The sequence below is a fragment of the Diaphorina citri genome, unplaced genomic scaffold (genome assembly GCF_000475195.1).
Source record: "Diaphorina citri unplaced genomic scaffold, Diaci psyllid genome assembly version 1.1 scaffold112, whole genome shotgun sequence".
NCBI lineage: Eukaryota > Metazoa > Arthropoda > Insecta > Hemiptera > Psyllidae > Diaphorina > Diaphorina citri.
The window spans coordinates 1-51965 of record NW_007377549.1 but is presented as its reverse complement, the minus strand read 5'-3'; the positions used below and the strand labels follow the sequence as shown (position 1 = coordinate 51965).

At 34.8% G+C, this 51965-nt stretch overlaps 1 protein-coding gene across 1 annotated transcript; it reads left to right on the top strand.

Annotated features, from left to right (window-relative positions):
* The first annotated feature begins 5119 nt into the window (after positions 1-5119).
* On the top strand, positions 5120-48936 carry LOC103524664 (afadin-like). Its single transcript, XM_026820016.1, has 5 exons — positions 5120-5434; positions 7052-7190; positions 36797-36961; positions 42027-42271; positions 48814-48936. Exons 1-5 carry the CDS (start codon positions 5201-5203, stop codon positions 48916-48918), a joined length of 888 nt encoding a protein of 295 aa, XP_026675817.1. The 5' UTR covers positions 5120-5200; the 3' UTR covers positions 48919-48936.
* The last annotated feature ends 3029 nt before the right edge of the window (positions 48937-51965 follow it).

Sequence of the window (51965 nt, the reverse complement as noted above, 5' to 3'; positions counted from 1 at the left end):
CTAGAGGTTTCCACTTTCTATTGCCCTCAATGTTTTCCAGAGCCATTATTCCCAAGATAGTAAAAGTAAAAACAAGTGGGTTTTAGTCTTCCGCAAGAATACTTATAAAACTCATTCTGGGGAAATGCACACCTTTACCTTCGTCAAGAACAATAAAATAATGCATATAAATTTAAACATGAAGACATTTTTAATTAGTTTTTCCTTCATCACTAGAAATTTATACCTATGTACTTGTCACGATGCTTTCAGTAATATTTTGGTGATAATGATAAATCTTTCTTAAAATCATGGAAATTAAAAACCTAGCTGGGGGCTTTTACATTTCCAACGCAGAATTTCGAACTTTACAATACATGTCGTATTTTACACAGAAAAAAAAAAACATTGTGTGACCATTGTAAGTTGCGGTGACGCTTTCTTGATGTCAAAACTGCGAAATGCAAAATGTGAAGTGCAAGGTTGCTTTCAAGAACAGGACACTGGAGGGAAAGACACTGGCGTTAATTCCATTTCATGATAATTACAAGCATCAAGAGTGAAATTGCATCAGACAAAAGAATGCAAACAAGAGACAAGATGTGAATACTCGGCAAATATGAGAAAAGAAAAAAAATCACGACTTCTTTCTTCTATTTTAAAACTATACGAGGAAAGAAGGGAAAATGAAACATGACAGATTGAGTGTGAGAAGGGTAATGTTTGTGTCGTTTCGCTTTCAGATTTCCCTTCTGTGAAATGCGTATGTTATTTAATTACCAACTTCAGTCACAAGTTTATACACGGTAAAGATTTGACACAGATCTCAAAATCTCGCCATGACTGGCGATTTGGGACATAATGGTGGAAACCTGGAATTAATATTTGACATGAGATCTGAAAAGTAAGTCAACTCCTGACCACTAGGATAGGGAAATTGTAAATATATCAATGCTATTACATATATCCATTGAAGCAGATACTAAAATGCCTACTTATACAAAGATGGCGTGATTTAATGTTTTCGAAAAATTTACAAAAGAACTTTTTTTTCCAGGATTTGGGACATAATGGTGGAAACCTGGAATTAATATTTGACATGAGATCTGAAAAGTAAGTCAACTCCTGACCACTAGGATAGGGAAGTTGTAAATATATCAATGCTATTACATATATCCATTGAAGCAGATACTAACATACCAACTTATACAAAGATGGCGTGATTTAATATTTTCGAAAAATTTACAAAATAACTTTTTTTTCCAATTAGGTATGCAGAGATTTTCTTTTCTTTTATGGAAATAGAAATATCAAGTGTTTTCTTTGATCATGCGAAAATCCCGAAGAAACCCAGAGTTCACAACTAATGCAACAACAGAAAATCTTCATTTTAACTTTGAAAATTTCAGCGTATAATTCGGAATCAGAATAGGTACCTCGGTTTTTCTAAGTATTTAACACATTTTACATCCTATGAAGGGATTGAAGTTTTCTTCAAGAATAATACGAGTCAGTGAAAGAGATACTGCGAGTATCCTTAAAGGCTATCGAAGGATATGAAAACAATTTTTCTTGGAGAAAGAGTTTGCAAAAGGGAGAAAAAAAGTTTCAACTCGAATCATATTCAATTTATGAGCAAGCATACACAAATGACGCTTGCCAGACCCTGCAAAAATGTGCAATGTGTATTGCTTATTTTAAGCAAGTTTGAGGAGACTGTTGTGCTTTCTTTGAAAGAAAATTATCCTAGAAGAAGAAGAGATTATATATTTTTTAAAAAACACATAAACAATCTGCCAGCCTCTGGCTGGTTGCCAAATAAAAAGCACAGAATACCAATCAATCATGGGATATTTGTCTTCAATAGGATTTTCTTTCTAATCATGTAGATTTCTTGTCTCTTGTATTAAGTGTCTCGCATTACGTATATTATTATACTATAGCTTCTATTCATCATGACACATTGACACATATCCAGACCCTGCAAAAATGTGAAATGTGTATTGCTTATTTTAAGCAAGTTTGAGGAGACTGTTGTGCTTTCTTTGAAAGAAAATTATCCTTATTAAGTGTCTCGCATTACGTATATTATACTATAGCTTCTATTCATCATGACACAATGACACATATTATTAGAAACAGTAACCTTGCAATGCAGTTGCAGTTCCTTCTGTATGTTGTCTGAAGTTCATTATATATACCTCTGTCAGACAGTACAGTAAATACAGTGAACGGAATTGATGAGGGAAATGTGATGTTGATGTACAATGGTGAAAAACATTAGTTTTTATATATATATGATTTTCATTGTACTTTGTTCTTTTTTTCTATTATAACTTGACTCTTCTTTTGTCTATATCTCGTATTCATGGCTCTTTTGTGAATATATTTTTTAATTAAAAACCTGTTGATAAACTTGTTTGCTTCATATAAACACGAGAGAATCATCCGCAGAGATAACGAGCGAATAATAATGAAAATAATATAACCTGATGGTATTTCACTAGTGAAAAGTTGTTGTGGGCAGTTATCCACTAAATAATGCTCATACGGAATTCCTAACCCTTATCTTAGCAGAGATATTTGATACACCCTCAATACAGCCCTCACTCTGTTGTGTCTCCTAAGAACAAAAGATCTCTCATAATATTACCCTCGATTAGTGAACATAATAAAATTATATTTTGTAATAACCACGTGCAACTTAGTACCCACTATTATGCAGCGTAAACTTGTGCAATATTACGCAAGTATAAAGTTCATAGCACTACAAGTTCCAAGCTTCTTAAACTAAATACTATTACGTCTTCGGTGAATCAGTCCACAATCCAAGAACTTGGACCTCGGCAGATTATTCACTGGAATCAAGGTTATTTGAATCAAGTTACTTGATAGGAGTCACGAGGTTCAACATTTTTGTCCATTTTACAATTCACCGTCATGTTATTTATTTACATACGAGCGTCTTTCAAACTTCCCAACGCGAAGCTAGAGCTTCTTCGCATGAAGAGTGAAGACGCAGAGTATTGAAAATTCGCACTCAATTGAAAATACTTTATTGCGATAGTCTAGGTCTCACACATTTTCTGATCAAAGTGATTTTTTAGGACTACGTTGATTTACTCCGTGGTTCAGCTAAAATAAAAGACCCGTATAACATAACAAAATTTTGGGACATTCTGACAACAGAAAATACATAATTAATAATAAGTTCATTGGGAGACACTGAAACACATGGCAATACTTTTTCGACCTCTCGGGAGGAAAAAATCACTTCCACGGAAGTACCTCAAAACCTTATCTTTGAATCCTTAATATACAAACTCTAACCTCTTCTCAAATAGTCCCTTCAACCCACTGTGGGTAACTCGGACACAGTTTGGACACCGCTGATCATGTCATAATAAGTTCATTGGGAGACACTGAAACACATGGCAATACTTTTTCGACCTCTCGGGAGGAAAAAATCACTTCCACGGAAGTACCTCCAGACCTTATCTTTGAATCCTTAATACAAACTCTAACATCTTCTCAAATAGTCCCTTCAACCCACTGTGGGTAACTCGGACACAGTTTGGACACCGCTGATCATGTTCAATATTAGGAGCTATTCTTATTGAGGTTTCTATTGTTGTACTCTATGAACTATGAGGTACATGTTGGTAACAAGAACATCCGCTTACAATAGTAAACATACTCCTCAGTCTAATCTTTAATTATTAGGTTGTACAATTTTCCAAGAATTCCAGCAAGTTCTTAGAAAAGCGTCTCTCTGGAGTAGGGTGATTTTTCCGAGCTGTGTCCTCGTACGTATTGTAAACGCGTAAAGTTCAGTGACAGTGAAATCAAAAAAATTATAGTTTTACTGTACTGTGTGTTTAACCGTAAAGTATACTAAGGGACTTTGATCACCCGAAACAAGCACTCAGGTTACTCAGGAAAAGAATCGAAAGTCTCCCAATCACAACAAACCAACGTCAACATAAAAGACAAACCAAACAGTCCTGTTTAAAAGAGAAGAAAATTTAAAAGATCAAACGTTCATGACTATTGACCATATTTATTTATTTATTTAAACACTTGAACGGGCGGACCCTTTGCTAACTAAATACACAATTAACCCTAACTAAACCTATTCCAAAGTACAAGATAAAATTGCAAAAATAAATGGCATCTCGTAGGAAATGGAACATTGAGGGCAATAGAAAGTGGAAACCTATAGTTTCCTTCTGTACCTTTCTGTGGTAATTGCTTTTGACAGATATATATAAAAAAACAACGATTGAATTCTCCAAAATGTACTTTGCTTTGTTTAGAAGACAATTTTACCGACTAATGTTGGAATTACAGTGTTTTTATTGCTTGTAGAATCCCAAATGTGCCAAAAAATTAACCTATCAAACGCTGACTAAATAAAGAGCAAGCATTCTTGAAGATGTAATCTAGAATCGCATTAAAATCTTAATTTTTCCATACGAATTTTGAAAATAAAACAAGTTGGGGACCTGTTTTTCAATACCTTTTGGGTTATTCTACAAACGAAATTAAAATATGGACAAGGGTGAATTCAACCTCGGCTAGGAAAATTATTATTGAGCTACTTGTGAATAGTGGTCATTGGTGATAGTTTAAGCAACTAAAAAGTATTATGTAGTAGCGATCATTAATGAGCAGTGTGCCTTGCTTGTAATGTGTTATTCACTGAAGTTATACTTTGTACCATACCTAGCACATTGCACAAAGTAATATGAAGTGTTTGGAAATTATTGTAGGAAAAGTTTATTCATGTGAGAGTAAGTTCCCAGGAGAGTTCAAACAACTGATGAGTTGAACTAAACTCTTGTAGAATCATCTAGAAATATAATATTATAACCATTAGTTTTCAATTTCAATGTATCGTCACCCTGAAGACTAAAAATGCTGATGTCCCTCCTGTAACACTCAAGTTCGTTAGCTCTAGTAGGTCAGTCAACTCGAGATATCTATCAATATCTAATTTAGATGATATAATTTTAATGCTAAACGTAGCATTTGATTATTGGATAAAAAGATGTAGATCATTTATTAATTTTCCACTTCTAGGGACAAAAAATAGTGACTGTATTTGAAATCTTCAATTTCCTAAAAATGTTTCCACCATATTAACACCCATTGTGATTGATCTATTACAGAGTTACCTGAAACCAGTTTCACACGATCCATTTCAAACCCGGAATCCGTTATGCGACGCCGACGTCAGCAAAAACTCGAACAGAAACTTCAGCAATTTCGAAGTAAAGACGGCGGTCCAGACACAGGAGGAACGTTGAAGATATACGGCGAGTCATTGTGCCGGGATGTTCCTTACAAGACGCTCCTGCTCTCTGTGAGGGATAACGCGACGCAAGTAGTGAAGGAAATGTTGGCCAAGTATGGGCTGACGCGGGAAGATGCACATCAGTATTGTCTAGTACAGGTAAAACAGAACGTCAAATGTAATGAATGGTCACGCATTCATAAAATGCAACAAAGAAGTTTCCCCACCTTGTCCGCGTGAGATAGTCGTCGATTCACGGCGTTGCGTTGGAAGAATGAGGATTTTATCAAAACACCTCAGAGTCCCAGAAACAATATCTAAGCTCCTTTCATATCCATGTACAAAGAAATGTATAAGGGCCCACTCAGCCTCGTGAGGAAAATGAGTAGCTATGACATGTAAATGCACATAGCGACCGGTGCCAGCATGGTAGGAAAAGAAAGGGCTTAAAAACTGCTAGCGAACCAGTGCTATTCAAAAATTGTAGTCATAAAAACAAAAATTAGAAAAATAAATGTTGGCAATAAATGGTACGTTTTTTAGGTGGGCGAATAAATGGTACACTTACCCTATTTGAAGAACAAAATAAAACAGACAGGCCCTGGAAAGTGGGAAAACTTGGGAACTCTGTCTATATCTGCAAAAGGTGTAAATTATGTGAAATCGTTGAAAGACATTTTAAACAGCCATCAATCTTTCCCAGGTCTAGGTTTGGGTAAAGTTATATTTCCGATAGTGCCAACACGTATCATTAAGGCAACTGACAGTTTGAAGAAGGCAATTATTTTCTAGTCTAGAGTTGACGAGGATAAGTAATGACAAAAGAGGAAGGAAGAACCTTACTGTTCTTTATTTGGTGATGTATTTGAGTAGTAATGATTAAGACAGCTATGAATATAGAAACAAAAATCAAACGAAATTTCAAAAGAGTTCACAATAATTTGAGTTCTATTTTGAATTTTACGTTTTAGTAAGAAGCATATTTGAGATGATTCAGACGAAGTATTGAGCAGTGACGTCATAAGGGCACAATAGGTACTGGGTAGGTATGGATATAAGAAGTGAATGCTTTTACTGTACAATTCATTGTAACTTTGACTGGACATACATTTTTTTTTCCATATCCAAACTTGGACTTACTCGTATTAGGAATTAGGAAACTTAGTTTTTCGGCTAAAATTAGTAAAATCATAACATCCCATACCATTGTCCTCTTGAATTAGAGTGCATTCCAAGTGCAGCAATACTTGCACTCTAATGGGAATTGAACCTGGGACCTTCAGCATACAAGACTATTTACAGAACTAGGTTTTACTCAAGTAAAATGGTCTGATACATATTTCAAGGTCCCTCGATTCACGGCGTTGCGTTGGAAGAATGAGGATTTTATCAAAACACCTCAGAGTCCCAGAAACAATATCTAAGCTCCTTTCATATCCATGTACAAAGAAATGTATAAATAAAAAATACAAATAATAATAAATATAATATTTAATTATCTACATTTTTAGCAGGTATACTTGTATAGTAGAATTTTGAATAACTTGGTATGTCTGCTTGTGACAAGCGGAAAATCTTTTGGAGAGGGGGGAGGAGGGGTCGGTGAAAAATGCATTTAAATCTAACATGTCATTTTCGAAATCCCAAAGAACAAAACAAACTGACTTCACCGTCTGAAAAGTAATTTTGTACTGAATATTTTTTCCCCTATGAAGTTTGATTTAAAATATTCTAAGGAAAATTTCTAAACAAACTTGCATTTCTATTTTCTTCCAGGTCAATACGGCCATACCAGAGACACCTAACACTGCTCAGCAGAATGGTGGTGATCAGTTTATGAATAATCAGAGAGAATATATTCTGGATGAGGACGAATGTCCACTAGCAATACTTATGAATCATCCGCAGTCCAGGGGTAAGTCAGAGTAGAACATTGGTCTTTGATATTTGAGAAAGAAAACTTCTTGTATTGGGAAAAATCCTACAATGCTGCAGTGAGCACCAAAGTTGTGACATAATAACACAAAGAAATTGCATTTACATTTACATATTTCAAGGTCCCAGAATTTGTCATCAAAATTCGCAAGGATTTAACAATGTTTGTGAAAATACTCTAGTCTCTAACGGACGATTATTAGAAATTTTTGAAAACGTTTAAAATATGCAACATGTCAGACCATTTTACCTTTAACCTCCACACAAGGTCAGGCTTCTCAATTAAATATCCATACATCATTTATTTATCTAGAAAGCAGGACTATTCAGGTAGTGTTTTATGCTATCATCTATCAGTCTATCCTACCTAACCTCATTCCTCAGTTCCTTCTCACTAGTGGGTTAGTCCACTCGAATATTTCAATTAATATCATAATGCGCTTACATTGTTCTAGTTTACATGGCGTTCTTGTTTCCACTTAGTTCTCTTCTCTCTTCTCCTCTCATCACTTTTCCTTTTCTTCGTCCCTCTATTTTCCACTGTTATTTTCTCTCTACGTACACCTTCTCTTGGGTTTAGCTTCATGTTATTAGCTGTTTTTGATGGTTCATTTATTATGATTGTTACCTATCCCTCATTTTTTCCATACATATTTTGATGTAAAACAGTTTTTGTCCTGGTTAGTTGCAATATACCCACGTAATTTAAACGTTTTTTTTCGGTGGATAGTTGGGGGAAGAGTAGGTTGGCTCTTATAAATGATATGTACATGGTGTTGGGTATGGATAATATTATGTAATGTGCCCAGGATGTTAATTTGAAACATGGTAGTGCATTGAAACTTCATTTCCAATTTGAACGATTAATGACTATGTTAACTATCAACACAAATGACGCTATTTAAAGCTGAAACATTCCGTCGGTCAAAACGGAAAGTTTGTATTGTTTTTATTAAGGTACAGTGTCAGTCTTTTTTGGCTACTCAGTGACAGGATTGAAACTTTCAATTAAAGATCTTATTGAACTCATGTATGAGGTTTAAAGAGGTTTGTAGCATTGTTAATATTCTGTGACACTAATACAAATAGATCAAGTACACTTGAAGACTTAATTGTCTATCATAGTATAAGTGTATGAGGTCCTATTATATTGTGTAACTGTTTGCACAAATTGTAGGCGTCTGTTTAGTGCTAGAACTTATTGGAAAGCTCCGTCCTCAGTAAAATTACAATAATGCATATTGGACCCTTCCTTAAGGGATAACAATGGTATACTATGGTGTAATATTACGGAAACTGAAAGGACATAACTATGTCCTGCTTTCAGTTATTTTAGTCCCATCATGTCAACAACTCAACAGCGACAAGAAAGCTCCACTTTTTTTAAAAAAAAATATCACAGTATTAATAATAGATCGTTATGTATACTCGTATGTTTATGGTCAGGATGACATGTTGTACCTACTGCTTCGTCAGGAAAAAAAAAAGTAATAGGAATTCAATGTTTGAAATCTTTTTCAATATTCAGAGAAAACACGTCCAAGAATTATCTGAAACAATTATCAAACAGTCGTTACATATTCTTCACAATCATATCTATTCAGTTAGCAAATGACAAGAGACAAGAAATCTACATGATTAGAAAGAAAATCCTATTGAAGACAAATATCCCATGATTGATTGGTATTCTGTGCTTTTTATTTGGCAACCAGCCAGAGGCTGGCAGATTGTTTATGTGTTTTTTAAAAAATATATAATCTCTTCTTCTTCTAGGATAATTTTCTTTCAAAGAAAGCACAACAGTCTCCTCAAACTTGCTTAAAATAAGCAATACACATTGCACATTTTTGCAGGGTCTGGCAAGCGTCATTTGTGTATGCTTGCTCATAAATTGAATATGATTCGAGTTGAAACTTTTTTTCTCCCTTTTGCAAACTCTTTCTCCAAGAAAAATTGTTTTCATATCCTTCGATAGCCTTTAAGGATACTCGCAGTATCTCTTTCACTGACTCGTATTATTCTTGAAGAAAACTTCAATCCCTTCATAGGATGTAAAATGTGTTAAATACTTAGAAAAACCGAGGTACCTATTCTGATTCCGAATTATACGCTGAAATTTTCAAAGTTAAAATGAAGATTTTCTGTTGTTGCATTAGTTGTGAACTCTGGGTTTCTTCGGGATTTTCGCATGATCAAAGAAAACACTTGATATTTCTATTTCCATAAAAGAAAAGAAAATCTCTGCATACCTAAGTATTTCAAATTTTCCTCTTAGAGGACAAAAGTACAGTCTTTGTAAATCCCTTGTTATACCCACTACTTCCTGAGTATACGTATATTGATGAAAAAAGGAAAAAAAAAACTGTTTCATGTTTTAATATCCTGAGGCCCCAAAAGAAACTTTTGTCTATCAAGAAACTAGAGAGAGCAGTAGATAAAAGCTTACTTTTCAAGTTCATGGCTGAAACTTGAAGCAGAGAAAAGTGTGGAGCTCTCTATAGATGGCGGAAAGCAGTTGTTTCTATTATTCCATTCTATGTTTCAACCAAAGTTAAACGTACTCTTTTAAAATCTGTTCAAAATGTTTGTGATAAAATAATACGTTTTTTCCTCTCGCACTTAAAATTTATAGTTAACAATTAATCATTGCGGAACTTTTTTTTTCTTCCTCAAGAATTATTCAATTATAAAAAAAACCCCTTGGACTTCGAAAGAATTAAAATTTATTATCTGAAGAGGCAAAAAGTTCAAAAGTTTCAGTCAGAGACTGGAGTAATTTTTATTTCTTTTCCTCGCGAAGTTTTCAAGTGATTTGAAAATTGGAAAGTGTAGTTAGTTATTGGCAAAGGTGCAGACTAAAGGATGATGGATTGGGGTCTCAGACGTAAGTTCATTTGTCGCTTTTATTTTGAATTTTTTTTTATCCTCGTTCAAATAAACTGCTATTTTCATATTAGAATATTTGTTAATAATTTATTATTCGTAAATATTTTCGTAAGTTGGGAAATTATTTTTAAAATAATTTTTTGATTGATTTAAATTCTACTTGGTAGTTTAAGATCTAGTTTTTCAACGGTTTATTTATATTGATAGGAAAATGAATTGAAATCGAGAGTAACATGTTTATAGTGGTTCGTTATCTTAACGTAGGTCTTGCAAATTCTTTTGATTTCGATTTCAAAATATTTTATTTTATTAGAATCTTCAAGTTACCAGAGAGAGGAACTATCCAAACTTTATAACAAACTGCTCTCCAAATGCAGCAACAACTACTGTTATACGTATCGTACCAACATTATAATGTTTGGATTTCATCCGAATTGTTATAATAGTATCAAAAGTAGTTCTAATAAAATATTAATTTGAGATCATTTTACCTGATAACAGCGACGATTGAACTTTGAGCCTTTTTATTAACAGTCTATCGGCTTAGTATCTTGTGTAAAAATAAATAGTGAAGGTAAATATAAGCCCGTCATGTTTGACCTATGTAAACAAGTTGTGCAAAATCTAATAGTTTCGCCCAGTGGGCGAAACATGTCTGTTTTTCTATAATAAAAATACCCTACCAACCCAGTGAAGAGTATAAGTTATTTCTTTTACATCTAATATTCTAAAAATAAAACCTATGATGTATTTAAATGAAAACTAAGAAGAAAGACTTGTCACTTTACACATTTTGTCTAGACAAACATTTGCATAATTTACAAATTTGTCCTTTTTTTCAACCGAGCTTTTCAGAAACTTGAGGAAATTTACTCATTTAGCTCGGGTTATACGAGCAGCAACCAGTTGTACTTGTATAGAGATGCGTACAGATATCGCCAACGCATGTTTTTCCGCAGCACGCACCTAAAATGAGCCATGTCTGGAAACGATTCAAATCAAGCCATGTTTTTCTTCTAATTTTATTCAAAAAAGCTGACGAGTGAAAGAAAAAATAAATGTCAGTATTTCGGCGCCCTTACCTTCTTCTCCCACAGGAGAAAGCTCTTGATTGCCATGTTTATCCTCTTCTTGTGTCGATACAATGAGCACACGAGCAGATTTCTATCTACTTGAAATTAGCTTTCTTCTTTTCCAAACATGTCTCCATGCTTCATAATGATGCACTACTATATTTCCTCTTGATCCATTCATGTTTTTCGTCTAGATTTTCATGTTTCGTATAATGTCATACTGGATTTCTTTTAATGTGTGTATAGAGTTTGCGAAAGCCGTTATCATTTTCTTTGATCAATGTTAATAATTTCTTTTGACCAAAGTCAATAGTCATTCGTCGTCGGTATTCGACCAAAGTCATTCGTCGGTATATTAATCTGGATTTTCATTTAATTCTTTTCATATTCTCCCAATTTCTTCAGATCTTAATTTAGATTTTTATCTATTAATTTCTTAATGTTCATCTTCATAAATGATGAAAGGATTGAATCACTTATTTCAGCGATTTGTTAATTCAACTAGCGTAGTTACCTATGCTTTCTGGTCAGCCTCTGGATTTAGTTACTTAGTATCGATTAATTTGTTGAGTTTTATTCGAAAGGAAGAACTAGGTATTTTAAATAGTAAGAAAGCACAGAAAACAGCTTTTTATCTTATTTGTTTTGTGATTCTGCATACTGTACTGTCGGTTTGTAGAGTGTTTATGGAAACGTATTCTATTAGTGTATGAAGAGGTTATGGATGGAAGACTTTATTTGGAAAAAATGTAAATGTAACACTTTTTGACAACAAGAAATTTGAATACGACGTTCTTCATGAGGAAGAAATCATAAACATATTCTCGGAATGTAAATAAAGCTGAAAATTCTAACGTTTATAACTTGTTATTTCCCATACATTAGGCGTGATGATACAGAAGATTATTTGTCAGAAATTTACGAGATGGAAATTCACATGTAAATAGCTAGGAACGATATTTATTTTCCCTAACTATTTGTAAATTTATATTTATAACCCCCCGATTTACTGCTGGGACTAAGGGATTTCTTGTCTCATCTTATATTCCATGTACTTCTGGGTTCCCCATTTCTCAATTTGTAAGTGTGTGGAATCAAAGTTCAAGTTGACTTGGCAATGTTCATAGTGGACTTGGAAAAGTTTATACCACCTTGAATAGGTAAGCAACTTGTTGCAAACCGAGATACTATAACTACACTAGCTGAATTCCGTCGCTTCGCTCCGGAATCCCGCTAGTTCATCCCGAGGCATGGCCAAACTTGTGGAAAAGGCATGGCCGAACTTGTAGTTATCAAACTAAAAACATAAACGAAACTCAAATATTAGGCGAGCGAGGAAAAGTTTTCTATCCCGCAGTCTCTGCACTCTGTGTATTTCTTATGGAGATTTCAGCGATCAAAAATTGATCATATCTCAGGATCGGTGTAGATTTTCGCAAAATCCTTTCTTATTGCACACCTAGACCATAAAAAGAATATTCCTACCAAATTTCAGCTTTCTAGGTGGTGTGGTTCTCGAGATAGAGCGATCAGTGTGTGAAATGTGAAATGTGATTTTAGCGATGAAAAATTGATCATATCTCAGGATCGGTTTAGATTTTCGCAAAATCCTTTCTTATTGCACACCTAGACCATAAAAGGAATATTCCTACCAAATTTCAGCTTTCTAGGTGTTGTGGTTCTAGAGATAGAGCGATCAGTGTGTGAACTATGAAATGTGAATGAGTGAATGGATCTCGTTCTTATAATATAAGATTCTGGAAGTACCTAAGCAAGATATGAAATTTTCGTATTTCCGAGAGAAAAACATTCGTTGATTAATAAACCTGATATCTCGGATTTATTTCCAAGTTCCCATCTTCAAAGTTTGTTTTATGTAGTGAAGGGTTGTTCAGTTGATTGTATTTCTGTAAATTTTGTTAAATATCATACCAGAGGTTAGTTGAGGGGCCAAGAGGTAAAACGGACCAACCCACACTAACTTGATTTTGAGATAATTGGAGTCAAAGTCTAGGAGCGGCACTTGAGTGTTGTGGGTTAGCCCACCTTACCATCTTCATAACTTTGTAACTACAGCTGATATCGTTATAATTCATCTACCAGCAGATAGAGGGCGTTTCGGGCTGTGGGTTAGTCCAAAAAACTGAAAAAATCCAAAAATGTGGGTTAGTCCGGTTTACCTCTTGGCCCCTCAGTTGAGGTGTGTTTTCCTTTCGGACAAACTTTGCTTGACCTCAGACAATGCAAAATTATAGGTGTCCCTCAACATTCAATTTTCAATCATCGACATTTTGCACCCCAACCTATCTTTACTTGGAAACGTTTTTCCATCTGACCATGAGGTTTAGGGGTATTCTTGTATGATTGAGGCGTTTATGAATATGTTATGAAGTCAAGCCGAGGGCATGTTAATCAATATAATTACCCGAGTATCTAATATTACTCAAGGAGCCATTGTAGAGGAGTCCTTTGGACTTTTGACAGGGTTCAGTAAGTTGTTGAAACAGTTTGCTTTTCCTCCTCCTCCTCCTCCTCCTCCTGTCTTCCACAGAACTAGAGTGCGTGAATTATGTATCATTTATAGATTAGAAAGTCAATGTAGTATAACCTACACCATACTATCATACACCTGTTGTCATAGGCCAATAGATAAGGGTTGTTGGTGGTTGGGAATAGTTATCAATTGTGGGGCAAATCTTTCCGTAGCTTTCAGTAGAAGTCGAGAACTCTTAACATACTTTCTGGAACACTCCATTTGCCAAGGGTAAACGCTTACCTTTGCCCTAGGGATCAACTTAATTTATTGACTCTTTAATTTTTCAAGAAACTTGGTTGTTCTATCCTGTATCTGTGCTTTCGACTTGTAGTTTGTAGAAGAAGAAGAAGAAGAAGAAGAGGAAAAAAAAAAAACATTAGGACATCCCTCCGGTGATCTCTCTATGAAGTAATGAACATATTTTTTCTTGTGAAGTCATGAATTCGGAATGTGCGAAGTCATATTCATAACGCCATCAGTATTACATGGTTTTTCTGTCGAAAATTACCAACATTCCAATTGATAATTCCATTGTTGAGATTTTCCTTTGACAAATCATCAATGAGAATCGTGTCTTTTCTCAAGTGTAGTAAATGTCAGCGTTAATTTCAGAATGTACCTACTTCTTGGTCAAAGGGTGAATCTCTTCGGGTAATTCAAAGGTATACCTACAAGGTTCGAGTCCTAAATCATTTTTTTTTTCTTTTCTTTTTTGTGAGTTTTGCTCATTTACCATCCGTTCATCTATATTTTTTCCATAAAGTAAACTAATTTCTGTACCTATACGTATATTGGTTTGACATCAGAAATAATAAATAGATACAAACTAGTATCCCTATGAGATGGAATATAACTTCCTGGTATAAAATTGTTTTTCAAAAAGCCCACAGAGCTGTTGAAAGTTTCATATATTTATATTTATATATGTACCAGTATAGGTAGAGTGGTACGTTCTAAACTTACCCTTATTAAAATTAAACCTCATTTTATGCTCTAGTCCTCCATGTAGGTAGGTACTTATTACTGGAGGCATATCAACTTTTCCAGCAGGAGGCAACTCTATTATTATCATTGAACGAAAACTTTGAATATTCTATACAACTTGCCTATTTGTCCCACAATGTAGCATAATAGGCATGATTTTGAACCGCCGCCATTTTGAATCAGGATAGAATGTGACAATTTTAAGTAGCCCATGTCACCCAGAGTACTTTTCTTAACAACCACAAAAAATTTCATCAAAATCGCTCGAGTCGTTTTCTCACGATCACCCTCACATATCCAAATTGCGGTCATTCGATTTCCCCTACACATCCAAACTGCGGTCAAGTTCAGAATCTCTAATATTTCAGATAGATCTGTAGACAATAATAGTAGTGGTGGAATATTACATATACTTAATATATTATGAAGACTAGAAAATTAATTTATTTTGATATTATGAAGACTAGAAAATTAATTTACAGTTTTATTTTGATTGACAGTCAATGTAGACGTTTGTTTTGTTTAATTGTGATTTGTTTAAAAGTTATCATCATGAACGTAATGTTAAGTGAGCGGGGCAAAGACCTTAAAGTAATTTGTGGCAATTGTGGCTACAAGTTTAGATTTTATAGGCATTTGCGAAATGATATTGATAAATGGGTGTGTACAACAAAAACTTGCGGTGCGTTTGTTAAATATTCATCAAATGGTGAAGCTGTCGAGAAAAATATTATCTACTCACAACCATGATCCGCTACCGGACAAAATTCTAGAGAGGAAAAGGTTAAGCAACACTTTGAAATTTCTTATAAGTTCCTTGCAAAGCAATAAGCCCAACATACTTTTATGTAATAAAGAAACCAAGTTCAATTCATTTTTTAAATACCTACTCTTCTTATTTTCCCCTCATAGTCAACCGACCGCAGTTTGGATGTAGCTTTCACCCGACCCAAAAATGCTTGACCGCAGGTTGGATGTCAACCCTTGAGATTTGACCAAAATCAGGTAGTTTTGACCGCAGGTTGGAATCCCAGTATCAATGTTGATGATTTCTGATTCCGTATACTCTGCGAGTATTGTTAAGGCTCCTGTTTTAATTTCATGAAATGGAGAGCACTATCATCGTAATTCATTATTCCGTTGCCTCTATTATCTTAACTAGAAATTTAGCGTGCTCAAAGCTTGAAAACACAAAGTTTACCTTTGAATTTTTTATCTACTCAAAGATCAAAGGGTTTTTTTGCAAAAGGACATACTAGTAGGGGAAAGAGTAGGGAGGCTTTTTGACTGCAATTTATGTTTTTCTCCGACAGCATAATTTCAAGTTTTTACTGTGCCCCCTGTGTGATGCAATGTAATTTATCATAGGTCCGAAATACCTCGTTATCAGTGGAAGATAGATCCGGCATTTGTTGGGGTTCTTAAGGAATTATGTACCGTCCTAGCATTGGTGGGTGATTTTTACATCATAGGTACATTCTAATAAAGTTTAAAACAAACCTCAGTAGTGCAACGGTTTGCCCGGTAGGCTTTGGATCTGTTGAGGGTGGTGGTTCGAGTCCTAGTCATAAAACGACATTTTTGACAAGCATTTAGGCTGAACATAACTAAAATTCCCTACCAAAGACTACATTTGATCTAAGTCTCATTGCCTCGGTATTATTTTAACTTTTGGGTTTAAAGATGGAAAAGTGTGAATTTTGTAAAACCTCCTAGTGGAAACTGGTCAGGGTCGCCACTGGTTTGTAGTGATAACAGAGATGTATGATCATACTATTGTACAGAGTAATTAATTTAGATTTAACTGACAAGATAGAAACATTAGATAGGCGTACAAAAAGACATTCGGCCCTAACATGTCGTATTCCGCTGTACAATTCACTTTAATTTATCCTGTGAGTCCTGTGCCATAGAATTTACCACTAAGGGGGCTTTACCTTTGTATACATATAGTGAGGTTAGATGGTACCTAACCTACTCTCTGATCTAAAAAAAAAAAAAACTCGAGGTGGCCGCTTCGGAAACCTTAGAACCAATCAGATTTGGTAACCCTGTGCTCGGAGCCAGTTCTATTTCCGAGATCAATGGACAGAAAATAGATTAGAAAATGATAACCCCACATGGGATATGAAACCCGTGGATATAATTTGTCTGTCCGATCCAAACTTTAACAACGACCTTATCACAAAAGTTTTAAGCGACTTATTCGGAAAATAATTTAAAATGAGGAAAACACTTCTTCTTATAAAAAATCTATAAATAACTTTATCCCAAGTTAATGTACGTTGCAATGTCATCAAATATTTGGGCACTATATGGATAGGACGGAAGGGTTGTACTGAGAAAGGAAAGTTATGTTAGGTGATAACTAATGAGTGTGGATTGACCTGACATTTCCTTGTGTTCGGGGTACTTTTTATTTCCAGATGTCTTTCTTTTTTACTTGTACTTACTATACTCACCTCCTCCTAAGGGTACGGTGGTATGGCTGTTGTCATTATTACTTAGTTTTTCTTTGTTTTCTCTATTTTTATTTTCTACCATGGACGTTGAACGTAAAGTTCACCTCAGGTTCAAGGAATTCGTTCCATTTCCCATAGTGCTTTGTCCTTGGACAACAAAAGCTAGACTAGACCATTTTCTATTTATACCTATTGTCACCTGGCACCTGACAATTCATATTAGAAACACCAACATAGCGACCTGTGAAAACACCAAAATATGTTAGGTGATAACTAATGAGTGTGGATTGACCTGACATTTCCTTGTGTTCGGGGTACTTTTTATTTCCAGATGTCTTTCTTTTTTTACTTGTACTTACTATACTCACCTCCTCTTAAGGGTACGGAGGTATGGCTGTTGTCATTATTACTTAGTTTTCCTTTGTTTTCTCTATTTTTATTTTCTACCATGGACGTTGAACGTAAAGTTCACATCAGGTTCAAGGAATTCGTTCCATTTCCCATAGTGCTTTGTCCTTGGACAACAAAAGCTAGACCATTTTCTATTTATACCTATTGTCACCTGACACCTGACAATTCATATTAGAAACACCAACATAGCGACCTGTGAAAACACAAACTTACGATCTCAAGAGGAAGGCAGAAGACAGGGAAACATGGCGTACTGCAGCAAACCAGCCTAATGGCTGTTAACCAATGATGATGATGTAGACCAAGTTCCTAAAGTAGGTGGGTAGTATTTTCTAATTATTTTTTATTATTTTTTTTTTTTTTTATGCAAAGTCCTTTCAACAAAATCCGAGGATTTTCTTCGCAGTTGAGCGTCTCGGATTTTTCATCGCGGAATTTGCTAAGCTGAGAAAATTTCCAGTGAATGCAATAAGGTTAAACAGGATTGATAAATAACGTTCAATTAAACAGGCTGCAACCATTCGGTAGCACTCTCGAGATTTTTTCCCCTACCTACACATTAAATGAAATGTTTCAGCCTTCGTTGAAATTTGTTGTAATTTGCAACTAAGTTTGGAGTTTTTTTTTTGCCGTTATTTATATCAGTCACTTGAACAGAAAGAGTGCTGGAATCTTCGAGACCTAAGAGCTAAGAGGTATATTAATCCGTTATTGTTTTGCAAATGCTATGTTTGTCTCGTTTTCTTGTGTTTTTGCTTTTAGATTCATATTTTTGTAGTAAATAATGTAATGCCCTCAACGTTCATTTCGGTAATTTTGATTCTCATGCTTCTAACAAAACAATTGCAATGGGTTCAGAAATCTTTCGCCTAGACAACACCAAAACAGTAGCAGTCCTTTGGAAAATCACTGCAACTCCCACTTGCATTTCGAACACAATATTTCGTGGTTGAATAATAGAGCTTTGTAACTGAGAGACCGCTCAAGTTCTACTCGATACTGCAAGACCTTGAATGAAACTTTCAGTAGAAAGTTATGCCTGTTGTCATGCCAGTGACCGTGAAAATCATTACCAGCGAGAATATTAGATTAGATTTTCGATCAATACAAATTGTTCGTAAAAAAACCCTCCTAGACACTAACGTCATCATTAGTAATAATTTGAAAAGTAAACATTGAACAATATGTACAGAGTTGAAATATTGTTTACAATATTGATTATTTAAAAACATAGAGAACTTTTGAACTCTTTTCTCGTGCCTTTGTACTTTCCATTGATAAATATTAAAGCTTTGCGTAAGGCTTGTGGAGGTTGAAAGCTTTTGATCTTTTCACATAATATTAATAGCTCTAATAGACTATTAATGTGTACTGAACTGGAAACTCGTAAGGTAAGAAGAAAGCAATTTTTGGAAAGGTCTCATAAAAGCCCCCGTAAAGGTGAAAAATCATCTCTAAAGGTCAGAGTGTAGGATTGCTATTCGCTCGTCAGCTATTCCTTAAAAAAATAAAGAAAAGTAATAAAAACTGTGATTGAGAAAGTTTTCAAAGAAGAGTTAATAGAATTTTTAACGACTATTAACTTTCTACCCCCACCATTTTATGAAATTAAATTCAAATAAAATACTATTTAATGACCTTAACTATTTATATTAGTTTATAACGTCTTCCTGAATCAGATAAAACGGCCGTTTTTCTAGCGAACTTCACACGTTACACGACCATGTTATAGAAACCAGAGACAATTCTCCTCAGACCGTAAAGGCCATCATATGATTAGATTGTAAAATAAATCGTTTGTGAGTACGTTAAACTGAGTAACTTAAATTGTAGTGTGTGTACCCGACAAAACTGTGCTATTTCTCGTTCCATCTAATCGTAAGAAAAATCACAGCATATGTAGCAGACTTGACGTGTGTCTCATTATTGTAAGTATGTTTATTGCCTCATTATGGTATACTTATTATTGTTAGGAACATTTAAAACCAACACCCTGTATGATAAAATCATTGGAAGCTTTTAGGCATACATTTTCCGTAAATGAATTACTCCCTCGTAATATTTGATAGGACCGTTTTATCTTTACTCTATTCTCTATTCAATTTGATTTTCGATTGACAAAAATTATTATAATAATCCCTGGTTCGCCTACACATTGCATCTACTATGGTACTTGCTTTCACTATGCTTTTTCCCCCCAAATCCGATTTTATTCATTCTTGCTTTCTTCAATTATTTATTTTATGGTTGTTGGAAATTTTTTAGTGCTATTTGTTTCATTAGATGTCTGGTATGTTTCTTCTATTAGGTACTTTTACCTCTAGAAATACTAGAATTTTATGCTGTATGGGTTTATTCTTACTTTTCCCGATCTCCCTTAACACATGTTCATGTTTCATCACTTCAACATCAATTATTTACAGTTTCCTCTACTTTCACCCTCTTTCCATAAAAAAGAGATCGTCTTCTCTCTTCTGGTCATGAATATGAAAATTGGAATCCCTTGATATCATCAAGGCTCCTGTTTTCCTCTGCTTTCTACTCTTCGCCATTTACTTATATTGTTGAAACATGACCAAGTAACTCTGGTCCTAATATGGATTTCAAATTTGAGATAATGTCTTTTATATGGGGTTTTTACAACTTTATTGTAGGACATAACACTAGAGTTAGCTGAAATTGATGACATTCTTTGAACTCTATACTCGGAAAATTCTCTATTTAAATATTTATTTTACCAGAAGTGACTGGTGAATCCTATCTGAAACTTTTACTACATATCTCTAAAGTACTCTAAACTATCCAGAGCTTCCCATCCATACTCGATTGGATCCAAACGCGATACCATATCTTCTAAATGTCCGGGGCACACTTCAAACATTACAATATTTTATACTTTACAGTGTCTTGTTTAGCTTGACATAACGTTGTATGTCGTATCTGAACACTGGCATACAGTGAACTTTGAACAGTTTGCATATTGCACTCGTATAAGTGTCAGATTTAAAGCTGTGATTACCGTGTTGTATTGGATACACTGACCTCTTCATGTTCAATAGCGTAAGTGTTGTTTCTAATTCTACTGTGAAGACTTGCGTTGCCCTTATATAAATAAATCACAATTACAGTGACTTGGAGAAAATTCTATTTTCTATTTCGGAGGAAAATTCTCCTGAAGGAGGTCCGAGTAAGAAGTGAAATGAAATCATGTGAATTGAAACTCAGCGTGAAAAACAAAGATGAGAATAACAGGAACGGAAATCAACTGAACGTAAACAGGAGGAACACAATTACAGATAAGGAAATGGTAATAATATATGAAATGTCAAAGTTTAGATTATCACGCTAATATGTATCAGCAAAATATAGGAATATTGTTTGTGCTGATCAGGATTAGTATTAGGGTAGGATGTAGGTATACTGATCTATATTATTCAAGTACATATTGATTTATGAGCCAATTACTTCGAGTAGCCTTAGGACGCGTTTTGTTCTGATTAGAACTCATCAGCTAAGCTAGACATATTATTTCTTAGGTTCTGGGTAAAAATTCGGAAGCTTTATTTAAACTTCCTGGGTGGAAATTTTGGGAAATCTAATAGTTCCACATTCCAATCTTCAATTTTCCTACTTTAAGACAGGCATTGTGGAATTTTAGATTGATTCTCATTTGGAAAAAAGTAGCGAAATCCCTAAAGCACTCGAACAATGTGGGTTTAATTCCCGGACCAAGTTGGTCTGACTGAATTGTTGAATTTCAATCTAACTGGTGATGCTGACTGAGGAGCATCAACCTCATTAATATGATTTATACATCGATACTTGCGAGGGTTTTTTATACGCGAAAAAGTTTTCTTATTTACGACACTATGGTGGTATATAAAACTGTACATAATTTCTTAATAGTATACCTACTTTTTTTACTCTCTGTAAGAAAGTTGAACTAATAAAAGGAAATAGTCTGAGAATAAACCCCAAACAAAATGAATCATGTTAGTGGATGTCCCATTTTCACCATTACAAATACATACATCATGTTTTTACCACTGAAAATAATTGTACTATGCTTTTAGTGGACGTGTGATTTTTACTATGAAAAGATTGTACCTTGGAACGACTTTCGCATTACTTCAAGGCACATTCTTTTATTTCTTTTATATCCATGTCGAGCTGGGAACGAATAATTTTGGTTAGAAAATTTCCGGTTTTCGAACCTAGCACCTTCGGGTTGAGAGTGAGTGCTCCTTACCAGTCAGCCACAGAGGTTTCTCACGCAATGTTAACTATTCACAATTTCCTAGGAATAAACTCAAGGATCTGCGTGCTTTCCCTAAGGAAAAGAAACGTGCTTCAAATAAAATTCTACGTGCTCATCTTTCTGATAAAACTGCTGAAATTATAAACTAAAACAATTTAATTTTGAGATAATTTTGCACGAATCAATTTTTCTCTGTAAAGGAGTACTTTTTTTATCTACATAGATACCTGTTTTCGATCCATACTCTAAGGATCTTTCTTCCCTAACTTTTCCTAATCTAAAAGGTAAACAAATACACTGATGGTGAATTTCAAAACCTCATGTAATTGATAGCGGGTAGAGAATCCTCATCTGTGGTTAAATGTACATCTCCTCTTAATTAATGGAATCATCTATCTGAAAGGCCCATGAACTGTCCATTATATTTCCTTTAGTTTACTTCGCAACATATAGAATATACAGAAAGAACAACAAAGTCCGTTTTGAAAGCTGCGCCTGCGTTCTTAACAAACCTTTGAATATTTTTCGTTACACACAAATAGAAATATTTCTTTATTCTTTCAGTCAGTTACATTTTGAATACTTGGCGCTCAGAGCTCCCAAAAGTTTTCACTCATCTCAAACTTTTAGGTTCAAGTTTGTTCAAAATGATTGGTTTATGGTCGTACACGAATTTTAGACTACGAAGTAAAGAATGCGAGGTCTTATTAGGTAAGCTTTTAACTTTATTTATCCTTAATAATTTTGCTCTTTTTTATTTTTTCAACCGAAAAAAGTGTGAACAAACAAAATGTCTTTTCTTTAGGTATTTTGTTTAATACGTACCTACGCACGTATTTACTTGAAGTAGGTATAATATAGATAATAATAAAGTCAAGAAATATTGATATTGGAATCAAACTTGAGATTGATAGGAAATATTTTAGTCTCCGTTTTAGAGACTTTCTAATGTCTTCAAATGTGTGGGTCTTTTTTTTTAATCTCTAAATTTAAATTTGTTCTTTCTTGAATCACGAATAATCCCAGCCCCAGCCCTTAGTAATAATAGTAATATTGAGGTTTCAAATTTAAGTCATTTTCCCGTAAACTTTTTTAATGTTATTTACTGTCAATTGAAGACAGCCAAGTTAATTACCGCATTATCAGCCCTACATAGAAAGTAAATCAATTACAATGTTGAGAGAAGTAAATTGAAGGAAAAACCAATTTGAAACTGAATTAATTACCGCATTATCAGCCCTACATAGAAAGTAAATCAATTACAATGTTGAGAGAAGTAAATTGAAGGAAAAACCAATTTGAAACTGTAATGGCTCATAAAGTTGCATCTGTTTCTCATAGCTTGCTTGAAAAGTTTAGACGAAGACTTTGGATTGAATTGAGATTATCCACATGCTTCAACACTCTGAAATGTGGAAATACTTGAATTAAAGGTTTCAGAAGATGGACCATAGAAATAAATCCCTTGGAGGTGATATATTCTATAGATCGATCGATGAGTATTGAAATACATTTTTGCAAAATAATATAGTCGAAGTTCTCTAATGGGGAATCCATGTTCCCATTTATCCTAGTTAGAGAAGTGTTTCCCAATTTACAATTACAAATGAAGGGGCCACTGATTGGACTGACAGAGCAGGTAATATTAGTTCATTGGCATTTGCTAGTAACATGTGAGATGGAAGTGTTTACAATCTTCATGTTGGCCCAATTTTGAACCTTTGTTTGCGCTTTCGCAGAAACCCAATCTGCATTTGTTCATAAAACTACTAACCTGGGGGTTAGACATTGATGCGACCATTTCATGTCACAGATTGAAATTCTATATGTCTGTAATAATTAACGATGGAGGTGGTAATTTGCTGATTAAGATGAGCGCTTACCATGTCGAACAATGTGGGTTTAATTCTTTTTTTTTTTTTTTTTTTTTTTTTTTTTTTTTTTTTTTTTTTTTTTTTTTTTTTTTTTTTGACACCGATAAAATCATTTTGCGATGAAAAGTCATGTTTGTGTCACATTGCCTCTGATACATAACTATCTGGTGAATAATTTGCAATACTGTTTATTACTGGATGTGTCTCTTTCACCATTGACAATGAAATTCGCAATCTTCTTGTGTTGAACATCCTATTCACCAAAATCTGACAAATCTTTGAGAGTTTTACGGAGAAAAAAAAGAACATAATTTATACATTACTCGTATTATGTAATTTATACGTAATAGTGCCTAATATTGCTCAATATTTCCCTCTAATAACTGTAAAATGCGATTTTATTTTCGAGTATCTATTTTGAGGGATCCAGTTTGATTGCAATAATTCTAACAAAACACCGCAGTATTTTCTTTATTACAAGAAGTATCTCAAACCGCTATGATGCTTTTCGCCACCTCATCATACAGGTTTCGAGAACTAACCGCAAATGTTGTAGAAAATGTCTTCGGTTAACTTTAAATCTTGTATAGAAATTTATGCAAGAAATAAGTGGCTTTTGGTTCTTTTTTGGTTCTCTGGACAAAATTTGCACCACCACTTTAGTGTTCCTGGTAAAAAGACCTTTAATTTGATATATAGGTCGACCGGGTTTGGAAAAGTCCTTCTATGGGGACAGACAGAGTGACAGACAGACGACACCGAAGCGAATACAATAGCACGTCCCTTATACCTTTTTATTACTATCGTAATAATAAAGGAAGGACGGGCTAAAAACGGACACAGATCATACTTTCATATTATGTAGGTTGGAATGTCCGAAGCTTGAAACTAACACAGTGAGGGGATGGCTTTTTTTTTTTAATGAGTTAAAGTGTCGAAATAGAGAAAGAAAATGACAACACTAAATTACCTTCATTACACAGACATGTTTTTCGTACTTTCTCGAGAAAACTTAGGTAAGGTTTCGTGAGAGGGGGGGGATTTTGGTTTGTATCGTGAAAAAGTTTGTGGTTGGTGGGGGGGGGGGGGGGGGGGGGGGAAGAGCTACTTTGCCGGTAAATATTTATTTCTTTCTTCTATCTTTATTTTTCTTGGTATGTACAAATATTTGAAATATTGGTACGTGTCTCCAAATGGTTAATGAAACCAAAATAGGTGTAGGAATAATTAGCAATTATAAAATGAATTCCTTGTCCTCCTCCTCCTCCTCTTAATCAATAATACTGATTAGGATGACTAGTAATTATTTTATTTGAAACACAACACAAGGAAGAATTTGGCCCTCGCTTCCCAGATTTTTGAATAATGTACCTATCTAATATGTTTCTCACAACTTTGCCGAATCTGAAGGAAAACACGAAACAAAACGTTTCCTTGTTCATTTTTCTTGTCAGTTTAAATCAGGGATTCAGGGAGAATGTTCTATCACGAACCTTCATGTTTGCTTCGAATTTCCTTAAACATTTTCCCATTTAATTTGTAATGCTCTATTAAGTCGCCGAGGTTCATTAATTAATTTATCGGAGATGAGTATGTTTCTCACAACTTTGCCGAATCTGAAGGAAAACACGAAACAAAACGTTTCCTTGTTCATTTTTCTTGTCAGTTTAAATCAGGGAGAATGTTCTATCACGAACCTTCATGTTTGCTTCGAATTTCCTTAAACATTTCCCCATTTAATTTGTAATGCTCTATTAAGTCGCCGAGGTTCATTAATTAATTTATCGGAGATGAAGTTGCGAAAGGTTGACTTGGTTCGCGCGGGGTTGGATAGAACAAATACATAATCATATTCTTCTCCGGCGTTCAGACGGGGTCGGCATTTTTCGTCAGCCTCTCAATCAGCGGTTGACTTGGTTCGCGCGGGGTTGGATAGAACAAATACATAATCATATTCTTCTCCGGCGTTCAGACGGGGTCGGCATTTTTCGTCAACCTCTCAATCAGCCCTAGGGTGATTTGCTTTGGGCTGACATTTGGTTTTGGCTACAAAATTTTACGAGTGGATGCCCTTCGCACTCAACCTTTGCTTTTTCTTTAGCAGGGAAAATTTCAGGCTGGCATTCTCTCTGTTTAAAGTCCCTCAGCCAGACCAAGCTGGTCTACTCCCTAATTAATGTCCCCCAGCCAAACACATACTCGTGTACAAGAGCCTCTTGATAATAAAATAATCTTCCCTTACATAAATTTACTACTGGCAAAAAAGGACTTTTAAGTCCTACGCGAATGGTAAAGTCTAAATGAAGTGTTTGTAATTTTATTGTAATTAGTACCCTAGGGTGATTTGCTTTGGGCTGACATTTGGTTTTGGCTACAAAATTTTACGAGTGGATGCCCTTCGCACTCAACCTTTGCTTTTTCTTTAGCAAGGGATATTTCAGGCTGGCATTCTCCCTGTTTAAAGTCCCCCAGCCAGACCAAGCTGGTCTACTCCCTAATTAATGTCCCCCAGCGTGTACAAGAGCCTCTTGATAATAAAATAATCTTCCCTTACATAAATTTACTACAAAAAAGGACTTTTAAGTCTTACGCGAATGGTAAAGTCTAAATGAAGTGTTTGTAATTTTATTGTAATTAGTACATTTGGCGCATTACAGCGAGCGATAAACACTGACATTGAAAACTCATGCAGATAACACTTGACATTTACAATTTGGATTTATGTAGTAGAAGTTTAATGTTATCATTGCATGGTAGTTGAGACTAACGCCTTACTTGTAATGGGGATGTTCCATGTATCCTTTAACATCCTTTCAGCTGGAAATTTACATATATTAATAAGCCATGAAGATGGTCTCGGTCCAATGTTTATAGCTTTTCAGCTGTATTGTGCTATTAGTACCTTGTTATTCAACAATATCTAGTCTATATCATCGTGCAAGCATTACAAATTACAAATTCACCTAGCAAGCTTGTGATTTATGCGGATAATATCTTGCCACGTATTTCATCCTTATACTTTATTTATGTTTTCCTGTGTGTCTATGCCTTCATGCAGACTTGTGAGCCTTTTCACAATTTGTCGTCCTTGGCTTAATGTCTATTTTATGGGAATATTATGACGCCATTTCTTTGCGTCTAGCGTTGAAAATCCTTTTAAAAGGAAAAGAAATCAGTGTCTGAGGAAATTTATTACCACATCCTTGTCGAGTGAAGAGTATGTACAACCCGTGGAAATCGGTTATTGGATAGATTTGAATAAAAATAAGAAAGTTAGAACTTGACTGTACAAACTTTTCACATTGACTGTGTTGTTACTGCAGCTTTTATAATAAATGGATTTGTCACTCGCTTGGGTTGACAAGGTTGATATTTGTGGAGTATTTGTTAGAATTAGTATGAGTGAGTGAGTCAGTCAGTCAGTCAGTCAGTGAGTGAGTCAGTTACACAAGGGGCTGTATATATTTTAGACTCAGGCATGTCAGCGGTTGTATTCCCTATTTGCATTTGAAAATTAGGGACACTCTCTCCTCCTGAGTTGTATACTTGTATTAGGCGTAGTCCTCTTCTTTTACTTTTTCAAGAAATCATCAAAACATTTTTGAAATGACGTACCTACAAGACGTTACGTCATTATTAGAATACAAGAGAAGAAAACAGATTTTCCAATTTATTTCAACGGTATTTTAAACATTGAGACGTATGTTACAGTTTTAAGTTGAATACGTGGGTACACAAGAGTAATTCGGACTTAAGTTTCGCACTTCATCTCAGATATCAACTTTACACATAATATAATATGTATAAATGTAGATGTACATAGATGTTGAAAATTAAAGCCTTAATTGAACACACAGTGAGAGCAGCATGTTTGTATTGTCAATGAAGGCTTATAATATTCAATACTGAATGGCGACAGTTAATTAATAGATGTATGAATATTTTGACTGGATGTAAAATATTCCTGTCTTCCGAATGTGAATTTCGGGGATAGTGTGGAGTTTGTGCTGGTAGCTGGATATTAAAGAAAAATGCTATAGGAATTCAAATGTTTTTTCAGCAAGAAATTTCCAGACAGGGAATATTAGACGCTTTGAAGAAATTACCAACTAGTTTTCTTATGCGAAAACAATCAACCCCAGCTCATATTTCATTTTCTATTCTAGTTTGTAGTGTCATGGAAACTTGTCTGCTCAAATCAAATCGCACCTCACTAAATAGTGACGCGTGTTTTCTCAAGTTTTCAAGTTTCACACTTCCTTATTATAAAAATGCTAATTTTTAAACTTTCAGACCTTGATAATTATTAACCCGTTTGCATTCGCATTCTGCGCGTATTCATCTCTTACTCATATTTTTGTTATGTTTATACTAATTCTCATCCAGTTCAATTTATTGATGAACGATACACAAGAGATAAATGAAAGCACACAAATAAAGAATTATCAAATAATGGGGGTAAAATTAAAGAGCAGAAAGAGAGAGAAAAAAAAAATCTCAAGTACAATGATTGCTAAAGAGAGGAAGACAAACAATTCAATTTGGGGCACAGAGTCAACACGAAATTATTATAAAGACCATAACCAAATTACTATCGATTTGACAGAATTTTCTACTCGAAGCAAAGATTTTAAAAATAAAAATAACACTCTATTGGAAACTTGATGAAAAAGAAAAAAAACCTTGCCACATAAATAACGTAAAACACTTGGAGTACCTACTTGGACAAAAGAGGAAAAATGAAAGAAAATGCTGTATATTATGCTAATTGAACATCTTACTGACTTTAAAATGAGCTGAAAAGTTCTCTTTAGGGTGAAAAGTTTCAGCTTCCAATCCATTATTCATAATATTCATCGATACTCTGGATTTTTTATTATTATTAATTTTTTTTTTTACTGTGAGATCTGTATGATTCTAGCTGCACAATATATGTACCTACAAACAATTTTAGCAATGGTATGTACATTATGTGGAGTATTTCATCTCATTTTGTTTATGAAGTTTTATGCTTTGTCGTAGTCGCTGATATAAGACTTGATTTAAATTGGAACGTGTTCATGTTGACGGAAGTAAATGTCAATTAACATCACAAGTCAATGTTATCTACTCGTTCTTCAAGCTAGAAACTAGAAAATGTTCTTACATTTTAGGTAAAATATATCTGAGACTTTGATAAAAGTTAACCCATTTTGTTTTGATGGTGGTCTTGTTCTTTGTTAGAATGAAATCGAGTTGAGTGGTATGACAGTGACACAACGCGACGCGATGGCAAAATAGAAATATTACAGTCTGCAAACATATTAACCTTAGATAAAAGTTAACCCATTTTGTTTTGATGGTGGTCTTGTTCTTTGTTAGAATGAAATCGAGTTGAGTGGTATGACAGTGACACAACGCAACGCGATGGCAAAATAGAAACATTACAGTCTGCAAACATATTAACCTTGTGTCTGTCACTAACCAGAAATTTGATTTTACATATTGAAGTTTGAAAGAATAACTGAGTCTGAAATTTCAAGAGAAAATGCATTACGTCTAGATTTATAGAAGTTAGTTTATATTCAGTGTAGTCATTTTATCAAGTTTCTCCGTAGAGCTTTCAATAACACAAACTTGTAATTGACATACAAACTTCTATCTGCACTGATAACTTTCAAATTTTCAGAACTTTACGTTCGTTTAGAGTAGGAATAAAGTTAGGAAACCTCGGCCAAACGTTTCACGATAGTTTTGCAAAGAGTTACTCGTACTTTACAGCTTGGAAATTTTACAAATCAATCAATTGGACAGGATATTGTTAACCTTCCAAACTTACTGACATTGTGGCTACCTACAAAATAAGGTGAAACTTTCAACAACAAAAATTACATTCTTTTCTAAAGGGAAAAAAGTGTTTCTGAACATTACTTAACTTTATGCTTATGGAAATTCATCTTCTTTCCTCTTGTCTTTGTAGATCTTTTCAAAGGAAATGCCCCGGGTAGCCTTAAATCTTTTCGAAAAATTCAACTTGAATTGGAAGTTTTGTAGAAATAAGAAACGCTGTATTTGTACTTTTTATGTATGTTTCAGGGTATGACAAATATGTGTTGAGAAAATGTCACTTTGTTTGTTTGTTCCTCCTTCTTTTTGTTTTCCCTTAAACCTTTTCCATTCAATATAAAAATGATCTCATGAAAGATATAAATTGAAAAGTTCGAATCCTTTTTGTGATGGACAAATGGAAATTTTGTGTTAGATAACAAATCCAAACATTCAACTTTCATTTCAAATATTAAGGAAAGTTGGTAACCCTTTCCCAATGTATGGACATCATTTTAGAATGCCTAGCACGTTATTAGAATTAAATTTCAAAATTTCCCCTCTTTTAAAATGGAAGTGTAAATTAATATTTCCGTCACAAAGTTAGCCAGGTTCAACATTAGATACATAACACGTACAACGTACGGGCAAGATGGGGTTTTTCCGCTTTAGTTAATTCTGAATTGTTCTCAATTTGATTTGATGTTCAAATTTGTATAAAAATTTACTACGATATAATTGTTCTCCTCAGGAGCTAAATTCAGATAGCAGCTGTTACCTAAACAATTCTAACCAAATATTGTGAATAAAATATGTTATTCATATTCGTTTAAAATTAAATGGAAAGGAACACTGTTTGACAAAACAACGAAGTCTGTTTTTCATGCCATTCTTTGTTTCTACTGTATGCACAACAGATCTTATGTAACTACTCTGAAACTTCAAAGTACCTTTAGGGTTGAAAATAAATCCCCTTGGTTGTAAATGTGATTAAAAAAAGTGTGCCTGAATTCCTTTTGAAGAATAAGTCTAGTATACTTTAGTTCAATACAAAATCTAAAACTGTGTCGGGATTTTTCCCTCTTGGAAAAAAAACCTTTCCACTGCCTGACTTGAGGAAAAACTCCCCTAGACCCTTTTCTAGCAAAGGGGAGAGAGCCCTACTGCGTAAGGAAGTGAAGTCCACAAGTTTTTGAGGAAATATATAGGAACTGTTTTAAAAAAAAAAAAAAAAAAAAAAAAAAAAAAAATCCTCGTGTTGAAAGCTTGCATTCATTTAGCATTGGAGTGCTGTTATGATTTGACATCAAGTACCAAGCTCTTACATAATTTATAATCCTTCATAGCTTTATACATAGGTAGGTAGATAAATATACATAGGTAGGTAGTAGATTATACACTAAATTTTATTAACAAAAGTAACATTATACTGATTTGAGTTCTTTATCAAGAGAGAAAAATCCTAATCTCTATTTCTTTAACTGAATTAATAAACTCTGATCAGTATCACTTCCCCATCTCCCTTCCTACTGTAAGCTTTCACTCAATTTTAAAAGACTCTTCAATATAAGTCATTTCCATTTACAAATTGGTTTTCTTTGTTTGAAGATTTCGTTGATAATGCCACCCGCGCGAAAGCTTAATACTTCTCTCAAGTTAGGGAATTTCAGGAACTTAAAATTTAGAAGCAGAGTATCGTAACATCTGATACTTGATACAATGATACATGTGGGGTATCGGAATGACACGTAAGATGTTTAGAACCAGATTAACTTAGGTTCCAATAAGTAAAGGGAGCTTTTTAAAGAAAGGAAATAACAAAATAGACAATAAATACATTTTCACGGAAATACAGTTTGGCTTGCCTTCCTTGATTACATCGACTGTATGAGACATCCTGTAGCTTAATCTCTCAAATCCAGGGTATTAGCAAGGAACCAACATGAAGATAAAATCTACATTGCTACCATGTTGGTATTTAGTTTTTCTTCCGATAATTTTCATCCAGAGCTAAACTTTGAAAAAGTTGACTAATTGAAAAGACAGGGACTGACAAGATATGGAATCAGACAGGCAAGATTAAGTTTTTTCTAAACAAAATTCCTTGTAAAATCGTTTTTCTAAATTTTAACTTGTACAAACTCAAGTTCAATGTAAGTACAAATTACATAGTCATCTGATTAACACTGTGGTTTTAAATTCACGGAATTGTGTCACTTCTAGATAGTGACCATCTGTTGATTTTCTTTCCAATTTTTCTATGCATTTGAAAGTTTAAGAAAAAATAAAGTTATTACTTGAGAGTACATTGGCACAACCTATGTATATTAGTGAGTATTACTTGTAAATTGAAGAAATGGATTTTAACTTTCAACCTTGATGTCTAACCACCAATTCATTTTCGTTATTTTTTCAAAACATTACTTGTAAATTGAAGAAATGGATTTTAACTTTCAACCTTGATGTCTAACCACCAATTCATTTTCGTTATTTTTTCAAAACACCCCCCTCCTGTTTATTTTTTTTTTTTTTTTTTTTTTTTTTTTTGCTACTTGTGTATTCAGTTTTATGCTGATGAATCTCATGGGTTTCAAATACCGGACGCTGTATAATGTCTTCTCATTTGTTTTGCTGAAATCTATTCATCCCTGACCAGAGGACAATGGTCGATATGATTTTCATGTATGAAATAAAATAGTTGGAATAAAGCAATTAATAAATATTTATGTGGAAGAGGTTCAGGGGGTAGAGATTTTTAGTGTCATTGCGATCTGCATCAGTGGAGATAGTCATCTGAACCCTCTGATGAAAATAATAATATTAAAATAGAAAGGAAAAAGGCACAATACTGGAATGTCTAATTTTTTCATCATTTTTAAGATTACAAGAAATGTCAACTGTCATCATCCCTTGAACAAACTTTATTAAACCATCTTCATTTGTTTGTGGAAGTGTCGTGAGCAGAAGTTTCCAATGAACATTGGACATTAGCTGAGGTTTACTATCTAGTTGGTTATAGATTTTCATGTGAACCCTGTTTGTGGGCTCAAAGTATCCTTTGTGATGTGTGTATGATAGATGGATTCTAAAACTGTGTCGGGATTTTTCCCTCTTGGAAAAAAAACCTTTCCACTGCCTGACTTGAGGAAAAACTCCCCTAGACCCTTTTCTAGTAAAGGGGAGAGAGCCCTACTGCGTAAGAAAGTGAAGTCCACAAGTTTTTGAGGAAATATATAAGAACTGTTTTCTTTCCATTAACTAATAACATACATAATTTTACCGTAAGGCAAACTGATTGAACGCCTATGTTGACACGTGTGGAATAGAATAAGAGAAAATGAACACACACAACAAAGGAGTGTCTATTTTGTAGGTCAAAATAAACAATACGAGTATTATTTCAAACTAGTTGGTATGCCCTGTGTTTTGGCTACGGAAACAGTCTTTTGGCCATTATTATTTCTCATTCGATTTTTAAGTTCTTTAAACAATTTTTATGTTTATTTTTCGGGGTACTAACTTTGAACCTTTTAAACTTTTTCTTTACTAACCTATGTTATCCACGTGGAAATGACCTTACTAAATTTTCAAGTCGCTACTCGAACCCCAGTCCCCAGGATTACAAGTATGACGCTCTAGCCCCGCGCTATTGGGACTGGTTAGCTTGGTATTTAGAATTATTAGCGATTTTCATTCATAAAGTAAACTTTATGTTTTATACATATATTGGAACCTAAGTTAATCTGGTTCTAAACATCTTACGTGTCATTCCGATACCCCACATGTATCATTGTATCAAGTATCAGATGTTAAGATACTCTGATATGTTTGACATTTAGTCCCAGAACAATAATATATTGGAACCTAAGTTAATCTGGTTCTAAACATCTTACGTGTCATTCCGATACCCCACATGTATCATTGTATCAAGTATCAGATGTTACGATACTCTGATATGTTTGACATTTAGTCCCAGAACAATAATCCCCAAATCTTTACCACAATTTCCCTCAGCTTAATTTGAGTGATAGGACACAGTATTATGTACTTGGCAAATCTAATCTGTTGCCGAAATCATTTTATCTGCAAAGTATATGAGGTAAATTTAACACCAAGTTTTATTGTTTTTCCAACTCGAATATAAACGGAATTCCGTTCGCGTGTAATTAATCATTTGATAAAGGTTAAAAGTTTTACGAAAAAAGCGTTTTTCTCGAAAGATTTAGCCTGTAGGTTCTGGAGAAATGTTTTCTTGACTGGAAAAGTAATGGAAGTAAATCACTTGGAAACAAAAGTAGAAAGTAATTAATCATTTGATAAAGGTTAAAAGTTTTACGAAAAAAGCGTTTTTCTCGAAAGATTTAGCCTGTAGGTTCTGGAGAAATGTTTGCTTGACTGGAAAAGTAATGGAAGTAAATCACTTGGAAACAAAAGTAGAATATTTTGACTAATTGTTCAATAATGATCCTGGAAGCGAATGGCCAAAAGAGAAGCTATGGTGAATTCTTTTGACGAGGGAATGAAAAATGAAATGTATCCTTGAGGATTTCCAGGATGTCATCAGGTTTCACACATTTTCTTCGCTCTGCTAATGTTTAACTTTGCAGCGCTTTTTTCTAAGCGAAGTAAATTAAATTTAATTACGTTCTGCCTTTTTAGGTGGCATCATTTATCATCTCTACATTATTTTAAAATTCAAGCGTGATATATGCTCTTTGTGAGATTTTTACACCGCTTCCTTGAAACTTACATGAAAAGAAAGAAGGCCGGGCTAGTTCCTGAAAATATGAACAAAAATACCCGGATGCATAGGGAACTGAAAGTCTCATAATAAATGCATCACTCGCTGTCAGCAGTTAATTATTCAGTATTAAATTAAATAGAAAGCATAGAAAATTTATAATAATTTTTAATAGTAGAAATTTTATAATAACTTATTTAGCTCTCACCGCATAGCCAAAAAGCTGAAAAAATCTGCTTTTTTTTCTATCAGAAGTCCCATCCCCCCAACAAAAATCTTTCCGATGACATTCTACGTGAAGGAAAGAGTCCCTGAAAATTAATTATACATTTACAGTTTGACAGCTTCATATCAGCATTAAGAAAGACTGAAACAAACCACAGATGAACGTCACCCATTACATGGTCACGATACCCAGCGGGCCCGCCTGAGATCGAGAAAAAGCTTCCTCCGGAAAACAATACCTTGCCCAACGACACCTGAAACTAGAAGACTGCAACTCTGGGAAGAAGCAACAGGAAACCCAAACCTACAGGAAGAACTTGCGGATGGACACCAACTACAATACCCTGTTTGGAAGACTCTGAACCGACTCAGGACGGGAGTGACCCGTTGTAAAGCTAACCTAAGGAAGTGGGGCTACGCAGATGAGGACGGATGTGAGTGTGGGTCAATCCAGACCGAGGCTCACCTTCTCACTTGTCCTGACCTCCCTGAAACTTGCACCATGGAGGATCTGAAAGTCGCAAACGACAAAGCAATTGCAGTGACTAGATACTGGATGAACAAGATCTAAACAACTTGACAACAATGGTGATCCGGACTCGGAAAGTAAGTAGTAAGTAAGCATTAAGAAACTATTGGGCTTGAACACTAGTGCTAATTAGCATTGGTTTAGAATTGGAAACTCATCTGCAGTAGGTATCAATAATTTCACAATATTAAGATTGATTGGATTTCTTGCGAAACACTTCAGATTTTCAAAAACCCAAACTAACCCACGTGTGTTTCAAAGTTCTGTCAGCCATGTAAATTTAACCCAAACTTGTTGAAGAGCATGAAATGGGAGCTTTTATAATGCAGGTATTATTGTTGGTGTTTTATGGGACCAATGTGTTCTCGATTCAAGTAGCTCGTAAACCCTCGAGTCGCGTTCAGACCGTCTGACAGACCGCGCGGTCTGAGCGTGAGTGAAGGGCATTAAACAATATTGTGGGTGCATGCTACATTTTCAGCATCTTCATCATTCTCGATATTTTGAAATCTCTTACATCACGGCTGACTACTTTTCTGTTTTAAACCACAAGGTTTTATTTGCTTCAACAAACTTCCACTTAGATAGCCGATTTTCAAATAAATCTCTTGTTTACCCCTAGGCCAACTAAATTAATTTCAAGGTTCAATTTATATTTTCCCGTACTGATAGATAGACCTATAGCTTCGTTGTGGAAAAACATTCTTTGCACGCATCGAGAAATTCTTCTTGGCCGTTTTTTCTCTCATACCTATACATTTTTTCCCTTTTTCAATGTGAACATTTTTTGCCCTGGTCAAATAGAACCGTCTCTATTAGGTGGTTAGAAAGATTTCCTGCTGTGAAAAGTGTATTATACTGATTGTGTTGGGGGTCGATGTGTACAAGTATAGTCATATCGAGCGCCATATTATGTCAGAGTCTACTTGATCGCGTTCAGGAGAACTAATTTGATTTTATTCTAAAAGCTTTTTAGAAGTTCTGTCTTCCATGTATAATGCACTTGGATGTTAGAAGGAATGGTGTACCGATGAAAACAGCTGTGACAATCTTTACAAGGAACGAAAAATAAAGCGTGAGCGTTAGGTACTTTGCCCTTTAAAATGTTCCACAAAAAAAAAAAATTACTTTCCTGCTTTCCGGGAAGGTAAAATGTACTCGAAAATTGAGTCTTCGCTTTAAAATAATAATTATAAAACACACGTTTTTCCCCTCGCATAATCCCCGTAATGGATAGTGTGACACATTTTACCAGTCTCTTATCTTACTCCAATAAAACCTTTCTAAACCTCTTGCGGGCTTTTCTACTCTGACGAACAATGATGAACAAAACTAACTTAACTTTAGGAATAGTCTCGCTGTGAGGGAAGGATTGACAGGCGGATAAAACCTGTTGGACCCCCCGAAACAATGTTTGATTTGAACTCCTTCAATTGTGTTGTGATTGTGATAATTTTGAAACTGGAAATGTACGAGTATGAATAAGCACAGTTCCTCATGATGCGACCATTGACCGCGGTTAAACAAGCCAAATAAACATATGACTAGATACCATCATCTCGGTGTGAGGCTGATTTTTCGCCATCACCAATCGGGTGGACGGTAAAATACAACAACTTCCTGAATCTAGAGCTTGAACCGTGAAACCACACCGTGAAAACTCTTTTCTGCTGATTCCAAATAAATCACTGTTGATATTTACCTATAGAGAAAACAGATGAGCTTGTCATTGGATTTGTCTTATTTCCAGCAAATGTACAGGGTGTACCCATTATTAACTGTCCACTTTATTTCTGTTTCAGGATCCATCATGTTTCACGTTAGGCGAAGACCGGCCGACTATCATCCGCGGAAGAGGAAGAAAAAGTTACAGCAGAAATGGAATCAAGGTTCAAGTAATGAGCTAATGGAATATCGATATGAAGAAGGATTTGACAGGCTCCCTTTCTTTCTCGAACTCAATCCAGGTGAGCTGATGGTTTTCATATAATAGTTCTGAGGGACTTTAAACAGGGAGTAAACCTGCCTGGACGAGTGACTGTTTGGGATAACACTTGCTGCTGACTATTTCTGGGTATCAGCTTAATGGGGAAAATACAGGTTCTGGTTGAATTTCCAGCGAAAAGGCTAAATCCCCACCTCAAGATGACGAAGCAACCTTCATTTCCACTATAATGGGGAAAATACAGGTTCTGGTTGAATTTCCAGCGAAAAGGCTAAATCCCCACCTCAAGATGACGAAGCAACCTTCATTTCCACTCTGAGTTCAGTTTACTTTGAAGGGAGAAACTTCATCGTACACTCTGATAGCAGAAGTTACCTAGATACACGGGAGTATACTAACAAATCGAGGGGGGAATGAAAAAAGAAGTTTCTATCAATCATTCATATATTCACGCAACACGGAAACCTTGAGTAGGGGGGAAATATAGTTCCCAGTTAGTTGATTGGAAAAATGTAGTTTGAAATGATTATGCCTCTCTGGAGTTATATGTTTGACATCGGTATGGATAAGTTGTGTTTGAGTTATGTCAGGCCAACTCAGTAAATTGGGCTTAAAAAAGTCAGATGACTTGAGAAGCCCCATAAAATTACTAAACAGTAGGATAAATGAAGTATGTATGATAATATAGTTGATCCCACTTTCCATTTCCCTACGTATTCTTATACGTATATTATGTCGCGTCGCCTTTCGATAGATTTGAAATTCCAATCCTATAAACATTCATGCTCCCAGTCCCAGTACCTTACACCACCTACTCGATACATAAACGAGTGAAAATTAAAAACCAAGTCATAAAGTCTGAAAAGATTAAGTCTGGTTGGTGAAAGCATGAAGAGCGAATATACAAGAAGCGGTGAATTTTCTTCTCGTTTTTCTTCCATTCCCTCGAGAATTGCTGCAAAGTTAAGATGTACCATTGTTCTCCAGCTCCCAAATGTTTTCCTATGCTAATCTTGCAGCAATCGTTTCCATTGTTGAACAAGTGAGGATTGGGGTGAGAATGTGTACTTCATGATGAACAATAATAAACAATACCGAGTTTATATTGTGTGCTGTTCCGTCTTGAATCTTCTTACTCCAGCTTTTATAACCTCATGTTAAAATGTTCGTTAACATCTTGATCAGAGATTGTTAATATGAGATTGAAGACCTGCCTTGGTTGCTGATTAACTTGATTTCTACAGCTCTTCGCTATCTAATTAGAGAAAGACGTGTGGGGTAGCTCCTTTGTTGTTTTCCTTCGCAATCTCAACAAACATTTATTCTGACGGAAAATCTAATATGTAGTTTATATTTTTGTATTTAACGGATAGAAACGGGGATTACAATTTTATATTCTTGCTCAAAATGTACTTCTACGTACTTTCATCTCTAATCCATCTTTTCAAAATTAACGCAACGCCCGTATAGAATTCTATATTTTGCGCTTTTCATTTTGTTTTTCTTTTTAAACCTCATTAATTCTATCGCAGCAGATGAAGATGACGACTTCTTATCGTATTTATTTCATTATTTCTCAAACTAGAATAGAACACATGGCGGGCGTTCAGCGTTTGGAAATTTTCACACTTCCTTCAGAGCTGCAACTAGTTTCTTGAGTTTTCAGCAAACTCGGATTTTTGAACCCATCATTAGTGTTCTTCTATCTAACCCACTTGTTTCTTTCAATGGGTTTCTAAATCTACTTGGATTGTTTCATGAGTAACATGTAAGGTTTTCAATACATATTTCCGTACATAGTGTGGTATGTTTTGTTATTTTCCTAGTAGGGAAGGTGCGCTTTATTTTGCATCCCTCCTCTTGTTCAGGTTTAGTTCTTTATCTGAGTTTCCAGACTGACTGAGGAGAGATGAGTTTGAAACAAATTTCGTTCAAATATTTTAATCTGCTCTTTACTCTTTGCTGCTTAATGTCTTAAGGTTAAAAGGGCAAAGGCTAATGAGTGGATTAAAATTATAATGGATTTCATTCTAGGGAGTTTCGATATACGTATACTATGGAGATGTAGATTTTCTAGAACTCAGTCAAGTAGAAAACCTTTAAGGATGTAGGATGTTATTCGGTACGTAAATAGGTTTTTGATAATCCAGCCTTCGAACACATTTTTAGCTTCTGAGCTCAACTAGAGGTATTTTCATGTGATTTTATTATGAACAATATCTCGTTGTAATTACATTTTGTATATTCTGAAAGTTTTTGATATTTATTGATATCTCTTGTTTTCTTCTTCAGCCGTCTTAAAAATTCGTTTCAAAGTTTTGTTTTCTCTTATTTTTTCTTTTTACTTTTTAAAAAGTTTTCCATTATTTCATGATTTCCGCTAAACAGATGTTTAAAAGTAAAATATTTTAGTTGATACTTAGCATAAAGTTACATGTATAGTTTCTTCGATATTTTTTATATTTAAATCATTTATTATTTTTATAATAAAATGAAATCCGAACTTATAAAATCATCGCTGCTCCTCAAGAACTACAGTATTTTTATGTATATATGTATTTTTTTTCTTTTTTTTTATCCTTTAAATCACTACATGAGTTATACAACAAAACCAGACCCAATCACCAGGCAGCCCAAGACACGTGTTTCGTCCTTATTTGGACTCATCAGTTGGACATAGCTGGGGATTGAACCCGAGACCCTTGGATTAGGAAACAGAGACGTTTACAAGCAAGCCACCAAGACTTGGTGTTGTGTCTTGGGCTGCTTGGTGATGTGGTCTGGTTTCGTTGTATAACTCATGTAGTGATATAAAGGATAAAAAAAAAATACATATATACATATTGTTACAATCCTACAGTTCTTAAAAAAAAAAAAAAAACTTTCAATATAGTATTTAGTTTGAATGTTCAATTTACATTTCACCTCGCATTGGTATGAATTTTGATTTTGGGGAAATCATTTCGTTTTTCTTGTCAAATGTAAGATTTTTTTCTGTAAAATCACTCTCTAGTTTGAGGAAACTCCGTGAAAGTAGTTGAACTGCTCTTTGCGTTGTGGAGTTTTCTCTCCTGTGATCATAAACGTTCCACACACATAAAAAATAAACAAAACTTTCTTGCACCTGATACTTTATGAGAGGATAAAAAAAGGTGTAAGAATTTAATCCCATTCATTATGCCGAGAGATTTTCCAAGCTTGTGAAGAATTTTGTTCTATTTTTTTTTTTTTTTTTTTATTATTATTTTTTTTCCCCCAATTTTTTATGGGGCTTCCAATTGTGCTTGGCTTTTGGATAGAAAGGTATTCAAGGCTCAATGTAGATACACGCGTTTCAATGTAGGTACACGATATAAACAATGCAATTAAAAGCTATATGAGTCTCTTTTAAGTTCATGTAAAATTTTAGTACAATGCCAGCCAAATTCCTAGCTGACCCTGCTCATTTCAGGGTCAAATTTGCAAATATATACTTAGGGTATTCTCGTGTTCAAAAGACTTTTCTGGTCTGTTTTATGTCATGTGATATTGGGATTATCTATGCACGTACAATGCCAGCCAAATTCCTAGCTGACCCTGCTCATTTCAGGGTCAAATTTGCAAATATATACTTAGGGTATTCTCGTGTTCAAAAGGCTTTTCTGGTCTGTTTTATGTCATGTGATATTGGGATTGTCTATGCACGAGTAAGTACATTGGTACATAATTCAATTTCTTCACGTTCAATTTTGAATTGTTGATATTGAATCTTGTTTTTCTTTTGATGTTGTTTAGTTTTTCTGCATCGCATATCTCGTTTCCTAATCATATTTTATTATTTCCTCTTTCCTATTCTTCCAGTATATCTTCTTTTGTCGTTTATTCTTCGTCTTATTACATTTTCTTTGTTTCACATTTTCATATCTACATTCGGTATCTAGCCATAAAACGTTTGCATTCTTCTTTTGGTTTTATTTTCTTTTTGCTCTCAACCTTTTCCTTTGCTGTATTGTTTTTATTTATTGTTGAGTATGGAAGTGCGGTGCAGGGGCGGGCGTGAGATTGCTTCAACTGTTTAGCAACTAGATACATAAGGTTTAAGGTAATCCGTATTTTTTTTCGTATTCCATAATTTGAAGATATTTCAGTCCTTTTCAATAAAAATATGTCAATTTTCTCATAACCTAGATTTCGAAGGATATGGTTTTGTGGAGCAAAGTTAGGATTTAAAAGGTCGAGGATACAAATCCTTTTTCTTCATTTTTTTCTCTCCTATTAGTTTTATCATTTCTCGTTTAATGCTTAATTCAGTCTCGTCAGTCCATGGCATTCATTCTCGTCCACTATACTCATGTGAAATAAAACTAAAAGGTTAAGACAGGAAATGATAAATGTGTGATGTCAATGGTTATGAGTTCTCTTTCGTTCTATTGCATTTGCTATATTTATACGTAAACTTTCCAGGATGAAAAACGCAAAACAAAGTTAATAATAAGGGAAGAAATATCGTTGTTCCCTCCGTCCTCTTTTTAACTTTTTCTGCTCAGAATTTTGCGTTATGCCTGCTCAAGCGAGAGAATGTTTTTTTATCTCTTTGTGGAGCGCGTGAAAATAAATAAGTAGGTAGACAATAGAAATGGGAGGAAAAAATGAAAGTTATGCTCTTAACAGATTTTGTAGTCAGTTGAAGAATTTAGTGGCGTACATATTACATTACTATGTTTTGTCTATTAATTCAAGTTTTCATAATGTGCATAAGCAACAATGTTTTAGCACCAACTGCAACATGTTTTTTTTTTTTTTTTTTTTTTTTTTTTATTCCCCCACCATAAGTTTTTATAATGTGCAAAAAAAAAAATTTTTTTGCCCCACACCCAAATTTTTTTTTTTTTTTTTTTTTTTTTTTTTTTAATTCACCAACTCAACTGCTCTGTTTTCCCAATACTGATTCTAACAGTTTGATATTCATTAACACTTCTGTCTTTCTATCTGATTCTGTTCTTTTTACTATTCCTTTTTCTCCCCCTCCTTCGTTTTTCTCTCCCATTTTGAAGTCGGCTACTTAACTGTTAACCATGACAATAACCTATTTGTTTTTCTTCACACAGATGGCAGCGAAATAACTTCGGGCTCACCAAAGCGGCACCGACTCCACCCGAATGTTACCGAGGTGGGTTCGGACCGGGCATCTCCCTACGGTCAATCGCAGAGTCTACAGCTATTCGGACCCAACATTCAGCCCCGGCATTGTGTCATAGCGCATACAGAGGGGATAGTTACCGTCACGCCTTGCAGTAGGGAGGCCGAAACCTTTGTCAATGGACAGCGAATATTTGAAACCACCATTTTACAGGTAACATTCATCAGTACTTACTACTTCCTTCTGCTCCTTTTGAGATGTTTCTCACTGAGATAACATCGCACAATATTACTATTTTCAACTTATTGTTTCATTACAAATTTTCATCAGTAGATGATTTCTTCAAATTAAATTGATCCCAAAGGCAAGAAACCTAAACCCTGCCCTGCCAGCCTAGTTGATTGGTTGGTAGATCTACCTTAATAAGTTATTTGTATTGGAATTCACGTCAATACTACACTTTGATTTTCTTTTTGGTCGACTGCGTGGAATTATTTGATTATTTTTGGTAGACCTTATGTTTTTCAATATGTACGAGTAGGTATATCTAGAAACACGACCCACACAGAATACCCAAGTTTGTTATGTAAGGGAAATAAATCGTTTGTATTCGTTAAAACGTTATCGTTAACGTTAAGTGAACTTTCAAAGTAAACTCGTCACTTATACGCCAAACCCTCCTAATGCTTTCTCTAAGCATGGGTGTCACATATCAATCCTTTGATTGGAAAGCCCTGATAACACTGACGAGTAAATAGGTGTTCCCCATATCATACCCTTCCATCAAACAACATGGACTTGTATTGAAAGGTGGGAAACTTTTGCGGCCAGATATTTTTAATGAACTTCATAAGGAACGGAAAAAAAAATCGAAAGAACGTTTAATGAAGAAGAAGAAAAGTAGACACTACCTTGTATTTCAACTACGATTCCTACTCTTTTTTTATATTTCACCAGTTGTTTACGCGTATGACCTTATCCTCTCTCTTAGTAAAGTCCCTAATACTAGACCGACGAATGGAATATAAAAAGTACGTTTAGTTTTACTACATTAAGAATTAAAACTAAAAGGCTCATTGTGAAGTGTAAAAGAAATGTCGGTCAGGCGGGATTTTCTTTCTCGGGTGAAAAGTTTAAATGTCTGTACGCACTATGTGGTCGTTACATTAACAACATTAATATTAGGAATGTTTTGTCATGCTTTTTTCCTCTGTCTTTCAAGTCTTTTTCGACTTTATTGTATGTATTGAGTTTTCATTCCTTTCATTGTTATGACTTTTGTGTGTAAGTGGTTTCGAGTGTTTACCTTTTGTACATTTCCTCTCTCTTACTTGTTCTTCCATTTATTTGATCGACTTTTCTTGACCTAATTTCCTCATCACTCGGTCAGACAGAAGGATTTTGAGACTCATCTGGACATTTGTTGAGTAAAGGAGACATCGTCATGATTTTTACCATCATAAGTTCGCAGGCTGTACCATTGGATAAAAAGGACTCTTCTATGCAATCAAAATTGTTTTGTAAACCTTGAAAACTGCATTGGTAAGAATAAGAGAACTAGAACAGTCTGTATAAAAAGAAATCCCTAACTAATGTGGAAGACGAGAAGAGAAATGAACATCGTATTGACAAGACATTTGGAAGAAAAGACAAGTGATAGCTCTTCAAACAAAGTTGCACACGTAGAAACTATTCTAAATATGTCAATAGATAAGTAAAGAACTTGACGAGTGTTTCTATTCTATTCTATTCTTATCAAATGGAATCTATAGCAGAAGCGCTGGAAGGGAGGAAAGCAAGAATGCAAAATGTCATCATGAAATCTTCTTCAAACAAATTGTTTAGTGTGGGGCAGTTTTGTCCACAATTTTCCGAAATAGAAAAGGCACTTGGAGAAAAAAATAAGATTCCAATACAAAACTGAAGAATGATCTGTTAACGTTATAGATTTGTTGATGTACCTACTTAACAATAGTTGGACTAGGAAGAGAGAGAAGAATTCTCAATAGTGTACATTGTAGAATGAAAGCAAAGGTCAGGGAACTTTCATTTAACTTCTTGTGCTCAAAACTTATTTACACAAAGAAAACGTTCATGGGAAAAGTTAAAGGAAAACTAGATAACATTTTCCAAACCTTTTCCTTTACTTGACCTTTTGATGATTTGATAGAAAAACTTGAATTTGGAACCCCCCTCCCCGCTTAAACGTTTTTAGGAAATAGTTTTCACAAAGGGAAAAGAGATTCGACCAAGATTTTTCTTTTCTCTAAAGCAACGTCTACAACTTCTACAAACTTTTTATTTATTTTTTCTTTTCTTTCGGCCAAAATCCTTTGATCTTACCTAATTTATATGAGGAGGAGGAGGATTTATATGAGGAGGGCATTTTCTGCCACCTAACCTTTCCAACACTGTCAGGTTGTTGTAGCGGCTTCAGCTGTAGCCGAAAAACAACAACAGTCAGGTTAGAAATAGATAGATACTAATGGCATGACTTACCAGGTGAGTCATGAGTCTCATGACCTTCCAGTTGACTCACATTTTTTTCTTCTTTTTTTTGAAAAAAAAAAATAAATATAATAAAGAAAAGAGAGAAAAAGAACAGGAAAAGTAAATTTTCTCTGGAAAGAATAGAATAAGAAATGGCGCCTCTTTTCTAAATTAAGAGTACAACTGTCCAGACTTTGGGAGAGCGTATACACATAGGTAGACTTTGTCTTATCAATTATCATCAACCTTTGTACGGGATATCAGGGACGTAAATAAGGGAGGAAGCTTTCATTCCGGGTGAAATGATGGGAATGGGATGGGACTGAGTGTCCTAACTCAATGGAAAATAATGGGACTACACTATTCATAGTGAAAGGGCTGGGGGAACAGAGGCGAAAGAAAAATGAATTCGAGGGATACTAATTTATTTCAGTCGAAAATTATTTTAAAGAAAGTCTTTTGAATTTGAGACTGTTTATTCAAATGGAACTTCATGTCCCTGAAATTCTCCAGGACCCTATACACCGTTCCCTGTGTTGAGCTGTCAAGTTCTATGATTTAATATCTCAAGATTCTCAAGTCCAATCTTAACCTTAAATAAAAATTGTCTCAACACATCTGACAAAGTCCTCCGAATTTTCATCACGTCTTTAAATCCAGCAGCAATTTCCTGTAGTTCCGTTCTGAGGACATCCCTTTCTTCCTTCTGTGATGATTCTGACGTAAATAAGGGAGGAAGCTTTCATTCCGGGTGAAATGATGGGAATGGGATGGGACTGAGTGTCCTAACTCAATGGAAAATAATGGGAGTACACTATTCACAGTGAAAGGGCTGGGGGAACAGAGGCGAAAGAAAAATGAATTCGAGATTTCGAGGGATACTAATTTATTTCAGTCGAAAATTAATTTAAAGAAAGTCTTTTGAATTTGAGACTGTTTATTCAAATGGAACTTCATGTCCCTGGAATTCTCCAGGACCCTATACACCGTTCCCTGTGTTGAGCCGTCAAGTTCTATGATTTAATATCATATCTCAAGTCCAATCTTAACCTTAAATAAAAATTGTCTCAACACATCTGACAAAGTCCTCCGAATTTTCATCACGTCTTTAAATCCAGCAGCAATTTCCTGTAGTTCCGTTCTGAGGACATCCCTTTCTTCCTTCTGTGATGATTCTGACAGACAGAGCTACAGGCAGGACTTTGACTTATCTTCCCAGTGTTCATTTCTCAAACGAAACTTGTTTTTCTTTTTTCCCCAGTTTAGATAAAGTGGGCTTTTCGTAAATCCTATTTCAACGCCATGATATTGTTCCCATTCATACAGGATTTGTTTTATTTTACGGAAAAATAAAATTTGAAGAAGCTCTTAGTTATTCTCGCAAAGTGGGATTTCGAGGTGCTCACTGTTTAGCGTAACACGAATGCGAGTATAATATTGTACGAGTAAATATTGAACGTTGGAGCCACCGTCAGTGGTGTAGTGATTAACTCGGTAGACTTCAAATCTGGAGGTGAATGGTTCGAGTCCAAGTCTAGATGTAAAATTTAGCGAGGTGTAATAATATATTTGTGACGAGCATCCATGTAAACCTTCGGAATCCTTCAATCAGCGAATGTTTATAAAATGGTGGATCTAAAGAACTGTCTATCATGGGAAATACCTATTTGAAAAGATGCTATTTGGAGGTTTCTTCATTGTAGATATCTCGAGTTTTTTTCTCACTTCACCTTCGTTTTCGAATGTATTTGTACATTTTCTATCAAATAAAATGTAGACTGATGTCCATTAGTTTGTAAGAAGTGGTAGCACTAATGTATCTTCATTGTAGATATCTCGAGTTTTTTTCTCACTTCACCTTCGTTTTCGAATGTATTTGTACATTTTCTATCAAATAAAATGTAGACTAATGTCCATTAGTTTGTAAGCAGTGGTAGCACTAATGTAACGCCCAATGATGTGTTGAATAAAGTTTAGAATTTTGTTATTGTTATTGACGTATGATGACGCATGGAAAACACATGAAGGAGAAAAAAAAAAATCATTAACACCTTGATAATGAACCTACACACTCATTCACATTTCTGTCACTTTGTACCAGGTATAGGTGTGAGTATTTTTTTTTCTTTTTTTTTCTATCCCCATGAGTTTATTACATTAATCCGATTTTTCTCGAATTGATGAAATTTCTATGTCCGATGGCAATTGGAATGTAGGAAACTACTAATAATATGTACCTTTAGTGGCATTGGTTTGAGTTATTTAGCTGTAGTTTGGTCATTAACTCATTTTTGCCAGGGAAAGGTGTGTGTTTTTTTTTTTTTTTTTTTTTTTTTTTTTTTTTTTTTTTTCTATCCCCATGAGTTTATTACATTAATCCGATTTTTCTCGAATTGATGAAATTTCTATGTCCGATGGCAATTGGAATGTAGGAAACTACTAATAATATGTACCTTTAGTGGCATTGGTTTGAGTTATTTAGCTGTAGTTTGGTCATTAACTCATTACAATTGGTACTTACACCTTCCTAAAAAATTGAAATGTTGTTAATTTTTTGGTATTTAAAAAGGCAATTTAAAATTTTGAGGGCGACAAGATTTCCCTTCATTACACCTTTAAAAAAATTGAAATGTTGTTAATTTTTTGGTATTTAAAAAGGCAATTTAAAATTTTGAGGGCGACAAGCTTTCCCTTCATTTTCATTCTTACCAAACCATGTCGCGTTTGGTAATGTCCTGTGTGTTTCCTGTAGAAAGTTGAAGCTGTCATCTGAACCTTGTCTCTCACATTCTCATGTGTAAGGCCACGTGATGAGCCATCTGTCTTGTGACATGTGAGGCATGAGGCATTACTTATTAGTGTATGCTTTCCTCTTTACCTGACCCCTTTCCCTAATATATATTTCCCGCACTACCTGTAAAGCAACTCACGCTTGGACGGTCCGACAGATCTAGGTCTGTCAGACCGCCGGAACTTCAGTCGTCAGACTGTCTGAGAGACTTAAAAGTCCGCGGCTTTTTCCGCCTCACAGGTTCCGGTGGTGTAACAGACCAAGGTCTATCAGACAATCGGCTGCGGGGTTAAAGGGTCTTCATAGCAGTATAAATGATGTATACGAGTATACTTGGTCGCAACTATCTTCAATCATTCTGCATCTTTTTCTCATCTGACAAATAATAATATAGATACTATAGTATGAATATGAAAATGTATTTATTTATGTATGTATGTATGGTTGCTCGGCATATTGTTTATGCACTGCACGTATGCAACGAAGTTAGACTGACACTTTGGAGAACTTTCAGCACTTTTTTAAAGTATTTTCCAATAATGTGGATGTCAAATTGAAATGTATGCTGAATATCTGCACTATCTGCCAATTTTCGAAACTATCTTTTTTTATATTAAAAGATGCTAGATATAAATAAAGTAATGTCTATCATTGATGTGATTTTAAAAATGAGACAATCCTTTATTGAGGTTTCGTTCTATTTATACTCCAATGTTTTCTCGCCACGGGCTTGAGTATATTACTTTTCATTATTTCTACTTGTATTCCAATCAAATTGACTTGTCTCTTTATCAGATTCTTCGTAACAATGTTCAGTCACCTAGTCACTTCTATTAACTTCAGTTCATCTTCTATCTTTTTCATTTTATCATCTTCTATCATTTTCATTCCTCTATCAGTCTATCTAGTTTCTCTTCCACTTTTCTAGTTTCTCCTGTATTTTTCTCCTGTGTTGAACTTCCTCGTTGTTCTCTCGAAGTTTCTTTTACTATTCCCCCGTCGTCATGTGACATATCTAGATCAAAACTAGTTTCCTGTAACTTCATAGAGGAAAGAAAATGACATTGACATTCCTGAGGAAACTGTGTATGAATGCTTTTTGTTTTGCCTCTATTGTTTGAATGTGTATGTTTAGTATGGTTGAGGTGTATTTTCTTCTTTAGAAAACCTGAGCACAATGTATCTTGAAAAATAAAACATGGCTTTTATTATTATTTTCTTCTTTTTTTTTACCATTTTTTTCTATGGACAATGCCGATGGCAATTCTTATTTTTAGACACTTCTAAGAACAGGTCTTGGTTTCAGTTTTTGATTGGCTAAATTTTAATTCAATGTTTAAATTAAAATCAACCAATCAGATAACTTGGTAAGTTTAATTTTTATTTTATTGTTAACGTTATGTACTTCATTTACTGGACTAGTTAATTGTAGTCTCATGTGTCTAATGTTTATTCTAATTGTTTTTGTTTCCAGCATGGAGCCACAGTTAAGTTTGGACGCATTCACAACTTCAAATTTATTGACCCTTGTTTTGAAGAAAGAAATCGACAACGACACGACTATTCTTATGATAGGTAAGTAACAATTACCATACTGATTACCTAAATAGAAATGGGCATTAGAGATTTCAGTTCTTAGCTCTGGAGATCTTTTTTTTTTATGTGCGAAAGAACAGAATTTTATTTTGGAATGTTTGGTTAGTTTAGTTCGGCCATTTTTATTCGAGTTTTACGCTACAATTTTACATGAATATTTTGAGTTTAGTTTACTTTTGTTTCACCTTGAAAATAATTTGAGCACATTGTTTGTAGTTGTCCTCCTTGTACCAACAATTTCCTACCTCTTTCATCTCTCATCCTCCCTAAGAACCTATCAACCTATATCTGACCTCGTTTATAACTAGGCTTGCCAAACGTCCCGAATTGGCCGGGACAGTCCCGAATTTCAGGGGGTGTCCCGGCGTCTCGTTCAGTTTTTCATTTTGGGGCGTTTTGTCCCGAATTTCCGTTTTTGTCCCAGAAAAAATTCGGGACGCGTTTTTTAACTTTAAAATTAGGTACCTCTATAAATCAGAATTTGTTCTTAACTTGTTTAAATTTGTCATGCTTTCATCAGTTTGCTCTTCCACTTTGCTAAACCTTTATAAACGAGAAAATGGTTGTATTAAACCGCCTTAAACGAAAAAATGAGATGGTCCCTTGGATTCTCGTTTATCCAGGTTCGACTGTATTTCGTTTATCTGTTTTTACTTTCTATTACTACAGTATAGCGAGCTATACTAGTAATGAAAGTATTGCAATCGGTCCAAATTTTCAAAATCGGGAAATGGGTGGAAATATCCGTTTTGGGGTCCCCTGATTCCAAAAAAGTGGTTTTTAGCCCATGGTCTGTACGTAACGTACGTACGTACGTAACGTACGTACGTACGTAACGTACGTACGTACGTAACGTACGTACGTACGTAACGTACGTACGTACGTAACGTACGTACGTACGTAACGTACGTACGTACGTAACGTACGTACGTACGTAACGTACGTACGTACGTAACGTACGTACGTACGTAACGTACGTACGTACGTAACGTACGTACGTACGTAACGTACGTACGTACGTAACGTACGTACGTACGTAACGTACGTACGTACGTAACGTACGTACGTACGTAACGTACGTACGTACGTAACGTACGTACGTACGTACGTACGTACATTTTCGCGGATTTCGCGATTATTTTCGCGGATTTCGCGATTATTTTCGCGGATTTCGCGATTTTGTTCGCGGATTTGGTGATTTTGTTCGCGGATTTGGCGATTATGTTCGCGGGTTTCGCGATTATGTTCGCGGATTTCGCGATTATGATCGCGGATTTCGCGATTATGTTCGCGCGTTTCGCGATTATGTTCGCGGATTTGGCGATTTTGTTCGCGGATTTTGCGATTATGTTCGCGGATTTGGCAATTATGTTCGCGGATTCGCGTCCCGAATCGACATTTTGGATATTTGGCAAGCCTATTTATAACAGCATCTTTCCTCCCTGACTAGCCAAGGAAGTAGGATTAAATTGTTTTAAAAAAGAAAGAACATTAATTGATTAGCTTAATCCACTTATTTTTGTTGAATATTGACGCAAGTAATTAAACTGACAAATGAAGAGCTTTTCCCAATGTTGTTTAGTTATGACAGATTTATAATGGGGAGATATTGAAAGTTTTTCCAAGTTACCAACAAGTTCCACGTAGATAAGGAAAACCAAAATAAATCTCTCCCACTCGCGCTTCCAGCAAAATGATTAAAACTTGGCCAAAATAATGATTATCCTTTTATTTTGCATTATTAATTTGAATCAATACTGGAAGAACTTTAACTTTCTTTGATGAAAACTTGAAACTTTTCTTGTGAGCTAGAGGTATTGGTTTTGTTCTTATTATTTGGAAGCGGTAGAAACTTTTCTCCGAGTCAAGTATTTCCTCTTCACGAAATTTTATTACAAGTAGGTATCTCGAAACTGTTAAATATCATTTTTACTTTTTTAAAAAGAAATAAAAAAAGGTACCTAAATAAACTTTTCCTACTGCTAACCAAGACTGGCAAATTCACTTCGTGTTTCCAAACATGGAATCATAAATTTATCAATATCACAGAGGAAAACAGCATGATTGGCTATTAATAGTTGCGAGTGACGTCACTTTGACGTGAAAAAAATTGTGAAATGTGAAGTTCAAAGTGCGAATTTGCTTTCGGGAATTATCTTCTGCCCACTACATTTTAAATTTCCAACTCTTTACGTCCGCGTCTCACATTTACATTTTACATACTTCAGTTGAAATATTTTCCCACACCGAATGTTTTACACTATCAATCAATCAATCACCGATATGTAGATAACTAGATACGAGTAGTAGATAGCCACTCTGACAGCTGACAGAACAGATGTGGACATTGGAAATGAAATCGCAGTCTTCGCCAAGAGCTTTCATGTTTCTCTTAGAAAATAGAATAGCTCCTGTTTCTAAGTTTACCAGGAAGTCACTTTTTCTAGCTTTATTTGTTCCTTAAGCCTGACAATCCAAATCTGTTTGAACCTTAGGTCGGGCACTCACGATCCCACGTGTATGGTGGAAAAAGTTTCCGACTTCAGTCTTCAGACCGTCTGAAGTCAGAACCTGAGTGTCAGCATGAAAATCTAAACCTAAACAGTCTAAACACTCATAATTCATAATGTAAACAAACTCTACTCATATGAAGTTACGAAATATTTTCGGAGTTATGAAAAAGTATATTTTCTGAAAGGATTCGTGTAATCTGATGATTTCATATAGGTGGGTAGGCCACAGCTCTTTCGATTAATTTTGTATTCAGATATTTTATTTCCCCCCATGAGGTAATGCTGTTTTTATGACCATAGACTCTTTGCCCTTCCTACAATGTAGACATTTTGTATCGTGATTAGATCGATAGAAATTGCATTAGGTAATTTTATTTTGTATGAAAAAAAACAAAAGCGTAGGTATAGGTGGTTTCCAAATTGCCTTGCCCTACCTTACCCTTACCAACTGATTGGTGTTCATTGTTTTTTTTTTTTTTTTTTTTTTTTTTTTTCTTTGCCCTTTTTCCGTATGTGT

Coding starts and splice junctions, on each gene's coding strand:
- LOC103524664 (XM_026820016.1), top strand. CDS start 5,201: ATGCGACGCCGACGTCAGCAAAAACTCGAACAGAAACTTCAGCAATTT. Junction 7,191..36,796: donor GAATCATCCGCAGTCCAGGG/GTAAGTCAGAGT, acceptor TTTCTGTTTCAG/GATCCATCATGTTTCACGTT. Junction 36,962..42,026: donor CTTTCTCGAACTCAATCCAG/GTGAGCTGATGG, acceptor TTCTTCACACAG/ATGGCAGCGAAATAACTTCG.